Source organism: Sceloporus undulatus, chromosome 6, assembly GCF_019175285.1.
Source record: "Sceloporus undulatus isolate JIND9_A2432 ecotype Alabama chromosome 6, SceUnd_v1.1, whole genome shotgun sequence".
NCBI lineage: Eukaryota > Metazoa > Chordata > Lepidosauria > Squamata > Phrynosomatidae > Sceloporus > Sceloporus undulatus.
The window spans coordinates 103,825,604-103,897,692 of record NC_056527.1 but is presented as its reverse complement, the minus strand read 5'-3'; the positions used below and the strand labels follow the sequence as shown (position 1 = coordinate 103,897,692).

The following is a 72,089-nucleotide window of genomic DNA, read 5'->3' as shown; positions in this document are numbered from 1 at the left end:
ATGCTGGCTTAGAAAGCCTGCATTAGAATCCCTAATCAACGATGAAGCCAATAACGATAATTTTTGACCAATTACACAATTTCCTGTGACAGGGGAACTGGTGTGGTGCAGCATCTCTATTTTATCTGGCAAATAACAAGCACTTTCCTCTCTATTATTGGAATGGCCTTAAGATGTCAAAGCAAGGGTACCAGGAACACATGTCAAAATTCTGCTGACGTAATTGTATTCCTTTTAAGCAGAGCTTGGGAAACTTACTTTTTCTGGATTACAACTGCTAGAATCCCTCGGCCAATCTGGTCACTAGTCATGCTGGCTGGAAAGTCCTGAAAGCTATAGCTCAAAAAGTTACTTTCCTTCAGCACATTTCCTTCTTTAGTTACAGCTTGTTGGATATATACACAGAATATAAGCCTCTTCCTCAGGGAGTCTGATAGTGTTGAAAGAAGCTACTTCTTTGCCCCCTCCTCATTTCTTCTAGGTCAAAAACCAAAACAACTGGTTGTTACTTGTTGGGGGCACCACTCTGTTGAGTAAGGTACATTCTCCAAGATGGGCCACAATCCAAGCATATTGTTTGTATAGGTTGGTGCCAACTTGTCTCCTCTGGCCAACAAAGAAAGGAGAACAACGATGCAATATTATAGACTGCAGAATACATAGGAGGGTACAAAGTTTGCTTCTGACTCTACCGGATTTGTTTCTTGAGATAAGACTTAGCCCTGGAGCACCAAATTACACTGCAGAAACAATCCAGTTTGAGACCACTTTAACTGTCCTGGCTCAATGCTAGGAAATTCCAAGAACTGTAGTTTTGTGAGACATTTACCTTTTCCTGTCAGATAGCTCTGTTGCCACAACACCAGGGCAGTTCAAGCAGTCTCGAACTAGATGATTTCTGTAGTGTGTTTTGGACCTTAGCTTTAGAGTTGGAAGGTACCACAAGAGCTACTTAGTCTGCATCCACACTGCAGAAATAATCTACTTTGATACCATTTTAACATCCAAGGCTCAATGCTATAGAATTCTAGGATTTGTAGATTTGTAAAACATTTAGGCTTCTCCGTCAGAGAGCTCTGGTGCCACAACAAACGACAGTTTCCAGAATTCCATAACATTCAGCCATGGCAGCTGAAATGGCATCAAACTGGGTTATTTCTGCAGTTCAGATGCAGCCTTAGTCTTACTCCCTGCCATGCAGGAACACACAACTAAAACACTCCTGAAAGGTGCCTATCCAAACTCTGTTTAAAGACCTCCGAAGATGGAAAATCAAACAACCTTTGGGGAAGTCCATTTCAGGTGGAATCTCATGTAATTGAATTTATTGGTTCATGTTCTTCCTTCAGGTATTTAAAGATAACTACCATGTCATCTCTCAGTCTTTTCTTCTCCAGGCTGAACATACACAGCTCCGTAAGTCGTTCCTCATAAGGCTAGGTTTCCAGACCTTTGATCATCTTAGTCGCTTTTTTCTGGACATGTTCCAACATGTTGATTTTCTTCTTGAACAGTGGTGTCCAAAACTGGACATAGGTGAGGTCCAACCAAAGCAGAAGACAGAGTCCCTACTGCTTCCCTCAGTTTGGACACTAAACTCCTATTGATGCAGCCTAGCATTGCAATGGCTTTTTGGCTACTGAATCACACTGTTGACTCATGTTTCACTTGTCCTTTCCACATGTAAGTCCAAACCTCCCTCTCGTGTACCCCTCCCGCCAACCCTCCATCAACCTGTGAATAATAGTCTGGATGCAAATTGTTGTTATTGTTGGTTTTCTTTTGAAAGTTTTAAATGAAAAGGAAATAATTTTATTACATGCTGTAACCTCGGCATGTCAGCTCATGCAGACAATATAATGTCCCAGAGACCAAAGACCAGGGGATGTTGGAGGGAGGAGGAGAAAAGGATGGAGTGCTGGCAGGGGAACAGGATGAATTAAAAGTGAAATGAGAAAAGAAATAAACATCAACACAGTAGAAGTGGAACAAAACACACCTCCTCTCTATCAGCATGAAGGAGAGATGCAAAGAAATGGGGGAGCAAGGAATTTTCAAGGGAACACAGGCCCAAACCCTCATCCAGGAGTCCATTGTAGCACCAGAATTGAATTGAATGGTAATAAAAAGATGCAAGGATGAATGGGGTTCGATGGTAGTGAGCAACCAAAACCAGTCTGGCCCAGTTGCTTCTTCTAGGTTCCACAGGTTTGGATCATGATGCCAATTCTTCCCTTACCTGGGCAAACTACAGAACAAGACAAATGAAGTACCATGTTTGTGTGGTCTGTATGTGGAGGGTGAACGATCATGTAGAAGGACCAGAAAAATGAAGATTAGGAGTGAAAGGAGGGCAGGCATTACTCATAGGTATATTATATATTGGGAATATCACACTTAGACTATTGATTGTATGTTGGAGCCACAGATAAGTGAGGCAGTTGGTGACTGGACAGTTGTAGACTGGGAGTGCAGATCAGCTTTGGAGAATGTGTTGTATATGGTTTTACAGAAGGCTGGCGGAATTGATGGATAGAGTGAAGGAGCTATATGGTATGAACTGTAAAAAATAAAGAATTATCCAAACGTTAGCAATCTGGCCTTCCTATGTTTTTTGGGGGGGAAATGCATATCTTTTAAAATTGTTAATAAAATATGTACTAATTCAGTTTGAAGTGGACTGATGTGAACAGACAAAAGAACAGTGTATAGGAAACTGAAGTGGTAAATCGGAGCATATATGGAGCATGGGTTTTTGAGTGTGTGAATGGATAAATGAATGGAAGCATATGAGTGAAAAGAGAACTGGTGACGTACTTGGAAAGAATGGCTAGAGGGCTGGAGGGATATCTGTCTATAATAAACCACAGTGGAAGTGGGGAAGGAAGGGCACAGATGATAAAAATGAAAGCGGTTTTGAAAAACTGGCTGGCTTTTTTCAGGGAGGGTTGATATGGATGATGCCCCAAGTGGTCCTGTCACCACAGAGCAGACTGTGAGTGCATTACTGTGTCCTGGAAGCGTCTCCCTTATTGGGACAGGCCAGCAATGGGAGCTGATTTATTGCTTTCTGTATGAAATTGACCTGGAAGTTGCTCTTCCACTAGGAGAGCATGTGTGTGAAGGAGGGTATGTGAGGAGGGAGCAAACAGCACCTCATTGAACTGCAGCCCAAAAGGCTGCCTTGTTTTCCCTACAGTCCAGCAGTGGACTACAACCATCAGTTGCAAGGTGGCAAACTGATGTGATGATGAACATGTGGTATGCACTGAATCACACAGTTTGCACGTTGTGGGGTCCAGTCACTATGGCAAGGACCATAGCTCAGTGGCAGAGGGCATGGTTTGCACAGAGAAAATTCCAGGTGGAACCCTGGGTACATCCTGGTAGGGTTTAAAAAGACCCCTGCCTAAAACCCTGAAGAGTGGCTGCTTGTCAGTACTCAGCAAGGACTAGTGGTTTGATTCAGCAGTAAGGCAGATCCCTATGTTCCTAAGCTCTAATTGTGGGGGTGTATGTATAAGTATGTATAAGTCTCAGAACCCTCACCAAATGATAATTCCCAGGATCCTTTGAAGGCTGCCATGACAGCTGAACTAGTGTATGAATTGGTGGTTTATAGTGTGGATCCATCCCAAGCGTTTGGATCAAAATTATGTGAGCAAGTATGAGAGTTATGAGCACATGCTTTGCATAGATGTGTTGGTTTTGTGCGTAAATGCATGGGCTACACACTTCTGTGTGTTGCCCAGTAAGTGAACACTGTGAGAGTGAAGCAATGTATCTGCTACACAGACATGAATGCATGTTCTCTCTCTTCAAGTATATCCCAGGGATGCATCGGTACTTTAAACCTAAACCAGTAATGCGCCAAGTCCATAGTCATGGCTTCTGCCAAGGACTCCCGACAACTGTTAGTTGGGGAAGGGTGCTCAGAACTTTCCATGAAGAGGGCCTTTAGCTGCTTTTTAACTTCCCTGAACTACACTGTGAGGAACCATGACAGAGGAACTTGTTTATGTAGGTCAGGTAGACATTTCCTGAGGATATATTTACACTGCAAATATAACCTTGTTTGTAAAAAATCTTTCTCCTCAAGGAGTCTTAGGAATCACAGTTCTTTAAAGGCAGCAGTGGCAAACAGGATTCCTAATTTTTCAGTCTGCAGCTGGGCATGACTTGCAACAATTAGCAGGAAAGATTTCTCACAGCATGGAGAGGGTATCACCAGCCAATTTCTGGTAATGAAACTGCTGTTAAAGCTACAAGTATAGGGCAGGTATGGGTTATGTGTAACCTTCCAGATATTGTTGCATTGCAATTCCTATCAGCCTTAGCCAGCATGATAGGAGTCACAATCCCCAAAATCTGGAGGGCCACTCTGCACTCCTCGCTGCTACAGAAGCTGGTTGAAAAGTTCACAAAGCTACCAAGTTCAGGCTTCCTGCAGTGGCTAAATTGATTTGTTTGGTTCACACAGCACTTAGATATGCCCTTTGTTGATTAGACATGGTGTGTACATTTACCTATGCTTTCTGAAGGTGCACATTTATTTCTGTGAAGCATATGTGATGCGTTTTTGGAAATGTGGTTGCTAGAAGCATATTACACTGTTTATCCCATTCATGTGTGCTCGCTACCTTGTCATTATTGTTGTAGCTTTTTTTGAAAAATATAGGATATTTTCCTACATGGTTCTCTAGAAGTGTGAGAAAGATTATCTGTGCAAACATGCAATTCTATCTCTTTGTTTTGTATCCATGTGCTACCCTTGTGCGCATGAATGTGTATGCATGTGCAGAATCTTGCACCCTACATGTGTGAATATACCAAATTTGCATGCACACCAGGACCTCAGTTCTCCTGATGTACTTAGCCAAAGGTAGCTCCATTTGCTCTAATGGAATCCATGCAAAAAAGTAAATCTACCAATCTATTGTTTGGCAGAGAAGGGATGAAGAGAATCCAGCCACAACTAACTTTCCTTCCTCTCCCAATCAGACCATTATTGTGATAACAACTTTTCAAAGAGGTTTTACTCCTGGGTCTAAAGAGGGAACTGCAAGCAGAACAATTAATCAACCACGCAGGTCATCCCTTCATCCAACAACCCTCAATCTAGGAATCTGAGTTTCAGAAAAATTACTCTTTTGGATTTACAACTTTCAGAATCACCCAGCCAGCTTGACCCAACAAGCTTAGACAAAGTAACTTTTCCAAATTCTATGGCTACCTGTGCAGGTGACTGCTTCCTTGAACAGGTGTCATTGCCCATAGCTTGACTGAGACTCACCAATACCCCACTTATTAAACAACAACAACAACAACAACAACAACAACAACAACAACAACTCCACATTCCTTCCTTTCCTTTTCCCTTTAAAATCCTTTAAAAATCAAGCTGGGGTAGAAGTGATGGGAAAGAGAAAATATTTTGCTTACCTCCTTAGGGCCCAGAATGGTTTGGGTATGAATGGAATGAGTATGAACAAGATTTAAATCCTTAGAAATAATTTTCTGTCAAGAGGATGAGCACAATTGTAGGGTAAGGAGGTTGTGAAAGACAACAGTGAAGCTTGTTCTAGTGGCACCTTAAAGACTAGTTCTACTGTGGAAGAAACTTGTATAGGCAAGAACTTACACTATCAGAACACTCCAACAACAAACGTATAAGGTCTTATTAGAGCATGGAAAGGTTACTTTTTTGGACTACAGTTCCCAGAATCTCCTTTCACCAGGAATCCTGTCCTTCATGGAAGCCTATATTACAAAGCTATAATTTCTAGGATTCTTTGTGGGACATTGTGATAAATGAATTGCTATACACAAAACCAATATGAATGTGTCCAATGCTTCTGGTTTTAGTTTTTAAGGTGCCACGACAAGACTCTTTTATTGTTTTTGCTGCAATAGGCTAACACGGCGACTCTTCCAAAATGAAGAAGGAACGGGTCTGGTGGTGCAAGCGAGAATAAAGAAATGATGAAATGATACAGAAGGGACAAAGGGAGCCAATACAATGATACAAACTTGAATGTTGTCCCCATTGACCCTCCAGCCCCCTCTCCCATGACCCCCAACATTTAGCAGTTCAACACTTGGGAATTAAAACATTTTGGCACATCGATTGCATGTGAAGGAAGGAAATACCACGGGGTATCAGGCAGAATAAAAACCCTGGCATTTGTATGAGTGGGAGGGAAACGTTCATCTTTCCCCACATTTGCTATTCCCGCTTGAACTGTTTGAGTTTTCCCCGTGTGATTTCTTTTTGGAATGATCAAAGAAACACTTATTGAAAACGTTGAAATTCCTGAAAATTGAACACTTTTTTTTTTAAAGAGGTTGTGATTATTTTGGTCACTTACATTGAACAAGGAAGTAAAAAATAACTTTTCAAGTTTCAAGGCATCAAAATATAGCATTCTGTATTAAAGCTTCTGTTTAGGGTTTGAGTGTAGATAAACCTTTTTTTAAATCAAATTGCACATTTTCATGATGTGAAAATTGTATTTTCAATTTTTTTTGGCGATTAAAAAGAATTATAATATATATATATATATATATATATATATATATATATTTTTATGTAAATATTTGGGCAATAGGGAGAAAATCACTTTGAAAAACAAAAAAAAATCTTTCTCTTATGTAATTATTTTTTTGGGGGGTGCAAAAGAACGCCACTCGTCCTTCACCCCCTGCATTCCTGATGGTTCTCTTTGACCGGCCCCGTGGGAAATCCTTATGCCTCCATTACAGGACTTTTACAAATGTTGCTGTGGCAACTGGAGGGGAGAAAAAGGGATTTATGAAAAAATAGCATCACTTTTTAAATTTTATTATTATAATTATAATACATCTGCTTGAAAAAATAGCTCTGTGTCCCTCCCCACCATCCCTGAGCCCACCCCTCATTACCACCTTTTGGCAAACCAAAGGAACCTTTCCCCATAGTACGCCTCACTCCTACACCAACATGGGGCAAAATGCACTTCCGTCCCACCCCCACACCCAAGCTTTCCTGAGTCTAAAATCACCCGTCTTTCCTCCGTTCGTCACCCTTGCTTCTAATTTCATACAATATCAGGGAGAAGCACTGCTGAACGTTTTGAGCGCTAGGAATTCCTATTGGGCACTTGCTGTCTTATTTCCTTCCTCCCCTTCCAAGGCCTCAGATTACCCCAAACATCTGCAAAAGAATGGGGCACCCTGTCCCCCATTTCTCCAAGATGAGACAGGGTTATTCCTGAAAATTTCCCCCTCCCGCAATTCAGATTGGGGATATACCTAGAAGCACGTATCCAGCTTAGCAAAGGTGGGGAGAGATTGTCTTGTAGCAGATGCACTCAATCGCAAACGTAGGCACTCCAAAACACAGGGCTTCTTCATGTGTTGGGACAAAAGCATTTTAGGAATAGCCTGCCCTTTTTTTATCAGAACTTGCATTTTTGGCTAGGCTTTACTATTAGGCAAACCTTTTCTATCAGGTTCAAATGGATGGTTTGGTCCAGCCTGTGTGACTAAGACATAAGACTTGGTGTATCACTTTCACTCCAAATGTAGACTAGACTTTCACTACAAGATGATAACCTAGTTTGTTTCCTAAAGACCCACACTGGGATTGAACTTAGTGATTTAAAAGAGTGATTGCAATATGGATGACTGTTGGCGTTTTAATTTTCACAACCATTTGAATTTTCTCCCTCAGACACAAATATCATGGGTACTCTCCATCTTTAGCCCTGTATTTTCACAGCCATTTGAATGTTTTGCCTCGGACAACCAAATGGCTTGGACTTTCTGAACATACAATGGAAAGAAAACCTGCCAGTTCTTGTGACATGCAGACTTTCTTAGCAGACTTTGTTCAGAGGAGGTTTGCCCTTGCCTTCCTCTGAGGCTGAGAGAGCGTGATTTGCCCAAGGTCACCCAATGGGGTTTCCATGACCAAATAGGTCTCCCGGTGTCCTAGTCTAACACTCAAACCACTATACTGCACTGGCTCTGTTACTGACTGACAAAATGTAGCATCTGAACATGTGCAGGTTGCCCTCTTTGTTCCAAACTCCCATTTTTACCATTAGACTTTTTGAATAAGTTATTCATGGAAGGCAGAGGCTGGCTTTCTTTGCAAAGTGCTTTTAGCACTCTGTGCACCCATTCAGTCTTGATGAATCGGCTCTGCCATTGTGACATTCCTACTTGCTTGAGTACATATATTTGTGCTCAAATGACAAAGGGCAGAAGATGCTGTGGAGCTATGTTTCCTGGACCTGAAAACAAATTCTATACACTGGCGAGCCCCTGACTCAGAAGAAGCCTTGTGAATAACCACATGTAAACAATGCTCGGCTGATTACCACAAACACACTTTCTATATGTGCATACATATATACACACACATATATATATACAAACACCCAGTTAAATACTGGGCTGCACACATGAAACACTCATTGCTCTTTCAAGACACCATTACCCCCACAGTCTTTGTTGAGCTGGACGTTATGAATTAAGGATTGCAATATTACTCTATATTGATAGAAAATCAACCATAGGTTGATTTTATCAACACTCTTCCTGAGCTCCTAGGTTATCTATAATAATGTCTACATCAAGCTTGAATCAAAACCAACATGAAACAGAAAACTTTTAGATTTTTTCCCCAAAGTCTATGGCATTCTTCAATTTTTTAAATATCCAACCCTCCACATTTATGTAAATATCATATTTTACAGGTTAAAATCCCCCAGAAACAACATTCTTGGTCCCTCACAGGCTGACAATGAGAAAATTAACTCGCCGCTTGTCCAAAAACAGATTGTTTTAAATCAAATATTTTCTCCCTGAAAATCTCAGGAAATTTGCTTCAGATCATCACAAAGACAATCTGAAAATGTTATGAATTCATTCTTTAGAGAAAAAAAATGAGAGCTCTTACAATTTTACATACAGGGAATATCAATGATATTTAGCAATTCCCCCATTTTAAAAAGGGTCCTTTTATTAATTTTCTCTAAGTCCTGGGGTAATTTCTTAAAAACACATTCTTAGTTTCATTTTTGGCAACTGAAAAGGAAATAAATCATTTTTTAAAAAAATACAATAATTTTCTTTCTTTCTTTCGCTTTCTTTCTTTGGCAACTCAACCCATATTGCACAAAATTTATTTAGCAACCAAACAGTTTCATAATAAAAGAAACCCAAGCATACTTAAAAGACAAAAAACAAACCCCAAAATCAAAACTATTGCCGTGTAAAGTTCAAATTATTTCTCCACAAATTTCTGAAAGAAGGAAAGGAAGGAAGGAAGATTCTAATAACAGAATGCGTAGGCAAAGCAACATTGAAGTTGCTATCATCATTTTTTTTTCATGGAAAAATTAGATTTCTTCATCTAGGCAGGGAAGAAAATATCCCAAAAGAAGAGCAAACAAAGGACATACACATCAAGTGACAATATTCTGAAGCAGAGTTGTGATACAGTTGGAAAGAGATGTACCTACTCAATCTCTGTATTCAGAGCCAGATTACATATTTGCAAAAAGCATGTGGTACATCTCTCCTGGGACTGTACCATTTCTGAATGCAGGACATCCTACCCATACCATCTCTGACTGCCTGACTGAATACACCTCATATTTGAAAAGATCCCACCAGCCTATGGAAAGCTACCATGTCAAGGGTTAGGCTAAACTACCTGAGAGGCTAGTTTTCTTCAGGCATATACTTTTTGATATGGGAGCGCATTCATGTATGCAAACCTTGTCTGCAAAAATTACTAACCCACAAGTAATGTAACTAACAGTCATGCTCATGCATATTACTAATGGAAGCGTATCTACAGCCTGGAAAAAAAATTCCAAGAATCTAGTCTAATCCAATTTACAAAATTTCCCTGCCTGCTCTCCATGGGATAATTTTATCTATCCCAGGTGAGTGAGTGGCTATTTACAAGCCTGTGCAAACTTACTTTCACAATCGCAGAAAAGAACCCTGCATTCTGAAGTAGCATAGTCCAGGGGAGCTGTACCACATAACTGCACCACGTTGATATGTCGATCAGCTCTACAAACCAGCCAAACCAAGCTACACAAATCACAGCAAATGAAGAAAACGTTGTGAAAGGAAAATTGCCCCGTAAACCCTGACAGATGAGTGGGGACAGGGGCAGGATTTAAAGTGCAGAATGGCAACACAGCAGAAGTCCCAAAACCACCTAGTCCCATGCCCTTCCTGCATATAACTTTTAAAATGGGTGCGGGGAGCCATTCTTAGAAACTTTATGGTCTTCATGATGCGCAGAGAAGGCCATTTGCTGCTGAAATATCTGTGGTTCAGAAAGCAGAGTGGCTTGTCTTTTGGTATTTTTTTTCTCTAGAGTATCAAGACAAAATGAAAGGGCCAACAACCACATTAAAGGGGCACAGACTTGAACAATACAAAGCCCTATTCACGTTTCCTTCGAAGTAGCCCAAACTGAGTTCAGCTGGCCTTTTCCTCAAATAGCTATCCATAGGATTGTGGCCTTAGCAACAGCATACCTTGACTTGAATGCCTCCACACCCGCCTCAACTACACACCCGGACATTCAATTGACTTGACATGGGACTCTGTGTGTCCTTCAAGGAGAAATCTCAGTCAATATGACCGACTAAACAACTGCCCCCGTTTTCCCAGCCCAGAAGTGGGTAGGAGTAGAACGCACCGCATAGGTTTGTTTTTACATATAGGAGCTTGCATTAATCAACCTCACCCCCAATTTTGCTTGGGGAACGGGATCCCAATCACCCTTCTGAATCCAGCCAGCCATTTGTTTGATTTTGTTTTGTATTATTTTATTTATTTATTTATTTATTTATTTTGCATAGGAATCATTGCATAAAAAGCTTCCATTTATCTGGGGGAGGAGAGTGGCAGAGCTGAGGTTGGGTGGGATTTGTGGAGGAGGAGTGGGAAATATATACCTTCACTGAAATGGTGAAACATTTGCATAGTATGTGAGGCGGATGGGTTTTGACTAGGAGCGGCAGGGTATTAATCTGTGTTTTGTTTGTTAAGTGTGCAGAAAACTCTTAGGGAAAGAAAAAGGCTAGGAGTGAGGGATTTGTGGGTGCGTGTGTTCTGGAAAGAAATGGCAACAGCCTCACAGGCCAATGTGTGTCCTTTCATCAACAGAAAGAGCTATTCTGTACTAAAAGATTACACTCAAAAGCCAGGATCCACAATTCCCAGATCCGTGGTTAGAGTACCTCTGAACAGGATGCTCTGTATGCATTCTTTCTTTCAAGTTTAAAAAGAAGATAAAAACAAAAGAATAAGATACATCTGGGTCAAATCCACTCTCCGACAGGTAAAAACTAGAGACAACCTAAAAGGGGAAAATCTACAAAGAAAGTAACACTGGTGTAACTGGAGCAGAACTTGGAAAATATACTTTTGGCCTGCAACTCCCAGAATCCCCCAAGCAAGCCATGGCGACAGAGGGATTATGGGAGTTATGGTACAAAAATAACATTTCCAGTCTCTGCACAAAACTTTCCAGCAGGGCTCTTTAATGGGTTCAAGTTTACCGACTCCCTTCCTAAAGTTATTATCATCGTGATCCAGGAGTGTAGGATTTTTAGGTTTTAATTGTCATTGGGATCCATGAATTCCCACCTCTGAGAACCCTGCAAATGGTCTGACATCTCATTCACACAGCATTTGTAGCATTCTAGACAGCAGAAGGAGCATACATAACTGCATGGCCATCTGTTAACTAACGAACTTGAAAAATTTCACACACAGAAAACTACCAGTAGTTTGTCAAGGAAAAGTCTTGGCTAGAACCCCTCTCCTTAACATCTAGCTTTTTATACCAAGGGGACGTTTACACCTAAACAAACCTATCTGAAAAGCTACCACTAGCAGCCTGTAATGATAAAACACATTTACTGCTTCAATAAAAACTCTGCCTTACATGTCACTACTGGCATTTGCTAGTATCGTGGCAACAAGGCCTCTGTAAAATTTAAAAACAACATTCTGTAGCTGGAACAATTTCAGTCACATGTAAGAATATGAAACCAATCATGCACTGCTGGAGACAAGGTAGCATTTTTGGCAATACTAGAGTATTTCGCTTATTTAAACCCGGGAGCCTATAAATGGATCTTCAACAGAATGTCTTTCTTTGCTGGACTAAAGACAGCTGAAAAGATATGTACTATAAAAGGATAAAACAGATTAGCCATAATGAAGTCAGCTACCTGAGGCTAGCATATAATGAACATTGTAAAAGCAAAAGAACCTCAAATATTAAGAAAAAATTAACCAGTTTCACAATGAATAATACCATTAATATCAACAAACATCAACATTATCCTATGTTTTCTCATTTGCTCAGAAATCTTTACACAAACATTCTAGATTACAAGAAAACAGAAACTGGGTTGTGTTATACCTGGGTGTGTATAACATTTAAAATGTCATTTGTTCAGATCGCAGCATGTTGTTTGCATCTAATGGTACTTCAGTCTATCCTTCCACTAAGGAGGTTCTGGCCTGGTTGGATTCATTCATTGCCACAGCAGAAGCCCAATGTTCTTTGGGAGGCTTCTCATGTAAGATTAGCCTGGCTCTACCTTTATTTACCTTCACTGCTTGGCAGTGAAAGCAATTATTGTTCCATTAACCCATACATCTTCTTTTATTGGTATATTTTATGCTGTGTACTGAAATTTGTTTTAAAACAAATTTTAAAAATATTTTATTTACTGGCATTTGGACTTTGTTAGCCTTTCTGGTGATATTCTGGTTATTGGGAGTGCAAGCATCCACAAGACCCACCTTGCACAAAAGGGCAAATGCAGGGGTAAATGCAGTGGCTGGGGCAAAGCTACATACAGTGGGCCCTTGGTATCCACTGTGGTTTGGTCCAGGACTCCCTGGGAATAGCAAAATCTGTGGATGCTCAAGTCCCATTAAATACAATAGTGTAGTAAAATGTTGTCCCTCAGATAAAAGGGGAAAAATCAAATTTTCCTTTTTAGAATTTATTTATTTTAAAAATATTTTCAAGCCATGGATAGTTGAATCCGTGGATAAGGAATGCGTGGACACAGAGGGCCAACTAAGAGCTTAATATATGCACACTGTGTGCACTGCTACAGTCCCTGCACCTTTCCCTTGGGTTTGTGCACATGTGGCTTTGATCTTTAACATCACAGTCAGTGATATTTAAAAGCCTCCAAACAGTGGGAAGAAAACGTCAGAACTTGGTATTTGTCAGGCGCGGGTCATATGAGGCATCCCAAACAACAATAAAAGTCTGTGTACAGCAAGTAACATTAAAAACTTTTTAAAAAAAAGAAGAGTGGGGGGAAGAACCCAAATGAATAAACACAATAGTTAAGAATATTTCTGAGGACTTCCTAGTTCACTATCCCTATAGTAATATTGACAGTCTACTAGGCTTCTCAGAAAGAGATTCCTGCAGAATGATTTGTTTCATCTTGGAAACACTGGTGACTGCTCTACAAAGAGCAGGGTAGAGTCTTCAAGGATTACCGTATCTTTTGTAAGGGGGAAAAGACATGGCTATGCTCTATAAGTGCTAGTGTTTCTAAAGGAATCTGTGCTATGTTTTCACATTGTAATCTGCCACTTTTTACATCAGCAATCATAAAATAATTTTATCATTAAGCTCTATGTATGAATTTTTTTGACTGTGTATACAGGTCACACAATTGCAATTAAATCTGATGTTTAAAGACTTCCTTTAACGTCAGTTCCAGAAGTCTGTCTGTTAATCTACTAGAGATGAAAATGATACTTTCACATACACTCCATCAGCACCCTTCAGTATAACTCCTTCAATGAATTTGGACTGTGAGAAACTATTGCCTGTGGAATTCTTTTTAAAAAGCCTGACCTAACCATCCTTAGGACATCTTTAATCTTATTTCAGTGTAATCAACTGACATTTGCACAAAACTGTCATCTACACGCTCCTTCACACTTCCCCTTTCTTTCTTGGCATAGTGAAACAATCCAGGAAGTCTTCAATTAACCATTGTTTCCCATTTCAACCAATTCAGGTCTGGAACAAGCCATGAACTGAAACCATGATGTGAAGTTGGTTTAAGGTCCCGGTTTGTTCAGAACCTAGGAACTATAGGATTGTGATGCAGACACTGAATACTTCTAGTATGCTGAAAAGGCAGGCAGGAAGAGGTTACCTACATAGCCAGGCAGCTTATATGATCCTCCGAATGCAGTGCTACCACCTTTTTTTCCATTGATATTCCAATTCTTTCTTCCTTTCATTTTTAGTTTGTTGAGTGGTCCTCATTTTATACAAAAGTTGCTACTATTAGAATGCTAATATGGCCTTTATGGATGCTGACATACGTTTGGCAACAGCAAGGTCAGATACTTAACAAGCTATTTGATGATCAGATTCCTATAATAATGTATAAGAGTAGATCTTGAACTATAATTCTATGGAAAGCAAAAGAGATTATACTGCCATTTTTCTTTTAGATCTTAACCATGAGTATCTTTTCTATCACTCATACTTTCGTAATGCTATGAGTGGCTTAACTAAGATCGTGGTTTAAAAATCCACTGTTTGAACTAAATAAGTCTGCTCCAATCTGACCAGCATGGAGAAAATACTGCAGCAATAAATTGTTTTATTATTCTTTTCTCTCTCTCGAATGGTTATGTTTTAAATAAAATATAATTTTTGTTTTCAATAATGTATTGGAAATCCTTCTAAGGAGCCCTCTGTGGCACTTGAGAGCCACTCATGAGGCCAGTGAAATGTCATGAAGTTACTGATGCTGGTGAGTTTAAAAATAAGGTCTTAAAGGTCAGTCTTTTAATGGACATAACTAGCTCTGTTCTCCATGATATTAAGAAGTCAGTCAGATGCTGATGAAGATGTGATGCATTAGCCATGTTCACACTTTACAATATAAAATTTACATGGACTGAAATTGCTTAAGATTTGTTTGACCGATCGCCACCTCGCAATCATATTATAACTTGTGTTTGTGCAAAACTGGCTACTGCATGTCCGACACCAAGGATAACAATTTTTTTTGTGTACACACAAAGCCAGTCAACAAAAGGACTAACATTTAATTACAGGATAACTATTGCTTCAGTTGCTTACGAAATTTGGCGCTAGAGAACTATTTTTAAGACTTCCTAGAGAACAAGCAACGTAGATCAAGATACAATTCTTGCTCACTTCACTTCCCAACACACAAGATATTTTTGCTGCCAAAAGAGTTAACCTTGCCTGTTTGCGACATTTAGCATTAGCTCAGCCAAACTCCAAAACTGCTTTCATATGTTATAGAGATGTGAGGAATTCACCTTTAAAACTCTTAGGAATCAGCATGCTTCCAATTCTTCCTCCCAAGCCTCTTATAAAATATGTTTTACATTCTTCAAAAGTGCATTCCTTGAAAATCTGGGTCTGTGCAAATGTGCAAAATCGTACCACTCTATTTTTTAAAAAATTCAGTCTGATTCTTCTAAACAGCATGTTCATTTCCCCCTTATGCCAAGAAAACCTTCTTTTAAAAAACAAAGCTGAGGCACTGAAGATTGGCAGCCTCCAGACTAGAAAGGGAATATGCTAGTTTGTGTATTATACCTCTTTGATTAAACAGACTCCCTAGGATGAAATACTTCCACTAAAGAGAATGCCGTACAGCATCTCTGATTTACTCCTCCCGGTTTACCCATGGTCACCATCCCAAATCACTGCTTTTTGTATTCCACTGAAGCAACTCTCTAAAAGCCCACATAACACCGGCTAAATTATGTTGTTAGATATGCCGCCTGCAGTTATTTTTCCTGGAGATTATTAAATGAGTTAGTGGTACGCACTCTACACTCCTCCCCTTGCATTGTTTCAAATTTATAAACATTTTATTCCAAACAAGAGGCTGCTGGATTCTGCTCTAGGGCAGAGAATTCTCCCTGCCAACAATTTGTACCTATCCGTCACCCTACACCCAGGGAAGGAAAAAAGCCCTTTAGGATATACCAAGCTCCTATAATGTGCGGTGCTTCTGACCCCCTTGCAGGATGGGAATACCTCAGAGGAGGGGACACTGGCTAATCTGGGTGATTTTTTTGTTTTGTTTTGATTTTGTAAGGGATTGCAAGTCCAGAAGGAAAATATACCTCTTTTTTCTTGTAGTTCTTTTTTTCTTTTTTTTTTTCCTTTTGCTTTTGCATATAGCATTAAATATTGTCGCTTACAGTATCACATGCAAATACATGCTGGCTTGAAAAATGCAGGCTCTAAATAGTTTAGCTTGGCAGCACTATTCCTTGCACTTTTGTTTTGTCTTGGCAGCATCGCTTTGAAAAAATGACGTGTCCCATGCTCAGCTGCTTGGTATCATGTCCCGTGCTCTGCTGGTCCAGGAGAAGCTTAGGGGAGATACCGTTCCCCACATGGTCGCCGACAAATGTTCTCATCCTGTTGTTGTTACATATATAATTATTAATTATTATTATTTTCTGCTGAAAAATAGGTTTATTTTTTTCCTGCATTTAATTTGTTGATGATATAGTTGAGTCTCTTTGTTTCTACCCTCTCTTTTTTCTGTTTGTCATTATTAGTATTATTATTTTTATTTTTGCAACCAGATCAAAAGCCATGCCATCCCAACTTTGGATGGAAACAGGGGGAAAAATCACAGTGAAAGCACCCAGCTGAACAAGGGATGCTCCATTGTCGTTTTCAGGTATGAGCAGAAAAAGAACAGAAAGAAACAAAACAGAAGAAAGGGAACAAGGAAGAGGTGAATGAAGGAGGCTGTGTCTCTAAGTTTTCTCCTTCAGGCTCCATCAAATGCTGGAATTTCTGCTTTCTCACACACACCCCAACCCTACACACTGGTCTCTATGCCTACCCTCAGCTCTTTCATCTGTAGGAACTTGGTTGTTCTTAGAATATCTACATAGTAGGAAAGTCATTATCATGCATCCAGGCAGAAGGGAGTGCTTGGCCTTATTGCTTGTGATTGATGGAAGATCCATGCACAAAACAGAACAATTCCAAGGGAAGATAGAAGGCCCAAGGCAGGTGGGTAGGGTGGCTTTCCCCAAAGAGACCGTGGAGTGTCCATGTGTTCAAAGAACCAGAATCACTCTTTACGTAAAGTAGGAGAGTAAGAAAGAGAGCTACAGATAGTGAGACTGGATGGATGGATACAGGGTAGAAGGTTTTGGAAGATGGATGGATATTTTACGGAGGAAGGTTAGCAGGCAAACTGATCAGAGATTGGTAAGAGAGGTGAATAAATCAAACAGAGATTATAGTGTGTAGACAAGGAGAGAGAAACATGACAGAGGGAACAAAGGATCAGTAAGCTCTATGGCTCATTACAGTCCTGAGTAAAATGTTGAGAAGGGACGGAGCATCAAATGGAAAGAGATAAAGCGCAAAGCCAGGGTTAGAGAAGTACTGTGCAGTCTGGTGAGGCCAAAGAGAGGGGAGAAAAGCAGGCAACCTAGCTGAGGAGGGCCTTGGGGACCTTTCCCAGAGTGTCAGTCTCTCATTGACCTTCTTGCTTTTTGACATATTTCGATTTTCTGACCAAGCCAGTCTTCTCCACCTACCCTTCCCCTCCCTGCTTCAATCAGTCCATAAGCCACATTCCAGACCCAGAGCCATAGGGACGGAAGGCTTCACAATTCTCATGGACACTCCAGAAAGTGCAAACTTTAGTGCAACACCACCTGTGAGATGCCTCCTGCATTTCATTGTTCCATTCGGCCGCATTATTTTTTTCATTTGTTTTCTTGTTCCCTTTGCTTTTTTTGTTTTTTGGCATTACCTTGTTTTTTTTTTCTTTTTTCTTCTAGTAGTTTTTTTTTCTTCAAAAAAGAAAAGAAAAGAAGAAGTAGTAGTAGTAGAAGAAGAAGAAGAAACAAACATACAAGCTAACCCCAAGCATCCCTGGTGTGTCTCTATAGGATGGAAGGGATGGGTGAGCGAGGGCGTCGGATGGAACCAGGCGAGCCGAAGGGAGTGGGCGCTGGAGACGGGCGCAGTCCAGCAATGCTGTTCAGGCTGTGGGACTTCTCATAGCCTGCGGGGAGCGCTGTAGGGAAGGAAAGAAAGAGATGAAAAAGGGGAATGAAGGAAAGGGGGAAAGGTCAACTATCTGTAAGGCACCAAGGATTTCAAAGCAGGGCCTTCCTTCCACCACCATAGTAGTTTTGAATGTTTGAGCTACAGCTCCCAGAACCTTCCACCCCACCCCTGCCAGCATGCTGGTGGGGAAATTCTGGGGGCTGTAGTAAAAAAAAAGTACGTTTTCCAAGCTCTGAGAGCATGTTAAAAGAAATAAACCACTTTTAATATATATAGACAAAGGGCCCTTGCTATCACTGCCGTGAAGTTCCACAACCTCCCAGGGATAACAAAATCTGTGGGTGCTCAAGTCCCATTAAATACAATCCCAAAGCGAAATGGCATTCCTTATATAAAATAGCGAAATCAAGGTTTGCTTTTTTTGAATTTATATATCTTTAAAATCTTTTCAAGCCATGGATGCTTGAACTTGTGGATAATAAATCCATGGATATAGAGGGCCAACTGTATTTCATGTTCCTTACGCTGGCTCAGATATGTTTTACATTTCTAGTTTTTACTGCCTACATGCAGACATTTGTTGCTGTTTTCATAGACCATAATTTATAGTGCATTAGTTTTGTAGCCCTGAGCTCCTCCTTTTCTTTTCCTAAGGCAGGGCTGCAGCACATCTTTTATGGTGGGGTGGCAAAATGCAGTATAAAGCACTGTTTTGGGGCTGTTTTTGTGGCCTCCCCAAGGGCCAACTTTTTAAAAAGATGATTATTATTATTATTTGCTTCAAGATGCCCCAGAATGAGGTTTAATAGATGTAGGATGAATTTCTACCATGTTTGGAGACCTCCTGGGCCCACAGATGTTTTAAAATATATATATTGTGAAAAAGATTTAATATTTTTTTGTCCTGAAGTGTCCTCTAAGGGGTATGGGAGGTGTTTCTTCCACATTTCAAGGGCCCAATTTAGCCCCCAGAGAAACCTTTTTTGATATATTGTAAGATGTGAACAGCAAGTGATTTCTACTCATTTCATGTTATTCCCCTAGCTTTCCACAGTTGCCCAACCCTGCTTTACATATATAGTGGGACTTTGTTATCTGCTGGGGTTTGGTTCCAGAATCCCCTGTGGATAACAAAATCTGTGGATGCTCAAGTCCCATTACATATAATGGCAGAGCAAAATGGTGTCCCTTATATAAAATGGAAAATCAAGGTTTGCTATTTGGAATTTATATATATTTTTTGGAATATTTTCAAGCTGTGGATGCTTGAATCCGTGGATAAAAAATCCATGGATAAGGGGGACTGAGTGTACAATGTGCCCTGTTCAATCATTACCATAACTACATAAGAAAAGAAGAATTTTGCCTGAAATCTTGGACACCTCCTGCAAGCCAATGAGGGTTACAGATGGGGAAATGTACAACTTTCCAGATGTTGGGTTATAACTCCCATCATCCCTCACCACTACTATACTGATGGGAGTTGCACTTCAACATCTGAAGGTTCACCCACTTCTCCTTCCCTGTTACAGACAATGAGTTGGATGTGGTTATGATCTGATTCAGTATAAGACATCTGGCTTTGTTTCAGTGCAGACAGCCTGGCTTACATTAAGCTAGAGATCAATATTATATCTGAATATTGATGTCTAGCTTACAAATTGCATTTCTGAACAGATACTAAGACAAAGTGAGACTTGGTGAAGGTTTGTGGTTTATGAAGCCAACAGCAAGTGTCTCAATGGAGCCACTGTCTATTCCGATTGGCAACAGATTTCCAAGCTTTCGACCTAAGCACCACAGGAGGGTAAAACCCATCACCTAGGAATGAGTTGCCTAACTGCTGTCATCACAAGCAGAAAATGTACTGGGAAGGCGAAAAACTGCGGGAAGCAGTTTTGGAAAAGGGCTGCTCCACACTCTGCAACTGTAGCAGCAGAGAATCTATCTTCTAACTAAGAGCACCCTCTTTTAGCAATCCAAAAACGTTAGGAAATGGCCACTGACATTTTCTCTTCCAGCCCATGCCGATCCAGGAAATTAGCCTAACAATATTAAATCCACTGCCAACACAAAGTTTTCATGTGCGCCTGTAACTAATTTTACTTAGTAATTCTGTAAGGCAAGTTAGGCTGAAAAAGAAGGATGCTGTGCTCCTTTGTACAATCAGTAATATGCCCATCCCTACATAGAGGGAGATGGAAAGGGCACCAGCACAACATAACAGTTTAATAAAAAATGGAGGGCTCAGCAAAATCCAAAATCCACAGGCATGCAATACCTTTGTGACATCAGAGGGCAAAATCTGGACTCTCAAGACTGTTTTGGCTTGTGTCAAGCTCCCCATTCCACCAAACCACATGGTTTGTCTCTTCCTGGGGTAAAATGAGTGCACAGGACTCATCTAAAGCCCTCCCTCATGAAAACCAAACCAAACCAATCCAAAGTGGCTACTTTGGATTTTGACCCCACTCATCGATTTCTACCCTGATACAGCTTGCAAACAGATTTGGACAATAAAAATGGTCACCAGAATATTAGAAGTTGTTTGCCCAGTTTTACCAGGACCAACTATAACTCCAAAATAGTGTGTAGCCTTGCAGTTTCTCCAGAACTCTTCATCAAGCAGAGTAGGAAAAATTTATGGGAGAGGATGTATTTCCTCTCTATCTCAAGAGCATTTCCAGGTGATATCTACACTGTGACTTATCAAGCCTGCATTTTTCATCTTGGGATTTATTTAGGTCTGGAAAGATCTCATCTAGCCAAATTTTTGGGATCACATCAGTGACTGCTGCAGGTCTGGGGATCACTTTTCTGTTCCAGTACCCTCTGGGGGGCCCACATGAACGAAAAACAAAACAAGAAGTAGTTCGCTTCTGGTTCTCAAAAACTGTTATTTTTGTTCAATGTAACAGGGAGGCCTTGAAACTTTTTGTTGCACCTTGATGCTTCTAGAAGGAGCAATTCACTTTTCTCTCCCCTCCCCCTTTGGGGGGGCAGAAAAAAAGACAGTCTGGGGATTCTGGAGATGTTGAGAACCAGAAAAACATCCTTGGGGAGATGCAACCCCAGGACTGCACTTTGCCCAGCCAGCCCTGTTTTAAACCCACCAAGATTGATGAAAAGTTTTGGAGAACTGGAAAGTGTGTACACATTATTATGAAATTATTGTTGGTACTAATCAAAGTATTGTCTGCCTGTGAATTTTAGATAACAGCTAAAAAGAATTCAAAGACATAGCCCTGTTAGTCTGAAAAATCAGTATGCAAAGGGATCTTGCAGCATCTTTGAGACTAACTGAAAGAAAGTTGGTAGCATGAGCTTTCATAGTCTTGAGCCTGCTTCTTCCAAATGCACCTGAGAAAGTAGGTTCAAGTCTATGAAAGCTCATGATACCAACTTCTATCTTTCAGTTAGTCTCAAAGGTTCTGCAATATCCCTTTGCAAGCTAAAAATAACATGAGCCTTCAGCTGGAATTGCATTCAGGACACACCAAAACCTGGTGTTAAATGCCATGTTGCATATAAATGTGCAAAAAAGTAATGCACACACTATTATCAGAAGACAAGGTTGGAGCAGGGAATTTAATCTTTATATTCCAGGACCCTTTTCCTGCCCTACTGTGATCCTGAGGAAAATCCCACCACCAAAGCTGCTATTTGCATAGAGAGAAAATCCCCCATTAGTGCAAAGGTCTGGCCCGCTACACCCACACCCTGTCCCCTTTCCCACCAAATCCCTCCCCAAATCTTCCTAGAATTGGAAGATTCTTGCTATCACCCTTTACATGCTCACACATATGTGTCCCGCATAGCTAGGCATGCAATGCAAGCAAAAACATACATGTCATGCTTGCCCCTCTCTGACAGGCCAGATGAGGAGACACGTAGGACTTGAGCATGTCATGACCTGTTAACATAGGTGTTTAATAGATCATGTGTTTATAAGAAATAATGCGTGCTGGAAAGTGCCCTGGTGGCATTGCACATGGCACTGATGGGCAGAATGATTGACATCACTGTCTGTGATGAAGTCACAACAGTTTTCAGGACAAAGAGGGCTGTGTATTGCAATGCACACAAAAACTCATACTTGAAATCTTTAAGGGAAAGTGGGGTGTTACTCTTTAAAATAAATAAATAAATAAATACTTACATGTCACTGAGGTATATCAGAGCAAACTGTCATAAAGGATACCTCGCAGCTGAATAACATATAATCACATATGTAGGCATGAGGCTATAGGTCAGAAGAGATTGTGTGTATTGGTAACATGAACTATGTATTAAATTTACTGAAATAGCATGGTGTTAGAATATACTGCCAATTGTGCTTCTGGATAACAGTTGTTTCAATTAACCTGTGTGCAGTAATATTATACACATATTCAGCATGTTGCAGTATGTAAAACAACATCTATATATGTTGCATATTACGCATATGGCTTATACATTACTATGTGTCCCAAGCATATACCATAGTCTATGTGGAAGTGACATGAGTTGCTAGCATGTGAGTAACCAATACCATTATATGGTAGACTGGAATAATATATGGAAGAATTATAAATGGTGCATATACATGAAACAGAATATGCCATGCTTACAGCATGATTTATGTGGTGTAGCATGTCTGTAGCATATTAATGTATGTGTAGTATATTTCTGCAGCACATGTTGCATTTTGGAGTAGGATGTCTTAAAATATTTTGCCTGGCATGCACATGGAAAGTATGACACCAGATATGCTAGCATGCTCTTTGCTAGCTCATTTGACATACTTCCTGAAATGTATGTTACGGATACAGATAACAAGTCATCACGTGTGCTCTGTACATAGCATGCTCATATGTTAGCATGTTATTTAATGTTTGTAGTATGTAACACAGACAGAGGCACTTCCCTCTAGAGTATCACATCACCAACAGGCAAAGCCCATTTTGTCAGCTGTAGAAACCTCCTCGTTTCTAGTTCTCTCTGAGACAAATGCAGTTAAGGTGTATCTCTCCAAACAGAAGAACTGCTCTACCCTACAAGTAACTGCAACTCAGTTAGACTACCCAAAGGCTCCCTGTATGAACAGGTGCCTCTAGTTCACATCCGAAAGATTAGAGAAAATGGACCTTATTCTACATGGTGTGTGATGCCCTGCAGCCTCCTTTCCATCTGCCAGGCAGCTCCCACCTCAATACCAAGAGCAATGACACACTGAGTTTGGATTGAAAGCATTGCGCAGGGCTGACCTGCCTCCGAGGGGCGCTGGAGTTCACATGCCCAGCCAGTCTCAGGCGGTAATCAGAGCTGGGGACAAAGAAAGACACGAAGATCTGATCACACTGCGCTGGAAATGCTAAGCAGGAGAGCTTGTGCAAGCAGCATGAAGGAAAGTTCACATCCATTGTTGTGTACAAGAATGGTGACTAGGTTTGCAAGGAAATGATGCTCATCTATCCCCGTTTGCACACAAGGGGGAAAGGAAACACAGCACGTGCAAACTGCACATTCCCAGTGCTGGGCAGCACACTTTTAAACTGCACAGGCAGCACGAGCAAAGAGGAAATTTATATATTCTAAGGATCGCTTCACTTCTAATTTTCTATAGTGAAATTATTTGGGTGAAGCGATTGTTAAGAGGCAAAGAGCATCTCTCTTCTACTTGCATGTGCAAGTCTATTTAACTGTATGCACCAAGCAGCAGGTCGCAAATTGACTCCGTTTTGCATTTGCAGAAACAGGCTCACCTGCAAACAGACAACCCAGTACAAATGCAAACAAACAAATAGTTTTGTTGCATTTGCCGTATCCAGGTTTTGTCTGTGCAGATGGAGAGCAGAGCTTTCCTGACATGCAGCAATATTTGAACATGTCACCAGTTTCACACTTACCTCTTCTGTGCACGTATGCACATGTATGCACACGCAAACACACATACATATATAAATAAATGTGCTTTTCCAAATAAAATAAGAGCACCTTTACCTACTGTGTATTTGCAAGAGACTTTACAAGTACAAAGAGCTGAGGTGCATAGGTTTCGATTGTGTATCCAAAGTAATTTGAACTGGGAAAGTGGCAGTTGTGACTTCTTTGAATACTGAGGAAAACTGGAATGTGCAAATGGGGAGAGCTATGCGCTCGCCGAATTTGAACTGGTGTTTTGTTTTGGGGAGTAACCCATCAGTTTAAGTGAGCACTGAAGTGGTGAGGATGGAAGACCATGTAGCCAATCCCAGGAAACATCTTAGGTGGGCTTCTAAGTAGTTGCTCATCTGAGCACCTCTGGTCAGTTAAGAATGACATCCAAGCAACTATATATAAGACCCTTGTATAAGCAGATGCATTTTTTCCTTTCAGGCTGCAAATGGTTAGTACAACACAAGAAATCAGACAGGCTAGTAACTGGGAGGCATTAATTACAAAATAAATCACTTTTATTGCTCCTCCCTTCCCTGCTCCTATCCCCATGCATGAGACGCTGGGATGTGGCCACAGAGATGTCAGCCTCATCCAAACGTCTATCACCGCCTTGCTGTGAAAAATAAAAGAAATGTCCCCCCGGGGGAGCATAACAAGTAGGCTGTGGTGTGTGGAGCAAATTACATACCTGGCTCACGCAGTCGGGGCGTTACGAGAATACAGGGTGGACCCTACAAGACGTATGAAATGGGGCATTAATTGGAATCAAATATTGGTGCAGCCCATCTCTGGGGAGAACACGAGGGGCGCCCATCTCCCTACCTTGTGCTTAACCCATGTGCTAAGAATAATCTATTCCTATGTCTCAGTTCTCCTGCCCTGTGCTTCTGCCCTAGTTCTGTGCATGTATCTACTATTAAAGCAAATCAACCCCTCTTCAATGGCATCTCAATTCCTCACCTCACACCATCCCTATTTATTTACTCTTTCATCGATGTTGATGTTCCATCCTCTCAGCAATATTCCTCTCCTCACTGTGCACTTTGGAACACAATTCCCCCTTCATTCCCTCCCGCCACATCTCAAATCCAGAACTATGGGGGCCCCTCATCGTGTTCCCTTCCGTGGACAGGCGCAATATTTGCCCTGAAAATGAAAACAGATAATAATGAAATAAAGCCACAAGCACATGGGACACTTGGGAGAGCAGGTGGGCAGGAGTGTTGTGAGGGTATGTATGTGCCTATAGGTATGAAAGTTGGGGAGATGAATAGAAATGAAGAGCAATCACCCCTCCAAAGCAGCTAGAATCTGGAGCAACTGAAGAACTGTTTTGGGAGGGACTTGGTTTAACCTTTTTGTTCTCATTCCTAACTTAAAAGAAAGCTGTAGTCCTGTTCACCTGCTGTGGAATGTCCCATTCAACTCCACAACTGATGTATACGTTCAAATGGCTGGCTTGGGAATATATATCTACACATTTTCACTTTCATCCCTTCCTTGCCATTAACTCTCCTTTTCCTCTTCCCTTCCTTTGAAGGTTCCCACACTGTCAAGATTTAAGTTTTAAGCACCATGCCTTCTTTGTGATCATGACTCTGTTATGTCTCACAACTCTACAATGATTAAGAGGGAGGAGTAAGTTTCTAAACTATACTCCCAGATAGCATTTTTGGTTTTGGAATGACTTTGGAATGCCTCACTCACTGATGTCTGCATGGGATCTAGATGATGTTTTAGAAAAGCAAACTCTCAGGGACTGGCCCAGAGTTTCCAGTTTTTGTGAATAATCTCATGAAGGTGCAAATTCTCCAGTTTTTAGAGGCTCATCTCTAGGCATGGGAAAAGGGTTATTTGCAAATCTCCAGCACACTTAGGAGAGCAGCTGCTTGCTATGACCGGCAAAACCTAATTTATTTGTTGATGCAACTTGCAAAGACTCTGCAGGTGATCTATGTATTTACTTGGTTAGCTTCCTCCTCCCCTCCCAGTCCTTGTGACACTAGGGCTTGATCCTCTTCTGCATCCACTTTCTGGCTAGAAGCAGTATACTAGATTAAACATTTCTTATCATGTCTTCTAGTGGGAAGGAAAAATCCCTTCATTTTACCTTGATCTAGAAACAGCCCCATTGGCTAAGATTTCTGTTTTAATTTCCAAACACAAAAATATATTCTCTCTGTGTGTATGTGTTTGAATGACAAGCTATGATCAACTATAATTGGTACATATGGCATAATGCTTAATGGCATCACCAAAGGCCATCCTGGTCTCAGGTTTCTACCCCTAAACCTCAGGGTCCAGGATGATGCAGAACTGGCAACTCTAGTTATCTTCCATTTGCAGCCCTCCTATGCTTTCCCTTCATTCTCCCCCCCCCCCCAGCCTTCTTATTTTCTAATCAGAGAAAACCCATGAAATCTGTAAGAAAAGCCTGCAAAGTACATTATAATTGTTTGCAATAGATGTCCCTCTCTCTAGAACAGAGGTAAGGAAAGTGCATCCCCCCAGATTTAGCATTCAATTTTTTAAAAGCCTCCTCATGTCATCTAGGAGCTGTGAGAGTCAATTTCACCAGGTATCTTGTTTTAGGGGCATAAGGGTGGGGAAGCATATTTTAAGGCCAAGAGAGGTTGGGTTTTTTTCATTTAGGAAATAAAGCCAAGTTGACTTTCTAGTTTTTTAAAAAATAATCTTTAGCGTGTCCATAAAAGTGTGGGGTGGGGAGTTAATGTTATATTGGGAGTTCATTTCTGGCCCCCAAAGATTCATCCCCAGAAAAGTTGAAATGTTTTTACAGGTGAAGCATGGCAGGCCTCCAAAGTTATTTGGGGAGCCAATTCAGACTTTCAATTCAGTCGCCCTTCCCCGGTCTAAAAGCATGAAAACACGTTTGGCCTAACAGTGACACCTGATTATCAGTCAGAAGGTGAGTCTAGCCCAGATTTTAATCCAAACTTTATAAGAGTTATCTAATGTGATGAAACTATTCAAGAAGATCCTCCCTTAAAGTATGGACTAAATACTGGAGCAGATTCGCCACACTACTGATGTGGACGCTGCCACAGGTTGGTATCAGCATTATATTGTTATGCATTGGTGGTTAATAGTCCAGGAGGGCTGGTGGATGTTTCATCCATGGAAGAAAACACTCAGGATGTGGCCTCTTGGCAGGCAGTGGATCTCTCTATGCTTTTCAAAAAGAGATCCATTGGACCCTGAAGAAGTTAACATCGTTCCTGAGAAAGAGGGGAAGCAGTGTGTTTAAATGAATCACAGCTGAAGTAGCAGAAATGGGCCAAGGCGAAGGTCCAATCTGCTGGCTACAGCAGTCTCCCCTTGGTTCCACTAATGCCTGGCTTATATATTTGTCAAAAAGAAAATAAGCCCTGCAACTTATACATCTACAGTGCTCTCCCACCAAATGGAAATTAAGCCCTTTACAGTTTCAGGAAATGGGCAGTGAGTATAATAACATGTTGGATGTACACTCTAGTAAGGAATAACACTGACCTATGGAAAGTGTGTATGGAAAGTGTTTTGACTTTGGAAGCCAGGACTTTGCTTTGCATTGTTTTACTTTCATGACAGAGGCATAGCTCACTCTGATCTTCAATGGCAATTTAGCTTACAGAAAAAGGCATGGGGGGAGTGGTTAATGCGAAAATTTCTCTCTCCCCTTAATAAGGTTTATTCAAAGACAATTCAGGATAGTTTTTTGTGGGTTTTTCGGGCTATGTGGCCATGTTCTAGAAGATTTTCTTCCTGACATTTTGCCAGCATCTGTGGCTGGCATCTTCAGTGAAATTGATGCTGCTAAACAAACTATAAATAAATAGATAAATAAAAATAATAGGACATATTGGCCCGTACCTACTCTCAGCTAGCCTTTACAGGAACACTACCAGAAATTAAGTTTGCAAGTCTAGATGCTGACGGCAGGAGCTGCAACAGTGGTGGCGACATTTGCACAGAGGTCAAGCAACAAACAGGACTGAATTGCAAGAATGGAAAATGGGGGATGAGGGTGGAGGGAGTGACACAGGGCACCTACTTACCATTTCCCTGCATTCCAGGCATCCTACTCATGCTTCCAGGGGGCCGCGTTGGCATTGTAGTCATGCAGGTACCAGGATGTGGCAGAGGAGTCTGATGCTGGCTGCGGCAGGCGTCGGGCGCCTATGGGGCCCGGGTGTGGTGGGCAGTGGAGTAAAAGGAGGGATCGGGTGGGAGTAATGGATGGAGATGAAAAGGGGGTGGGGGTAGGAGAAACAGACAGAGGTGATGTGAGGAGGAGGCACTGAGGATGGGCATGTGATGACGCAGAGGAAGGCATAGCCATGAAGACCACCCACCCACCCCAACCGCCCTCCTCCGCACATTGAAATCAGGACTCACATACCTTCCATAATTTCACAGATGGAAAATGGGATGTGTGTGGCCAAGCAACATCAGAGTGTGGTCAAGACGGCAAAAGTTATCAGACTGAAGCAGTTTGCTTTTGCCTGGGCCTACTGGGAAGGGAAAGATCCTGTTTCCTCATTTCCTCTCCTTCCTGCTGAGAGAAATAACTGCAAACCACTTTTGCACTTTGAACTCAATTTGTGGCACCTGATGTTTAAGCTGAGAGTAAAAGGGCAAAGTGGAAGAAGGAGAGAGAAATTGGAATACAGTATTTTAATAGCAGTTGAAAGCATTGGATGACAAGAGGATCAACTGGGATTGTCCCTGTCGAATCAGGACAGTTGATGAATATGGACTCAGGGTGACCTGACTCTCTTCTTTTGGTACATTACATCTTAACTCACTAGTTGTCCTTGTGAAAAGTAAACTTGCATGTTGCAATGATTAGGACTGGGTTCAAATGTGCACTTAATCATGAAGTTTGCTGGATAACACTGTGTAACATAATCTACTTCAAAGGATTACAATGAGGATAAAGTGGTATGACAGTCTATGCTGCCTTCTGTGGGAATGTAGGATATAAATGTAATATTTAAAATAAAATTAAAAAATCCTAACTCCGTGGTGGACAACTTTGAAAGTTCTAGGACCAGTTTTCCATACAGAGCACAGACCAATCTCAGGATTTACCAAATCCTCCCATCAAAACTGAAAGTGGCTGGAAATCTACTTCTGGTTTTTTAAAAAAATAATATTTCCCTACCAACCTATATTAAAAAGAAACCAAGGCACATGGGGTTCCATTGACTTGGTTTAAAGGGAAATTGTGTTTGCAGGGGCATGGGTCTCCAAGTTTGGGGCTGCAAATTAAAAAAAGGTAAAAACCATTTGGCTAAGAAGCCACATGAACCCATCCTCTATCAAAATTCCAAGATTTCATCCATCATCAGTATTAAAAAAAAAAATTTCAGAGACCACCAACAAAACTAGGCTTCTGGTTTTGTGTGATAGTGAAGCTCATGTGGAGATCTGAGCTAAAATAAATTTAAAATAGATTTTTAAAAAAATATCCCTGTCCAAAATAATACATCTCAGTATGTGTTTTATAACTTTACCAATCAGTACCTATTTTCAGAAATGCAATTAAACTGTTAGTGAATTGTGAAAATGCACATCTGGATGCCAGCAAGAGTGCTCTGAGGCACACTGGGCAGTTCTGATGTGCATCAGATGCTCCCATTGTGCTCTGGTGTTCCAGTAGTTGCATGTCAAAAAAATAACTTTGATTCAAAATGCACTGCAGAAATAATCCAATTTGAGACTGCTTTAACTGCCCTGGCTCAGAGTTAGGAAATCCTGGGAATTGTAGTTTATTGTGGCACCAGAGCTCTCTGACAGAGAAGGCTAAATGTCTCCCAAAATCACAGTTCCCAGAATTCCCTAGCATTGATAAGTGCAGTTAAAGCAGTCTCAAAATGGGTTTATTTCTTTAGTGTGTTTTAGACCTTTGTCAAACTCTTGTTTTTTAAACAGGAAGATTTCATCATGTAAATCTGGTACCAGGTTCATGCAAACCTTCCACTAAACTTTTTTGACTAGTTCTGCCACTGTGGCTCGTTTTCCCTAAAAAGCAACCTGAGATGCAGCTGCATTACAGAAATAATGCAGTTTGACCCTGCTTTAATTGCCATGGGCCAATGCTACGGGATTCTGAGATCTGCACTTTTGTGAAATATGTAGCCTTCTCTGTCTGAGAGCTCTGGTACCAAAAGAACTACAAATCCATTATTCCATAGCATTGAGCCATTGCAGTTAAAGCAGTGTCAAACAGCATTATTCCTGCAGTGAAGATGCAGTCTCCATTCATCTCCATTCATCAGGAATCAAATGCAGACCTCCTGTTTGGCAGGTGAGAATTCCACCACAGATCCAGCAACGGAGATCTGCAGCACTGAGCAGAGAAAGTGTCAGCCTGGAAACAAAGAAAACCTTCCTTCATTTCAATCAGCCTCATCTTGCCCAACATTTCTTTCTGTGGTGCAGATGGTACACTGCAGTCTCTCTGTGCTGGCCAGACTACCAGTGTCCTACATTTTCCACCAGCTGGGAACACAGCTTCCCTCATCCCAATGTGGAAATATCCATTATGTTCTGACCTGCAGGGAATATGGTAGGAGACTAGTGCAAAGGGCAGGACAGACCATTCCATCTCCTCATTGCATGATAAATAAATACCCTTTAAAACATTTTTAATATTCCATATTATATGCCAATGGGGCACCACACTCCTTAGCTTACTGGTTAGCATAATGGTTAATTCAGCAGCCTTTGGCTTGGTTTCCTTCACTCTCTAGAGAGTTTTAACTTTTTCCCCACAAACCCTTAGTCCTAGGTAATAGGAAATTTCCATTTGCATACATCTGGATTAACAATCATATGCAAATCATCAATGGCCTATTTCTCATTTTGATTTGCATACATTTGTATTAAGATACATGGCATGCTTAATTTCTAAGAGGTGTTAGGGCACAAGCCAGTCCAGGATCCTCCATTATCGGTTCTGGAAGTAGTGTACTTTAAGCTTAAATGTATAACAACAAGCTGTTGTTATTCGGTGATACAGAGGAATAAGTCTGCACATGCTCAGCCACCCATCTTTATCATCTTGTTACATTTTTCAGGAGCGAACACTAGTTTTGCACTCAAATTCTATGGATTTATCTTGATTCAAACCTTGAAAAAAGAGCAGCAGTCTTAAATCCAATGTGTCTTTAAAAAATCAGCATGCTTTAGGATTAATTACTATGAATATGAAAATAAACAATGGTCTTTCCATAACTCTCATATGCATATGTGAATAAGTATATGCAAGCAAATATGCACACACTTATGGCTTAATAAGTATATACAGATAAGAAGAAGGTTAACCATGCCCTATGAGGAGCAATTTAGGGAGTTGGGTATGTTTAGCCTGGAGAAGAAAAGGTTAAGAGGTGATATGATAGCCCTGTTTAAACATTTGAAGGGATGTCATGTTGAGGATGGAGCAAGCTTGTTTTCTGCTGCTCCAGGGAACAGGACACTGAGCAATGGATGCAAATTACAGGAAAAGATTCCACCTAAACATTAGGAAGAATGTCCTGACAGTAAGAGTGGTTTGACAGCGGAACACATTGCCTCGGACTCTCCTTCTTAGAGGTCTTTAAACAAAGGCTGGATGAGCATCTGACAGGACTGCTTTGATTGTGAGTTCCTGCATGGCAGGGGGGTTGAACTGGATGACCCTTGTGGTCTCTTTTACCTCTACGATTCTATGATTCTAAAATGGCTGCTGGCCTGTCATCATGACATTTCCATATGTTTGAGGTTTCCTGTAGGGTCTGAGATCTTGTGGGAGCCTAGATCTCTCACGAGAGGCTCTTCTCTCACCAAACATAAGGTGGACCTTCACTAGGCTTTTATCACATGTTCTGGCCAGCCTTGTGCTGGCTGGCAATAAGATTGTGAGGCTTCCAAATGAGCATTTCTCTGTGTTGGCCAGCCAGTCATTTGCTAATTGCTGGCTATGGTTCATTAAGGAAAGAGAAAATGCACACAGTAACAACTGATAGCCTACTTTGTAACTTGATGGTCCACTTGGTTCTTAATGCCAGATCAAACAAGAACTCAGTCAATGGGTTTCCAGTTTTAAGCAAATGTCCTACATCATCTGAAAGATTGGTAAATTTTATTATCACTTCTTTCTAATTGTCACCCTTGTACCTCATAAACTCTGATGGTCCCTTACTGTGGTTTTCAAAACCTGCCAACCCAATATTCAAGAGCCCTTCCTCTATTACATATTGATTGAACTCCTATTCCATGGAAGGGGTATCTGCAGCTATTAAACTATCAATGTATTTACTATTCCATCATTCCTCATCCTTGGGCGGGCTAGCATGGACTGATGGGAACTGGAATCCAAGAGAGCTACCAACCGGTTCTCCAACTCTTGTTATTTGCTTTTATCCTGTATTAGCCTATGCGCCAAGGATAAGCCAAAAGTGTATGTGTTCTTTTGGTTAGAAATATATTTGAAACACATGAAATAATAAAATATCACAGTTCAAAATCTCCCTTAACATAATTGCAGTGCCTGAAATTGGCCATCTGTTTGATGCACAGTGCTTTTGGTGTTCATGCACAGGCATTCAGTTATAGATAATCTGACATATTTGTAGTCTTTTAAAATTGTTATTATTTATTATCTTAAATTGATGTTATTGTACACTGCCCTGTGATCATCAGATATGGGATAAAATGTTAATAAATAAATCAGTACATTTCTATTCATGTACATTTGAGCCATGCTTGGAAAATCAACTTTTGGGATTACAACCCCCAGAATGTCCCAGACATTTGAAAGATTCTGGGAGCTGAAGTCCCAACAAGTCTCCTTTCCAAGCTGTGCATTTGAGACAAGATACACCTACCATGAGCTCTGTTCATAAAGGTAGATTTCCTAGTGAAGGAGCAACTCCATGAAGAATGTCAACACTGGGAACTCATTGCTAACAAAATGTTAAGAAAACATCCCCACTAAAGCATAAGAAAGGGGGTACAGTGATCTACTGGGTACGAGTAGCCAACTATAAGGATTCTGCTTGTTAAAAAGGGGCAATAGGAGTATACGGTATTATTAAATACACCCTTGAATCAGAGTTGGGAAAAATAACTATTTTGGAATACAACTCTCAGAATCCTGCAGCCAGCATGGCTATTGAGTACACAGATTCGAGGATTGCAGAATATATAGTCCAAAGAAGTAATTCCTCTAAGCTCTGCCTGGAATCATCAACAACTGCAATGCACAAAGGCTCTGCAGTCAATGTGGAAAGGGTTCCTTCAAGGCAAGACATTTGAAAACCCTCAGCCTACCTCATTAAACTCATCTGATGAAATAAGCTATTGCCACAGTAAACCAGATCGTCTCTAGGGTGCCACAACATTCTTTGTACTTCAATTAATAAGCATCAGCAATAGTTTCTCTCTTTCCATCAACCCTATTTTTAATCTACATACATATGGATTAATTAGCAACTGTACATAAATAGCATGAGAGTCAGTGCAGGGTAGTGGTTTGAGTGTCAAACTAGGACTCTGGGAGAGTGGGGTTTGAATCCCCATCCACCCATGAAAACCCTCTGAGTGACCTTGGGTGAGTCTCACTCTCTCAGCCTCAGAGGAAGGCAATGGCAAACCCCCTCTGAACAAATCTTACTAAGAAAACCCTACAATTAGTTAGCGATAAGTTGGAAACAACTCAAAGGCTTTCTGCAAGAACAAATGTAAACTATAGCTATTCTCCCCTACTAACCTTTTGTTTCCCTCACTTGTTCAACAGTCTCAAATCTATTTATTCTGAAGAAGCCTCATATGATTGAATAGGTGATCTCTCCATGTGATGCATGCATTGTGGCCTTAAATCGGTTTCTTTGTGAATTATGTTTATCCTGAAGTTGCGATGTGGTAAAATACTGTGTGGTATTTCAATTGCCTCATCACTTTATTCATGCTTGTCCAGACATCTTCTTAATCTGGTGGTAAAACTGCTTGTGGCATCTTGCCAAAGACATTTCTGCCTACACATGGGTTCCCAGGTGACATCCCAGAATGCAGTGGGGGATCTCTGGGACCACAAAGAGAGAGACCTAAGAGCGGCAAAGAGGCTGGGAAAGGGAGGAATCTCTCCTGTCTGCTTCTTTATGTTTGCTTGGAGGACCAAGAAAGGAAAATGCAGTTAAAACCCAAAAAGAAGAAAGGTAGAATTTTTCTACAGTGCACACATACACCATGAGGCCAAGGGGTTAGTGTAATATTCCCCCTGACAGATGAGCATCAGTATGACACCCTACTTTCACAGTTTAGAAAAGTCACTTATTTGATCTATACCTCCCAGAAACTTCCAGCTAGTATGAACACTGACCATGCTGACTACAGGACTGTGGAAAAAGTAACTTTTCCCAGTCTTTGGACTAAGCAACTAGAAGATCAAATCATGGTCAATACAGGAAGAAGCAAAGGAGAACAAAGCTCCTGAACTTTCAACTATTACACAGAACACTTTTAAGTTATTTGTGACATTGTATATCAGCTTTAACACCGTGCACAGGGACAGTGTATAAACCAATATGTGAAGTGTAATGTTTAAGCCAATTATACAAAGAGACCTTTGAGACTAACTGAGCAAAAGAAAGTGTAGCAGAAGCTTTCATGGACCTGGGACCTGATTGCATGGGTCAAAAGGCTAATTTTCCCTTTGTTCTGGTGTTGCACTGTTCAGATGACACATCTCCAAACAACCCCTGTTCTGGTGTGAGCAATCCAGACAATATCTGGCATGTTTTGCACCAGAACTGGAATATAACACTTTTAAAATACCTTTCCTCCATTCTCATGCCATGGTGGCTGTCTGGATGGGTGCTCCTCTGAGCTGTCTGCACATTCACTGCTATGGGTTGCTTGCTTCTGAGCTCAGAAAGAGACACCCAGTCATGTTACTATCACTGGGTGCCTTGTTCTGACCTCAGAGGTGAATGATCCATGGTGTTGGTGCATGTGCCAGGTGGCTCAATGGGACACGCATGCAGACAGCTGCTGTGATGCAGGGGCATGTCAGGGCAGCTGTGGGGCCAGCATAAGCCAGGCTGCCCCCAGTGTATCCTGGCCTATACATATAGGGCCTTGGTCTACTTCCTCAGATGCATGGACTTCACTTCAACACCTCAACAGGGAAAATATTTCAAGTAAGAGTAAGAAGAGCTGCTTCTGCTGCAAAACTCTGTAGAATGAGATAAATATTTTATTTCCCACTCATCATTTACAGCAGCCCAGACTTTCTTACCTGTTGCCCTCCAGATGTGTTGGATTACAGTTCCCACTGGGACCATCCTAGCTGGTAATGATGGATCATACTCCTTGATAAGTGGCCATATAGGACTGCATAATTGGACTGCTAGTTAGGCGATGCCAATTTTTGAATCAGTCCTCTATAGCTGCCTTTTTAGAGCAAATTCATTTGCAACTGTTAGCCACTGATCATACTTATTTTTATATCACAAAACTTCCACTTGCTCATTTCTACCTATAACAAATTAGTCCCATGTTCCTTGCTAAGCCAAGCTGTTAATTAGCAGCATGACTATCTTGTTATGTGCCTTCAAGTTGAGTGTGACTTATGTTGACCCTATCATAGGGTTTTCTTGGCAAGGTATATTCAGAGGAGGTTTGGCACTGCCTTCCTTTGTAGTTGAGGCAGTCGGATTTGACCAACGTTGTTGCTGTTGTTGTTATGTGCCTCCTAGTCATTTTCAACTTATGACAACCCTATCACAGGTTTTTCTTGGTGGGATTTATTCAGAGAAGGTTTGCTCTTGCCTTCTTCTGAAGCAGAAAGAGAGGGACCTGCCCAAGGTCACCCAATGCTTTCTGATGGTTTAAAATACACACACCTTGTTTCAAGCACAGAATTATTAAAAATAGCATATAAAATTACCTTCAGGCTATGTATATAAAGTGTATATGAAACATAAACAAATTTAATGTTTAGACTTGGGTCCCATCTCCAGAATGTCTCATTATGGATGTGCAAATATTCCAAGATAAACAAAAAATTCCAAATCCAAAACACTTCTGGTCCCAAGCATTTCGGATAAGGGAGACTCAGCCTGTATAAAGCAAGTATTTATAAAACTGCAGATGGCAGGTGCCATCTGGATAGAGGTATTTCCCCCTTCTCCCTTATAAGATTATACCTGCTTTGACACAAACATCTACAAGCAAAGTATGCTTTTGCTTCAGAACTACACATATTCAAATTTATGCAAATCTAGATTATTATACTACTACAAAGCATATGGTTAATCAGCTAAGATTCCTTTAATCTTGGACTCTTTACACAGCCGTGCTCTTCACACAGTCACTATTAGGTCAAGGGGTCTGGTTGTACCCAGGCTTGTTTCCTAATTGAACAGCTAGAAAATCCTGCACCTGTTGGTAATAGGTTCTCATACAATTTTACATAACACAGAGACTCAGGATAATTCTACAGCAGTGTGAGGACAGTAGGATGAGAGCATACCTTCCATTATTTCACAGATGAAAACCAGGACTTGGCATGTGGCCAAGCAGCATCAGCGTGGAGTCAAGATGGCAAAGGTTATTAATGAGGAAGAATACACAAGCTAGGAGAAGCTGCAGCAGTTTGCTTTTGCTTGAGCCTGCTGGGAAGATCAGGATTCTGCCCCTCCTTCTCCTCTCCCCTTCAAGTGCTGAGTTAACTGAGTGCAAACTAATTTTTCACGTTGAACTCAATTTGCAGCAACTGAAGTGAGCTAAAGATGAAGAAGGAAAGTGGGAGAAGGAGAGGGAAACTGGAAAATTTTAAACATAGCTGAAAAGTGTGACTACGGAGAATTAACCAGGACTGTCCTTGCCAGCCTGGGACATTTGGAAGATATGCTAAAATTGACGGTTTGAGAAAGAACTCGATTCAAAATATATTGTGCTCACCTTAAAAACCTGCAGAATTTTGATCTCTAATGGATAAATCAATCTGATTAACAGATTGCCATGCTAGGGGATCCTCAATTAACTGGACAAATTTTTTTTTAAAGTCGTAATTTTACTATAAAACTGGAGATGGAAGTTACCATCAGAAAAGGCATTGATACTTTACTTGCACACAAAAGAAACTGCTTCTTATAAGCCAGTGTCTTCTCAGTCAGGTGTATAAACTCAACATCTAAAACTAAAGGAATTATCCTTTCTTTCTTCAAAGCTATTCTTTTTACACATATGAAAACTGATTTTGGAAATTATAACCGATTAACTAATCAATTAAAAGCTATTTGATTAGTCAACAAACAAGATTTTTCAAAAACTGGATAACAAGAGCTGAATTCTGCTTGATGATTTCTGAGCATTTCAAAAGTTTGCATGCTGCTACAGTTATGCCAACACAAGTCAGCTCAATAAAGTCATCTCACACCTAGGCCTAAACTTATTTTATATCCGAAAATCCGTGGACCAGAAACTCAATTCTCAAGATCTGGGCCTAATGACAAGCAGCAAGTCGACAAGCCATTTCTCCCCTGAGCTCCCCGTATTGCGACTTGCCCACTTCTTGCCGATTCTCCCTGCTGCGTTAACACCTCGAACATCTGTCATGTTCTCTCCCTCGGTGGAAGTAAATACCTCGTCAGCTTTCATTTGCTGCTTCCTCCTGTTCGCCCGCTGTGACAGGCACAACCTTGTCCCTGTTCAAGAGGCTGCCTGCTGCTAAGATCAGCTTCCGACAGATGCTCGACCAGCAGTTATAAAATGCATGGGCATGCTGCTGATGATCCCTGTCCAGAGGGATCATGTTCTCTGATACCTTTCCACAGTGAGATGGGCAAAACTAAGATTGGCTCTCTCCTAATTTAGAACAGAGGAATACAAATGAATAAGTGGAAAGCAAGAGATACCAAGCCCTATAAGAAATACTAATGGATTTCTGGAAACACTAAAATTAGATTTATTGGTGACGGTATATGTTGTTTGCCTTCAAGTCACTTCTGACTTATGGCAACCCTAAGGTGAACTTTATCATTGGGTTTTCTTGGTAAGAGTTGTTTGGAGGAGGTTTGCCATTGCCTTCCCTTGAGCCTGCAAGAGTGTGACTTGCCCAAGTGGGTTTCATGGCTGAGCTGGAAATTGAACCCTAGTCTCCAGAGTTGCAGTCCAACACTCAAACCACTAAGCCACACTGGCTCTCACTGGTGATGGCAGAATATTTAAAGTACAAATCTTAAAATTTTAAGAACCTTCATGTTAACTACTGCCCTGAATCACAGTAAAAAAAAACATCTACCTATAATAAGGTTTCACATTTATTTTTGTTCATACAGTCAAGGTAATTTTTTAAAAAATGTAAAGCTTTTGAGTGCTGTTTTTAATATATGTCAATGATTGTGAGAACCCATTGGTTGATTAATAAATGACATTAATTGATTGTGACTTCCAAAACTAGTGTTCTTCCAGTCTCTTGTTTTAAAAAAAAATCAGTTTCTGGTTCTGGATTTGAAATTTATTTTAAAAAAAACTAACCTGACAGATTCTTACTATTTGACAGCTAGAAAGGCCTGGTGCAAAAGCAGCTTTCAAGTGATAGAGGAAGAAGTTTCATATGCTAGACTGCTCCTTATTACTGTATGCGCCAAGACTCACCCACACATATGTTCTAAGGGACATATGTGTGTTTTCCACACGAGTGCTAAATATTTATTTTCCTGTTTCTGTTAGGTGAGTAAAGATGAAGTCCGGTCAGTTGTGGGCCCAAGACTCACTTTTTCTATTCACAGCAATTAAAATGGATACTACCACTTAAAAAGTGAGGCAGCCACTGGAGTCCGCAAATGTTGAGTGTCATGAAAGGGCAGAAACTGATAGCTATTTTTTAACTTTTAGGGTTACTAGAGTGAAAACTGGAGAGGACTTCTGTGCCTTTAATGGTAGAAGAGGGATTTTCAGCAGATGTTGCTTGTTACCTGCTTGTATGACAAGCAACACCTGCTGAAATTCCCTCTTCTACACCGCCATTAAAGCACAGGAGCCCTTTCTACATTCTAGATTTCTACATCTGGGGAGGGAGAGTAATACTTGTGGGATCTTGTGCCTTACATATTAATACAGCATGTCTTTCTTTAAATACTATGTAATTTAACATGGAGGGAACCAGGAAAATGTCTTAAGCCAGCTCTAACTGCAAGTTGGGGTGGGATGGGAGAGATTTCTAACATTTTATTACAAATTCCTTGCCTTCATAATGACTACAAATTAAGTCTCCTTCCTCTGACCTCTGCTTCTCGCTTTAGCTTTTCTCAAAATACAGTCTCAGAAATATGAAACGCAACTACAGCTGAACGGTGTGGGACAGAATGATACATATATGAGGAAAAGGTGGTGCAATGAGGGAGACTGATGGAAGACAAGATCCAGAAAGCAGCATACCTATAGCGAGTGCACATAGGAAACACAACATGGTTGAACTGGCGATCTAAGCGGTGGTGACAATAGTGGGGGAAGAACTGGAAAAGCTGGGGTGGAGAGCATACTTTTCCCTCTTGCCACTTTGAACTGAAATTGCTCAAAGGTAGAGCAATTACTCAGGCACCAGAGCGTTCAGTTCCTTGACCAATGTGGGATGTTGCTAGGGAGGCAAAGTGGGCAAATAGGAGACCTCTGGTTGCTAGGACACCATCTATCCCATTTTGATCTGCCCTGATCTTATTCCAAAGCATCCATTTTCCCACAGCTTGATCATCAGCATTTTTAACAACAACAAAAAACCTCAGAAATGTGGCAACTCTAGTTTTTGTTATGGCAAGGATTATGGTGTTGGTGGTGTTGGTGATGAGATGGTGAGGGTGAAAGTTGCCATACAGTTGCCCTACACATTTAGTTACAGTTACAGAGGTTTTTTTGCATACAGTGGGGAAAATGATGTGAATGTATGTACCTTTTCGGATGTTCCCATCGGGCGATTGTCCAAAGTCCCCTGTAGAGAGGAGAAAACAGGCTCGGTCACGGTTGTAGCGCTCCCGGCCACCAGGCGTGACAGGTGACTTCTCTTCAGGTGACAGGGCCTGGTCAATGGTAGGACAGTCCTCATTGGCCAATGCTGCATTTGCAGCATCACCGTTTTGCTTGGAATCTGTGAAAGAATTAGAGGGAAGGAGAAAGGAGAAAGAGGAAAAAGTAAGGAATTCATAAGAAGATACCACAGACTTTCAGAACCATCCTACACAACTCGTAGTTCATTTCCACAGAAATTGCACTTCTAAAACCACTGGCCTCCATTTTCACCAATCATCCTCTGAAAAACTGTTACACCTTTCTAGATTAGAACAATGCGGAACAAGAGGAGGCATAATAATAGAATCATAAAATCACAGAGCTGGAAGGAGAATCTAGTCCAAGGTAGTTGCTGTTGTTGTATACTTTCAAGTTGTTTCTGACTTATGACGCCCCTAACGTGAACCTTTCATGGTGTTTTGTTGGCAAGGTTTGTTCAGAAGAGGTTTGTCATGTCTTCCTCTGAGTCTGAAAAGTGGGACTTGCCCAAGGTTTCCATGAGTGAGTAGGGATTCGAAACCTAATCTACCAACATCCAAACCACTACATCACACTGGCTCTCATCTAATCAATAGAAGGGAATAAAAATTATGCATCCTGCAGAGAAGGTGGATAGGGAAACTTCCTTCCCCCTCCTCTCTCATACTAGCCTCATACTATGAAACATAAAGGTAGACAACTCTTTCCCACAACACTTAATGGAACTTTTCTACAACAAGATGTAATGGCTTTAAAAGAGGAATAGACAAATTCATGGAGGATTAAGTCTATTATTGGCTATGAATTATAGTGGCTGGACAGTGGGCCCTGGGTATCTGTTGTGGTTTGGGTCCAGAATCCCCTGTGAATAGCAAGATCTGTGAATGCTCAAGTCCCATGAAATGCCATGGAACAGTAAAATGGTGTTCCTTATGTAAAATGGCAACATCAGGGCTTGCTTTTTGGAATTTACATATTTTTAAAATATTTTCAAGTCATGGATACTTGAACCCATGGATACAGAGGACTGACTGTATATTACCACCCATGTCCCAGGCAGCCTCTGAATACCAAAAGGATGCTACTGTTCTCCTTTCCCATTTGTGGTCTGTCTGTAGCCACCTGGTCATCCACAGTGGGAACAAAATGCTGGACAAAGTAGACATTTGGTCTGATCCATTATGTTTTTAGAGCTGCAATACATTTTGAGGGAGCAGTGCAGTTCTTAAGTTATTAATGCAGGCTGCTTGTGAAAACTCAAATTAATGTTCTCCTAATATGAGGACTTCATACCATTTTTCACATTGATGGATGCTGCTGGAGGTGCCTAGTTTTATATCTTACAAAGACTTCAGCAATTTAATACTTTTAGTGGCTTAAAACCAATCTTTTATTATCTATTTCAGAATATTCAGATTTCAGAAAATTTGGCCAGTTTCAAACCTTTGTCCAAAATTAATGTGAATGGTATACCCATGTTGTAGAGCAAATGGGTGTTTAACTTTTTTCCAATTGCAATTACCCATTTTGTCCATATCTGTTCAGCTCATGCAAATTAATTATCTAGTTACTCACCCAATTTCCACTTACAATGATTGTAATTAAAGAGTGGGTTATTGTATAAGTTTGGGATAGTGACAGTGCTCTTACAGGGAACAATGTAATGCTCTGTAAGGTCTAGGAATGTCTGCAAAATATTTTGAGTGTTCTTATAGGGCAGCGGTTGGCAACCTATGGCCTGCGGGCCGGATCCGGCCCAGCGAGGCCTTGGGACTGGCCCCAGCCCAGTCCTGCCGGCGATTGCCGCCCTTGCCGCAGCTTCCGCGCCACTCTGGGCACCATTTTGAGTTCGGCCCCCCAGTTGTCTGAGGGACAGCAACCTGGGCCCTGGCTCAAAAAGGTTGCCTACCCCTGTTATAGGGGAAGCCATGATAATAGACTACTCTATATTTCACAGATGAAAACCACGCCAAGTGAGGCCAAGCAACAGCAGAGTGTGGTCAAGATGGCTATAGTTATTAATGAGGAAGAAGAGACAAGTGAGAAGAGGCTGTGTCGGTTTGCTTTTGCCTGAGCCTACAGGGAAGGGCACAATTCCACTCACTCACTCCCGCTGAGTTAATTGTCTCCAAACTAGTTTTGCAATGTGAATTCATCAGCAACTTAAGTAACAGGAAGACAAAGGGGGAAAGTGTGGCAGCAAGAAGAGAAAGTAATTTTACGGTAAACAAAATAAACTGTGAGATGAAGAACTCTGATTTTGAAAAACTATTTAAAAAATTCAGGAAGGTCACAGAATGATGCTGATATGGAAAATGGCAAATGTGAAAAATGTCTTTCAGGATGAGAGGATCCCAGCTCAACCATGTAAACTTACTGGGTGACCTTGTGCAAGTCACACACTCTCAGTCTCAGAGGATGGTAATGGTAAACCCCCTCTGAAAAAACATGCCATGAAAACGCCATGATAGGTTCACCTTGGGGTCTCTCCGTAAGTCAGAAACAACTTGAAGGCACACAATAACAACAAGACATCACAAACACTTATCCGTCAGATACCCAAGACACTTTTGCAATGTTCCACGCATACACTTGCAAAAGCAAAAGACATGGGGAGCTAAGGAAGAATCACATTTTCATGGTGACACAATACAGACAGTTGAGAACTGGCAATACAATAATGATGAAACAGATATGAAGAAAGGAATCTGGAAGGATCCTGTGCCACCAGGGTGACCAGACATCCTCATTTTCCAGGACATGTCCTACATTTCAGGCGTATGTCCAGGAGGAATTCCAAAATATCCATTCTGAGCAGGACTAAGAATCGTAAATTTATATTTGTAGCTTTTATTTGGTAATGTCCTACATTTTTCTTGAATGTCCCACATTTTAATAGTGCCTTCTCCTCCTTTGCAGATAGGACATCTGGTCACCCTGTGTGCCATTAATAATCAACATCTGAGCGCATATTGCTCCCTGTCATTTCCCCATTTATTGCTATTGTTACTCTGTTCTGTAGTAGACAGGATGGACAATTGCTCCCACTCCTTCTGACATTTCCTAAAAATGTGACAACTGCTGCATATATTCCTGTCCCCCAATCTTTTCCTGTACGTTAATGGATGCCATACTTTCTGCCTCCAGGGACTCTTTCTACATCAATTTGTTGGCTGAGTAAATGCTGAACATCTCTGTGGAATCCCCGCGTGTCGCCAAAGATCTTCGCAACAGTTTGAAAACCACGGCTGAGAGCTAAATGTACTTGGTTCCTTTGGCCTTTCCTCATAAGATTTGTGTACTTGATCTTTTAGCATCTTTGTAGCTCTCCAGAATCTCTTGTCAACCTCCTTCTTAAAATGTTGTGTCCAAAGCTAAACAAAAGACTTCAAAAGAGGAATAAGTAGGCCCAAATAAAATATTTAGTATTTCATGGTTTTTTTCCCTCTCACAAGGGCTACCAAGCTCACTTTGGCAAGGTTTAGAGAAGTGACAAGGGGCGAAATATTTGAGTGGTTCCAAAAGAGGTAGGATATCTCTGAAATCGATCCCCTTCAATGTGGATGTGGGGAAAATAATCTTAAGTGTTGCCATGGTGAAATGGTTATGATGGTGTTAAGAATGCCCAATTTGGTTTCTTCAACAGTGGGCTCTTTGTATCTGGCTGGGGTTTGGTTCTCAGACCTCCCTTGGATAGCAAAATCCGTGGATGCTCAAGTCCCATTAAATACATTTGCATAGTAAGATGGTGTTCCTTATATAAAGGGTTGGGGGGGGGGAATCAAGGTTTGCTTTTTGGAATTTATGTATTTTAAAAATATTTTCTAACGGTGCATGCTTGAATCCATGGATAAAAAAACCCTGTGATTATGGAAGGCTGGCTGTACTTGCAATTCCTGTGAGTGTCCTTGGAAGAAGGAGAACCTCAACTGGTCAGCCATGAAGCATCCAAACTAAGTGACTCTGGGCCTCTATCAGGACTTGAACAAACAGTACCATTTTATGAGAAACAATTGTGCACTTATGATTCATCCCTCAAGGCCATGCCTCCATTGTATGGACACTGCATTTCCCCTGCATTCAAAGCAAAAAGCACAGTTCTGCTAGAGAAACAGAATTTTCTGTCCTTCCCAGCTAATAATGCCATCTCAATTTAGATTACTGCATATTCTGTGGTCACTTGGATGCTGACTGGATCCTCTCAGTGACATGACAGAAAAGAGACCCAATTTTTGATGTCAAGTTTGTGTTTTAATTTCCCTTTCCCTTTAGTTCCTTCTAGAATAAGCACTCCCTGAATTCTCATTTAGATTTTTGTTTTTAAGTTGCCAGCATGATGAACAAAAGTAGTGACCTGCCTACTGGAAGGTTCAGTTAGGAAATAACTTTTCTTTTTTTGAAAAAGTGAGTGTCCCTTTCCAGTGCTGATGCACACAGCTCTTCAATTGCTAAATCTGCACTGCAGAAATAACGCAGTTTGACATCACTTTAACTGCCATGTCTCCATGCTATGGAATCCTGTGATTTGTAGTTTGTTATGGCACCAGAGCTCTCTGACAGAGAAGGCTAAATATATTAGAAAAGTACAAATCCCAAAATTCCTTAGCACTGAGCCATGGCAGTTAAAGCAGTTCAAACTGCATTAGTTCTGTAGTGTAGATTCAGCCTTCGGATTGTTTTCAAGAGTCAAATGAGCAGGAGTATTTCACAGATAACCTATCCATAGGGCTGCCAGCATTTCTTTATCAGCCCTGGCTCTATCCCTTTAACAACAACCTCATACTGTACACAGATTTGGGGCTGGTTGAAGATCTTTCAGGGACAAAGACAGAAAATTCAAATATCTGCAACCTATAAACTCTGCAACTAATAATAACTCATTTCTACCAGCTGAGCAACAACCTCATGTTGCCTTATGGTAAAGCCATTTTTAATACCAAGTACTTTAGCAAGGGTAGCTTTTCCAAGCATGGAGGATGTTACTGTGACAATGCCTTGGGGGTGTGGGAATATGATTATTACTTAGGGTTGTCAAACTGAAAACTAGAAAAGACTCCTTTACCTTTAAGGGACAGAAGAGGGAATTTCAGCAGGCAAGCAAGACTTGCTGAAATGCCTTCTTCAGCTTGCCCATGAAACCCACTGGGTAACCTTGGGCAAGGCACACTCTCTCAGTCTCAGGCAAAGACAATGGCTAACCTCCTCTGAACAAATTGTGCCATGAAAACCCCATGATAGGTTCACTTTAGGGTAGCCACAAATCGGAAATGACTTGAAGGCACACAACCTTGAGCCTTCCATTTGGCAACCCTACTTCTACCTGTTCAAAATGATAGTTCAAGGAGTAAGAGGGACATTATTACTGTGGGTACAGAGAGGTCAGAGATGTTGCCTGGACTCACAGTAACTGGACCTAAGGAGGAAAAGGCAAGGTCTTTGCTAAGGCAAAAGGGGATAAGGTAAACCTGTAAGCTGGACGACTCAGAGGGAAGAAGTAGTTATAGAGCAGCTGATGTGTTTCCCTAAGAGAATTAGGAAATGTTCTAACAACCGCATCCCCCTGGGCTTCCCTCTGCCATCTTCCATACAAAGCCAAAATCCTGTCCAATTAAGTGAATCCTTGCTCCTCCACTGCACTTGCTGCAAATGGCCTTTCTGGCCCTGGGCAACTGGAGCGGTTGAAGAGCATGGCAGGAATTGGCTGCGAGCCTTGGGGGCCCTCCAGCATGCAGCCTTCTCCCTCGTCTCGGCCTTGTTGCCTGTCTTGGAGGATTTACTGGGTGACTGGGCACCAAAGAGCAGGAGACACAGATTTGTGTGGGTGGGTGGGTGTGAATACCCACACATGCGTGGGGCAAGGAGAGGGTGGTTGTGGTCAGCTGCCTTTGCCATGAGATAGTCTTCAGGCTGTTTCTAATTCAGTTCATGTGTGCTGTCATTCTTCAACTGTGCAACTTGAGTACTTTGGATGTTACCCTTCTATGGCATCTTTATTGTCCCAAAGAAGCTATGTACCCTGTTCCTCTCTGGCATGCTTGAAAGTACACAACTCTGGCATGCTTGAAAGTACACAAGCACATTACTTTTTCCTCTAGGAGGCCTTCCTTCAGCTCAGTCACTCTGAAAAGTCTCAGTTCACCTTGTTTCAATGCCCTTCTACCCTCACCCCTCTAAAACACCATAATCATCTCTGAAATTATTTAAAATTCTGGTTTAGAGATCCATCCTCCTATTCCTAGGGAACCGAAAAATCCTAGTTTTCAGCCTTTGCTGGGGATGCACATGATTTTCTCCCTTGTGGGATTCCCTGCCAGCCACCCTGTTGTCCTTGCCATTTCATAGAGGGACCCATCTGCTATTTTAAGCCCCAGTGCATTTTGAAAATTTTGCTTGCTCTTTCTGCACGCAGGAAGAACAAGAAAAAATGAATAATAATGTGGGCATAGACATGTTGTTTATGAAGCAAAATCCAAATAAAGGTAAAAGCCAACCAGTAGGCATATTGTTAGCACGATTGTGTGACCCGCAGTGCACCATGCTGAAGCTTTGGATATTGGATCCTAAGACATATACCCTCCCCAATACTGCTAAAAAAAATTTTGAAACTCACTGGCTTCTTCATCGCATGAAGATGATACAGAAATCATGATGGGAATAAGAAGGGATGCTGTTGCTTTGTTCCTGTTTTTTCTCTGCTGCCCTTTTATATAGGGGTGGCATGAGGGGCAAGGGGTCTGAAATTACTGTCTGCTTAAATATTCTTTCTTCAACAATCAAACAAAATGTAGACCTGCAACCCATGAATCCAACATCTCTTCCCATCTCTGGCATAATTACTGTACCATCTCACCAGTGAGATTTGGTTGGTTTTTGTGTTTGTATCTTCTGATATGCCTAAATCACTAATGCACATTTTGGGTTTTAGAAGAAGAAGCAATGCCAGGCAACCTCTGCACATGTCTTGCTCCTCTTGAAGATAAGAGGGATTAGGAGGACAACCTAAGTTTTGGCAAACACTCTTCCTTTCTGATTCAGTCCCCTTTCCCACAAACCACTAGCAGATCAATTCTAGGTGTAAATCAAAATAAAATGTTCCAGGGCTTTTAAATCACCTAAATCCCAGAACAGCTGCCAACCTTCCCTCCTTCTCTCTCTACTCCCACCTCTCCAAAGTAGAAGGAAAAAATAATAATTCTTAATCAAAAGTGGTTCGGATTGCCAAAACAGCCTCGTTGATGTTAGCATGAGTCATTTTGGAAGGACAAACTTAATCCACAGCCAAGATGGGCTACCCTAGGTAGCCTCGTCCTAAATAATAACGAAATCAGGTATTTCTTGCAATTATTTGCAGGGAAGATTTTGCACTTCATCTTAGATTCAGAAGATATAACATAAAGAAGAAAACTGGAATGAAGTCAGAGATGAAGATCGGTGGCTTCTGAACTCCTTGTCTCCAGAAAATGTTATCAGCATCCCTTGGTCTATCACCAACCACTCTGCCATAAGATGTTGCTACACTGCAGAAATAAAGCAGTCTGACACCACTTTAACTTCCATGGCTCAATGCTACAGAATTCTGAGATTTGTAGTTGTTTTGTGACTCATTTAGCCTTCCCTGTCAGAGATCTCTGCTGCCCACACCAAACTACAAATCCCAGAATTCCACAGTTCTGAGTCATGGAAGTTAAGGTGATGTCAAACTGCTTCATTCCTGCAGTGTGGCAGTAGCCTGAGATGCACTGATGAAAACACACTGAGTTTCTGCAAGTTCCTGGCCTAGCCTGCTAGGATTTGGCATCTTCTCAGTCAAACCAACACTGCAACTGAAAATGCAGCACTGGGTTTGGGATAAAGCTGTGGGTAAACCACCACTCCCTTTTATATGGAAAAAACACAGTGGGGATTTTCTCGTTCTGTTTCTGATCATCCTGGATTCTCCATGCAAAGTGAGGCAAATTATAAAGTTAGATTCTAATCCCTTTGCTATTGGGATCCTGCAGTATTTAAATTATAGCAAGGATGACCTGAGAAGTTGTCTTCCCCCCCCCCCCCCCTCCTTAACATATACTATCGCACTTTGCCATCACAAGGAGAGTTTCTTTTTGGCTAAAATCAGTGCAAAGTAGAGGATGAGCCTTAGATATTTCATTAACAATCCCCCCTCATAATCTGAGTCCTGCAGAGCCAACAAAATGTCTGAATTCACTAGAGACCCTGCTAGAATCTACACAAAACACCCCCAAACACATTGTCTATCATACCGTACAGAGCCTCTTATAGTCATGGTAGACTGGATATAAAATGGTACTTCTGTAACTTTGATCCTTAACAGATTTTGAAGCAGGACCACAATTTTGGATTTGGAAAGTAAGAGAAAACAAGTACCTTCATCCTGTTTGATAGAGTTTTATGGGATCTTGTCCTGTTCTAAGATCTGTTAAATTGTATCTGCCCCAACCAGATCCAATCTGGCAATGCTAGCTTCTTACAGGGGTACTCTCCCCCCAATAAATTTCTGAAGAGCCCCCATCTTTCTGGAAATACAGGGTGGAAAATAAGGATATCTGACCATTAGCAAGTTAGTATATAAATCCTCATGTCAACCATCATTCCCATTTAACAGCCGAGACAACTGAGACTGAGATTCAATGACTGGCAAGTATTCTGTATCAGAATTGTCCATCGGTAGATTTACTCATCTGTATCTATTCTATATTCCCACTCGGTCTAATTGACACTTAAACGTTTTCCTAATGCAAAAGCATGGAGGCTTCTTGAAAAATTCAGTGTTCTTTGTCTAACAAAGGGTGTTGTAGCCTCTCAAAAGACAGACATCCTGGATCTCAATGGAAGTATCTTTTTGTGGTGCTAATGGAATTTAAATGTTATTTTCTGGATTTTAAGATGCTTTGTCTTCCTTACCTACCTGGCCAGAAAAAGGAGTGGCCTGCTTGCATGGATATCCCTCCATACCATCTGAACTCAAAACAACAATGACATCTTGACAAAATGCAGGCCTGTGACTAACATCATCATATTTTCCCTCCCTCCATCTTGTATGATTTTAAACACCTTTTTGCCTGATGAAAAAGCCAATGGAGCTTTGAAAGCTTGTGACATGTATTTTGTGCATTTTGGTTGGCCCAATAACTCATCTAGTATAACTCATCTCTTGCCAAGAACCATTAAATAAATTCAGTGGGAGTTTCCGTCTATTAAATCAAACCTTAGCCCTACACTTGCTCTTGCTCTTCTATAAGGAAATGTGAAACAGCAGCCTCACCAGGACAGATTCAGGCGCCATGAGTACTGCAGAGCCAACATGGAAGATGGACAGATCTGACCTATGGAACACAATTTGCTAGAAGGACTAACATAACTTCAGAATGTTGATTCCTCTTAAATGGAGTTTGATTTCCTGCAGTCACACCATGAAATTTAGGCCCCAAAACAACAGTGTGGGACTAGCACAATCCAGTTTGAAAATATAGCAGCTAGATTTTGAGACAGTGGCTCAAGTATTGGCTTTGGAGGCCTGGCAGTCTTGGCTTTCTGTACTGCTTCTGCTATAGAGGGCACTGGTACAGCCTTAGGCTCGAACGGGAGTAAGAAACTCCTATTTTACAGACCTGCTGTAAACAGGAAATGCAAAACTGCAGCCTTTGTAAAAAATGATATATATCAAATCATAAGCAGCCATATTAAATTTAGAAAAGAGGATGTGCCTTTTATATTATTTGTGAATAGCATGAATAAATTTGTACTTAATCTGTATTTAAAAATCAAAATTCTGTACTAAAAAGTGGATTTTCTTTACCTATATTGCTTAATTTACACTTATTCCTCTTTTTCACTTAGAAAAGGGCAAGGACAAGGTAGAAATAAAATAAAAAATGCCTGGATTATCGGAAAGTCTACTTAGCCTCCATTCTGCCGTATCCAAATCTTCAAAAGCTTTACATCCAAACATGCTTATATGTATGTATGTATGTATGTATGTGATTCTTAGGATTCTGAATTCTGCAATACATATATAGTACTTGAGCATGACATTGAGTAAACTGGAAATATGGAGAACGCAAATACACATAGAGTGTAATGTGAGTTGCCTCCTCTTAATTATTGTGTACTTGATGGCTAACATACTAATGTGAGAAGAGGCTCAAAAACATACTGGAGAACGGCTCTTCCCTATCTATGGAGGCATCACATCTCAACGTTTCATAGCCTTCCTCTTTTACTAAATCCAGCAGGTGGAAAATTTGTGGTATTGGCAATGTGGTGAAGAGAGCAGCAAGAAAGAAAAACCCTCTAATACAAAAAACACAACTGAGGATTTTTTTTTACAATGTGAAAAAAATATACCTCGTGTTTCTAAGGGATTATTATTTGGAATTTTAAGAATATCTGTTACCTAGGTTTCTAACTATGTTCATCATCACCAGAGGCAACAGGAATGAGCTGGCCAAAATATTATTGTAAGGACTGAGATCAGATTGGAACAGTCTCCTCACTGTCCAGACATGTTTGACTCCAGTTCCCATCATCTTTAGCCTGTATGTCCTGGCAGCCTCATCGGGGATGGTGAGAAAGTTAGTCAAACCTATCTGGAGGATGTCATCTTGAGGAAAGTAAAACATTAGCTTTCCAACCATACCGCAAGAAACAGACTGGAAAAGGAACATAAAGGCAAAGGGACAAAGGGACAAAGGGAGAGGAGGAAGGAGAAACCTTTTTCCAAGATATGCTATGCCGCTGGATACCAGATGATGAGAGCCATGGAGAGGGTGTTCATAAGCCCCCTGGAAGTATCTGGTTGGACACTATGGTCAACAGAATACTGGACTTCCAGACCTTTCATATGATCCAACAGAGCTCTTCTTATGTATGTATGGCATCCAGGGGTTCATCAGAAGTTTTGCAGGGTTTTCCCAATGAGAAAAACCAATATAGCAGACAAGCTTTATTGAAGGACAAACTTTCCTTTACCAGTCTTCCTTGGCATTGTACAACCACAAAGGGGTAAACTTTTTATCCTTTCCCAACTGTGGGTCCCCAGATATTGTTAGATTACAACTCCCATCTTTCCAAGTCATCATGGACAATAGAAAGATGATGAGAGTTGTAATCCAATGATATCTGAAGGTGGGAATTGCTAAAGTATAGGAGACACTTTAAAACTGCATTTTCAGTTTGTGTGTCTAGGGCAGAATGGTCCACCACATATACTCAATGTTCCATGTGCGCTGAGAAATTTTCTTGTATTGCTTAAGAAAAGCCCTGTTCAACTCACATGCTTCTGTGTCACACACCTAGCAGCTCCTCAACAAATATGTTTGAGTGAAAATGGTTCTCTGCATGGTAGGAAGTTTTTAGAGAGATAAAAATCAGATCTGGGTAATACTGAGTCAGATAGACTGTTTATAGCTTGGACAAGTTACCTCTAGACTATAATAGCCCAGAATCCCCATGCTGGCTGGGGATTGTGGGTGTTGTAGTCCAACAGGTAATTTGTTCAACCTCTGTCATAATTCTTAAGCATTTTTCTGCCTATAGGGAGTCCATCTTACCTGCCCTGTTGATCTCAATGATCTCCTCTTGAGCAAGGGGACACGAGTCACCCTGGTTGCTACGATGTGGAGACTGCATGTCCGGCTTGCAGTAGTTGGGTGACCCAGGCTGGGGGGCTCGTGGGATGTGCTTGTTCTTTTTCTTTGGTAGTTTCTGCTTGGCCATAGCCAGGGAATAATACATGCCAAAGTTGTTGACGATGACCGGCACGGGCATGGCGATGGTCAACACGCCGGCCAAGGCGCACAAGGCTCCCACCAACATACCTGACCAAGTCTCAGGATACATGTCACCATATCCCAAAGTCGTCATGGTCACCACGGCCCACCAGAACCCAATGGGGATGTTCTTGAAGACCGTGTGCTTGCTGCCGGTAATGTCATCTGGGTCAGCCCCGATCCTCTCAGCATAATAGATCATGGTGGCAAAGATCAAGACCCCTAGGGCCAAGAAGATGATGAGGAGCAAGAACTCATTGGTACTGGCCCTCAAAGTGTGGCCTAGGACTCTCAGCCCTACAAAATGCCTGGTGAGCTTGAAGATCCTTAGGATCCGGACAAACCTGACCACCCTCAAGAAGCCCAGCACATCCTTAGCTGCTTTGGATGAGAGGCCGCTGAGGCCCACTTCCAGGTAGAAGGGCAGGATGGCCACAAAGTCGATGATGTTGAGGGTGCTTTTGATGAATTCCATCTTGTCTGGGCAAAAGATGACACGCATGAGGAACTCAAAGGTGAACCAGATTACACACATTCCTTCCACATAGGTGAGGAAGGGCTCCGTCTCCACCTCGAAGTCCACCTTTGTGTTGGTGACATTGCCTGACTGCAAGACCTCTGTCTTGTTTACGATGTGGTTGAAAGCTTCGTGGGTCTCCAGGCAGAACGTAGTAATGGAGATGAGGATGAAGAAGAGTGAGGCAAAGGCCACATACTAGAGAGAGGTAGAGGCAGGAACATGTGCAGGAAAGGAAGGTGTGAAACAGGAGCATTAAGGGGAAGGGGAAGAGGATGTGTGACAGGAAAAGAAGGAAAGAAAACCATTAGTGCTCAATCATCCAAAGAAAGAACAACCTCCTCAGCAGTAGCCTTCCCCAATCTGGTGCCCTTAAATTATCATACCCTCCAACATTTCACAGGTGAAAACCAGAATATATGTAGCCTAGAAGCATCAGAGTGTGGTCAGGATAGCAGAGCTTGTTAATGAGGAAGAACGCATAGACCAGGAGAGGCTGCCCACCCTTGATTTAGCCTATTTGCCCTCACTGACAGCAGCTCTCTCCATGAGAAACACCTAATACTTGCCATCTGACACTCTTCTCAGTTTGACCGAACCTGGGACTTTGACCATTAACTCACATATGGGCAGTTGCTGAACACGGGGAATCAGGTTTTTACTTGGTGATCCACTGCATCTGGAATTTTGTAGCACATTGCCTGGAAACATGGAGATACCATTTTATCATCATGAGACAAGGAACCACTGCCAATCTGATCCTACACAGACTGGTTTACCTTCCCTCTAAAGCTGTATAATTATTGTACCTTGTGGTGTTGCAAAGTCATTGTGTATCTTTTTATGCAACACAGTGAAGTCTGTCCTTCTGGACAAATGTGAGGAAATGTAAAAGGATCCCCCCCCCCCCCGATCAGAACTGGAAAGAACACCTTTTACTACAATTCTCATGAATCTGCATGGAAACTGGCATTCTGGGACGGTGATCCTGGGATTTGCAATCCGTGTGTGTGTGGGGGGGTCTCTTAGTATGGAGATTCTTCAACAGAAACAAGTGTATTTATTGTATTTGAATCTTATTATCGCTCCAAGAACTGTAGGATGGCATATCTGGGTCTTTCTCTCCTTGTGCTTTATTAATAACTACCCAGGTAAGTGGATTAAGTGGAGAGAAAATGAAAGAACTAGTCCAAGAACATCCAGTTAGCTTCATGATTGGGTGGAGATTTGAACCTGGGGCATCCTAGACATACTCCAATATGCCACACTAGTTTTTGGCTTATTGGTTCTATATATCAAGTGACAAATGATGTGGTCCATGTGTAAGTGTAAGGCTCATGGTGTTGATAAAGTGCTGGATAACGTTACTGGATGATTTAGGGCTAGCTGCTGTCCCTCAGACCAGTCTACCACACTGGGCTGTTGTAAGGCAAATGAAGGAAGAAGAGAACTATATATATTGATATTTGCTCTTTAGAGGATGAGAAAAATATTATCAGAGCTTGGGAAAGTTGCTTTTTTCCAACTTCAACTCACAGAATCCAACTGGAGTCTGAGTAGCTAGGAATAGTGAAGACTAATCCAAAAAAGTAACCTTTCAGAAGATTAGATATTATTACAATAAAATAAATATTACAATAAAGTGAATACTCAATATTTCACATGACAGCAATCACACCATATAAACACAGATGTTTGTAAATTTTGCAGAATTCAACATCCCAGCATAATAATGTCAACTTAAATTCTGTTTCTTTAATAATAATAATAATAATAATAATAATAACAATAATAATTCCATTTTAACTGCCATTCTTTCTTCATGTTTGTTGTCTACAGAAGTAACACAATATTTCGTTCTCCTGAGTGTAGTGTCTGGGCTTCCCTCAGTGCAAAATTGTATTTGTTTATTTTCTGAGTTTGGAAAAGTTATCATTTTGAAATCTAACACCCAGAATCACCCAGCCTATGTAGCAAGCAGCCATGCTGTCTGGAGGATTCTGGGAGCTGTAAGTGGGGAAAAAGAGAGAAATATTTCCAAGCTCTGGAGGTTTCAGGTAGAAGGTTTAGAATCATGTGGATGCTTAGCATCAAGACTTCTCCCTGTTAAGCCCTGTTAAACTTCAGCACTTTGTTAAAACCCATGAAAGAAAGTAATGACGCAAATCGTCACATGCTGTCTGCACACATGCATACCCACTGGATTCAGTATTCATCTACTTTCTCCACTCTGTACACACACACACACACACACACACACACACACACACACTGTGCAAGAAGTGCTTGGGTATGCACATATAGCACACAGATGTTACATCGCCACAAAATGCTTTGTCACTGGATGCACAATCCCACAGTTGACTGCAAGTATAAGATCCCTTCATATATGAAAGCATGCACAGCCTTTCAGTTGTTGTCACATATCCAAACCATAGGAAACTCATGCGCACATACCAATCAGCATATGCTCTTGGAATGCAGTCTTCTTACACACAGGAAAGCACCGCCAGGCACACATACACACAAAAATGATCTCCAGATATGTGTTCACCATTCCTTTGCTTGTAAACATGTACACACAAACACACGCATGTACAGACATATAACTGAGCTTTTAAACTTCTGCTTTTATACAGATGCACATATGCGTATACATACATACATATATGTATGTATGTATACTTTCTTACATGCTTATACACACATGTACAGATTCTTGTATTAGCTTTCTCCCACTCACAAGAAGCACAAGAAGAGCACATACAGATGCACCATAAATATGTGCATATCATTATATCATGTGCATAACACTCACTCATGTTTTGTTCTGATGCATGCAGCAAAGTACTGTTTTACATTTTACATTTATGTACCCAAACACACTTCTGTACTTGCATTTCATACAATTTTCCAAGGGCACAAGACATTTTGCATCTATGTACACAGTCACCTGCATACATACACATATTTGCACACAGAGAGGTACATAATATATTTTGTGAGTCACCTTAGGTTCCTTTCTGGGAGAAAGGTGGCATACAAATGAAACAAACAATACTTGTGCATGTCTACATGCACATTGAGCATCCATGTCCCATAACAGAAATAATTGTTGTTGTAAACCTTCAAGTCATTTACAATTTATAGCAACCATAAGGTGTACCTATTGTGGGGTTTTCTTGGCAAGATTTGTTCAGAGGGGGTTTGTCTTTGCCTCCCTCTGAGGCTGAGAGGGTATGACTTGCCCAAGATCACCCAATAGGTTTCCATGACCAAGTGGGGCTTTGAACCATGGTCTCCCAGTGTTCTAGTCCAACACTCAAACCACTACGCCATGCTGGCTCTCTTACAGAGATAATACAGCCTTGTATACTGCATGCACATGGACCAGCGTGGTGTAGTGGTTCGACTACAAGTCTGGAGACAAGGGTTCAAATCCCTGTTTGACCATGGAAACCCACTGGGTGACCTTGGGCAAGTCATGCACACGCAGCTCCAAAAACCTCATGGTAGGTTCGTCTTAACGTTGCCATAAGTGAGAAATGACTTGAAGGCACACAACAACAGCATAGTGCATGCACACACATCTTTGCTGATATGAATATGTGCACAACAGACCAACCAATATATAGCCCCATCAGGCACACTGACATACACATACACAAACTCTACATTCCCAGCTCCTTCCACAAGGCAGCCTCAGCCTCACTGCTTTCCCTTCCACTGGCTGGATCTCTGCACTGCACAGAATTCCCATCCTGTCAGCACTTTCAGCACACAAACCATAGAATCTCTTTTGAAGCGCAGTGCGGTGCCCAGGAAGTGTGTATGGGGGGGGGGGTGGATTGGAGAAGGAAATCTTAAGGAGTGCAGGGAGCACAGGAGAAAGAAATAAGAGGACTAAGGGAGAACAGATTATTGAGTACTGTATCTACATAAATAGAAAGTATAGGGATGAATGGAACTCTTTCTCCCATCCTGGTTTCAAGAATGGCTTTTCTTTTCAGGTGATGGGGCTGCAGATGAGGAAAAGGTCTTTTGAGGTCCTAAAGGAAAGAACTGCCTAGAGTCCATGTAGCATTTGTGGCCCATTTCCAGCATCTCAGTTGTCTCTCATTTCATATTTCCAGCTCTGCATGTATCAGGAACCAGCCTCGGGATGCCTTTCCCCCTTGTTTGAAAATTTTATATTCATTTTCTCTCCCTCCCCCACATTTCTTAATAATGAGGGAGAGGCTATATGAGTCCTTCTCATCGCAGCTCTGGGAGTCCCAAATCATTTTGGTAAAAATAATGAATTCTTACTCCTGGGACAGATGGTGCTTAGAAAGGGGATGGGAGCACAATGCATAGGAGAGGAAAAGTACATTATTTATATATCTGCTCCTGGAAATATTATGGTGGGTTTTTTTGGGGTGGCTGGGGGGTGAGACTAATGTAAAGTCAAACAGAGATTTACTAGACAAACCAGAAAAAGCAAAACCTATCACCAATCACTTTTCCTCCTCACTTTCTGAACCTCTCTTCTTACAGAGGCCCCCAAATCCCAAGGTCTTCGGCTCTTCCTTGCTAGAAAAGGACTCTTGTCTCCCACCACAACTACTTGGCAAACCCCATCGCTCACTCACCTAGCCAAAGAATTCAACAACACTCCATCCGTTGGTCCATACAAGAATAGTCCCTTTTTTGCTTTAAATGAGTGCGGGAGCATATTACAGTAACAGATGGGGAATCCAGCAGGGGTGAGAAGAAGGAAAGGAAAAGATAGGGGTGTGTGTGGTTGTGTTTATCTGATGGTGGGCACAAGGTCAAGAAAAGCAAAAAAGAGAACATGTTATTCTAATCTCTGGAAGAGTCAGGGCTTGGCGGCCACTGATTCCCTGAGATGACCTTGGCTCTTTCCCTTTGCTGTTCAAACCTTCCATTCTACAAATTGGAAACTGACAGGGTGGGAGGTGATGTGGAGAGAGAGAGAGAGAGAGAGAGAGAGAGAGAGAGAGAGAGAGCAAGGGAATTCTAAGCTCAGATCCAGCAAATCTGATGATGGTCACTTTGCAAGGTGCATTAGCCACCCACCACTCCTTTATACAAAAGGAAAAGGAGCAATCCTCATGTTCTTTCTCTCCCCCCCCCCCATTCCTTACTATGTACTCATGAATGTGGAATCTGGAAGGAGAACAGATATTATTTTGTGTGGCTCTTCTCGATTTCTAAGGAATGGGAACTAATGGAATAGAATGATCAATGGTTCTTGGGAATGAGTGGACAAAGAAGAAATAGATACCTAACTTTTGGGCTAAATCCAAGGGGAATAGATTTGGGGTTTCGAGGACTTACTTTGGATTTTATCCCCAAAATCCATTAATCCAGGCCAAAAAAATATAATCATTCAACAGCCAGACATACACTTTTGGGAAGTCCTGGAAACTGTAATCCCCCCAAAAGATCAGGGTACCAGAAAATAGGTTTTAAGCATTAGAACTGAACTCACAATTATCTCTCACAAACCCACTTCTAGAATGGAGAATATAACTTTTTTGGGAGGTCCAGGAAACTGTAATCCAAAAAACCCCTAACTTTTACTAGCTGTGTCCATTCTTGGTTTTTTCACCACCCACCAGCAGCATTCTTCAGTTTATTATCCTAATTTGGATTAAAGAAGCTTTCTCGTTTGTCATAACTGTTAAACAATAATCTTGCTGATCAACTGAAAATCACCTTGAGATCTATGAGTCAGTCCTGATCTATCTTCTGCCTATTCCTGGATTAAAGGAAGGGTTCTTGGGGATCCAGGGCCCCAAAGAAGAAGCCCAAAGTGTGGGCTAAAGCTGCTATATCTTGGAACATCAGTGGAGATAACTGAACAAGAACAAGCTGACTTTGGAAAAATTAGGTCTCTTCCCCTTTTGGGAAAACAAAGTGCATCCTCTAAACAATGTAAAAGTGTGGAACCCTTCCTTTTGGGATGGGGATTGGTGCTCCCAGAAGCCACCAGCATTCTGAAAGTTCTAGTTGACAAATTGTCTTTTACAAATAACAGTCTGAAGACACATGCATAGCAATAGGAGTGAGAGCACTGCAATGCCTACTTGATATCTCATATCTCCACTCTACCCCACCTATGGAAATTGGAGAAAATATAAGGGGTGACATGTTTATGGATTTTTGCAGAGGAATATGTTTTTGGTAGCGTCTGACCCTGAGGATGGCAGCCCGGCTTACCTCCAGAAATGGTATCTGAAATTGACAATGGGGAGACAGGAATGAAGACGGAACAGAAGGGAGGTTTCTGAAAAGATAAACTTTGTCAGATGAATGCCACTGCCAGGGCTTACAGTACAAGGACTTATTCTAGCATGTCTATCATCACCACCACTACCTTCATTTTTCTAGAGTTCCCAAACTAGCACTTCCTGGGTACGTTGGACTATAACCCCCATAATCTAGGGATGATAGGAGTTGCAGTCCGATACATCTGGAGGTTACAGGATCAGGGGAGACTACCCCAGATTAATGTGACGTTTGCTGAACATCACAAGTGAGAAGAAGTGGCAACTGGTGGTGAAAAACTGGTGACCCAAATGACTTGGAGAAGACATTTTAGAGCAAAGTGCAGAAGTCTGGTTGATCAAGAGGCAGAATTAGGGACAGCAACAAAGAAATTCAAAGTGAAATCCATCTCAGGAAAAGAGTGTTGGGAGAAAACTGCAAGGCGAGGGTTAGCAGATACATTCAAAATAAAGAGGCCACAGGAAGTCATGTGGGGAAGGATTAATTTCAGGAGGGTGGAGTAAAGACTAAAGTAGGAGATTAATTTCAAGTTGAGTTTAGAAATGCGTGTGGGGGTGCAAAGGTGGAACAGATGAGATTAATTTCAAGGCAGGAGTAGGAAAGACTTGTGATTAGTATAAAAGAAGAGAGAGAGAGAGACATTGAAAAAGAGAGAGAGAGAGAGCTGGGAGAGACAGACTTTAAGCAGGCCAGCCTAGAACTTGGGGAAGTTACTTTATGGACTACAGCTCCCAGAATCCCTCAGCCTGTATGGCTATATTGGTTGAGGAGGTCTCAGAGTTGTAGAGTAAAAAAGCTGCTTCTCATACCACTGGAACAGTCTCAGTCCAGGCAACCATGGGAGACATGGACATTGCATTCTTGTTTTGGAATACAGGGGAGTTAGGTCTCTTCATTCCTTTCCCAAATGTTTGCTGCACATACTTGCTCCTCCCTGGATCCAGGAAAGGCCCCAGGGCCAATAATAGATACTGCTTGAATGTTGCTATTCTCCCCTTCTCTCAAGAAAAACGTCAAGCAGTTTGGATTAACTCAATTGCTCCATCCCCTATGAAATCTGTATAACTTTCTCTCTCTCTCTCTCTCTCTCTCTCTCTTACACAACATAGAAAAGATTTTCTGATGACCATACAAAACTCTCATTCCTCTTGTTGTTGTGTATCTTCAAGTCATTTCTGACTTATGGCGAGCCTATCATGGGGGTTTCTTGACAAGGCTTATTCAAAGAGCGTTTGCCATTGCCTTCCTCTGAGGCTGAGAGAATGTGACTTGCCCAAAATCACCCAGCAGGTGTGCATGATGGAAGAAGGATTTGAACCCTGGTCTCCAGAGTCGTAGTCCAACATTCAAACCCACTACACCACACTGGCTCTGTCTCATTCCTCTATACCAGCTGGATACACCAACCGCCCTCCAGCGCTGCAGTGCCTGTGTTCCAGTTTTGCTGTCTATCCACCGTAATGAGGACTAAATGGTACATTATGTTGGACACCCCTTCCTTCACTCACATATGCACCATCGCCACCTGACACCCAGAGCTAATTCATTAATAATCTCTTCCATGTCTATGCTTCTTTATATACAAACCATCATGGAATAACCTCTATCAGCAAAGCTTCAAAGCAGAAAGAGCCTCTGTGTGTGTGTGTGTGTGCGCGCGCCTTGTGTGTGTGTATTCTCTCCCTGTGTTGCTATCACTGGATGCAACACTTCAGTTCAGTACCATGGAGAGCGACAAGAGAATGAGGGGGGTGGCTTAAACCGCAATAGACCAATTTTAGCACCTCAGAAATACTGGCATTTCAGCATCACGCCAAAGAAAGTGAGAGGAGAAGAAAGGCTTGCTTAGCATGCAGAGCCATGGAGTAAAGGGTTAATCAGAGAGCCCTACGAATCCTTCTGGGAAGCAGAAACCGGAGGAAAGAAGTCGGTGGGATTGCAGAGTGGGGTGGCGTGAATCTCCTGAGAGCTCTATAGATCAAAGAGGAGAACTTGGGATGGAGATGGAAGCTGTAGGTGAAGGCCATGCATGGTCTGTCAAAGCTTGGTTAGGATGAGACGTGAGAACTGGGAGATCAAATCAGGAAGGAACATAATGCTCAGATTGCTGGGTTCTTGGGGACAGTCACACAGGGCCTGAGTGGCATGCAATGCAAGGGCATGCAAGACTTCTAGGCCTACTAGCTAAATCGGGGGACTAGAACTGGTGAGCTGGGGGCACTGAGGGCAGCTAGTGGCTTCCATGTCTATCAGACATTGAACCCATGCCAGGTTTTGGTCTCAGCTATTCAGAGTAATAGTTTGAGCGTTGGACTAGGATTCTGGATATCAGGGTTCAATTCCCCTCTTAAGCATAACAAACCCACTGGATGACCTTGGGCAAGCCACACTCTCTCAGCCTCAAAGGATGGCAATAGCAAGCCCCCTCTGAAGAAACCTGCCAAGAAAACCCTATGATAGGGTTGCCATAAGTAAAAAATTACTTGAACAACAGCAACAATTTGGGGAGTAGGGTTCAGACCAGCTAGCTAAGTAGGCAGAGAGCAATTGCAAGAGTGACTATATCCCAAGCCCTCCAGATACATTGGACTACAACTCTCATGAGCATTGGCATGTATACCCAGTAGTGAGAGCAGGTTGGCATTGTAGTCCAAAGGTATCTGGAGGCTCTGCCCCATACACACTGGAGCTATATATGTGAGCAATTATTCCACCATCACTTCCAAACCATTTCTGAACCTTCGTGGAATCAGAAATATTGGCACCTGTGATGTCATGGATTTGTATTTGAAAATATTGTTTGATTTACTGATTGTATATTAGGGTATAAGGTAAGGAGCAATTGGGAAGAAAGAGACCTTGGGATATTTGAGTGAATACTGGTGGTTGGAATGATTGAGGAGATTTGCATGAGTCGAGTGAATGATAGCTGGAAGTTAAGTTAGTCAAAGGTTTTTGGGTCAGATTAGGGTTGGAATGAGAGAAGAGTGTTTTGGCTGGGGGTTTGGCATGATTGGTCTCGGTTAGTTTGAGAGGAGTGCAAGAAAGGATGTGTGGTGTTTTAAATGTAATAAATAATTAATTTGCTCTGATGTTTAACTTCTGTAAATAAAGATTGGTTTTTGTTTTTATATACTTTTGACATCTGGAAATGCTATCTGTCTGAGAGCTTGGATTCATACAAGGTGTCTGTGGTGGCAGCATTGAATGCAGAGGGATAGTGTCCATTGAGGATAGAAGTGGCATAAATCAGCATATGCACATTGAGGGCATTTAGATGATCCCCATAGTTGGTGCCACATAAGGATGTCAGGAGGAAGTCCTTGCATTGATGGCAGGGGTGGGGATCAGGGAAAGGTCTCACTCTTAGTAACTGCAATGGTCACTATGGCAGTCTTCCCAATTGGTGGGATAGAAAGGGTAGAAACCCTACATTTGGCCACAGGAGTTGGATTAGCTGAGAGGGAATTCTCACAGCTGGCGAGATTGCCCAAAAGGAAAACCCTACAGTTGGTGAGATAAGGATTGGAAAACCACACACCACATCCCCACAGGTGGTCTAATAACTGAGAGCCACGAAGAAATCTGTGCCAGGACTTGGAATATGAAAAATGATTGCTGTCTCTTGGGAATTTGTGGGGTGGTGGGTACAAGAACTACTGGCTCCAGGGAAATACAAAGTCACCTGCTAGACTGTAGGGCAGAAGGTCCCCAGGTAAGGAACTGGAAAAAGTTGTTGTTGTTATTTCTTAAATAAATAACCAAATAGGTTGGAGGGAGATTGCTAATTGCAACCAGGGCTTTTAGATTCTCTTGGAAGACTCTTAGAATGTTAAAATAATGGGAGCTCCAGCTAGGCCTCCTGGTTTTCAGGAAAGGGAGCTGGTCTTGTGGGCTGGAATGGTATGGAGAGGCCAGGATTATTGGATTCTTTGGAAGAGGAATTTAAGAGGATGTTACATTGAAAAAGGGGCTGCTAAATATCAAAGCTCTTCTCAGGATGGGAAAATATATGTAATGAGGAAGAGGCGTTAGAAAATCAAGATGCCAGCAAGACTTCTATGTTGTAATAGATATGAGTAGCCGCTCTGTTACACTGACTTGTGCTAGCATCTGGATTCAGTTCACTTTCTGCAGTCATTATTCACAAGAGTCATTAAAAATCTAGATAGATAGATAGATAGATAGATAGATAGATAAGAACAGAAATCTGCATCCATCCTCGGTTGTCACCATCACTCCTTTGAATTCCCCAAGGAGTTGAACCAGAATTTCTGTGCTGGGTTTTTAATCAGACAGGGAAGATAAAGGCAAGAGAATTAAGAAATGAGGGGCAATGAAGATCTTCCACAAAGGGACAAGTAAAAAAAAATGTGTGCAAGATTTGCTTAAAGGGGAAAAAAAATACAGATTGTCCTCAGTTGCAGAATCTGGGGCACTGTTTCTCTGGCACCCACTAAAGGCCAAAAAGAATTTGCCTTCCCATCCAGGGTCAATATTTGTTGGGGTGGGGGAGGAATGTGTTCCCACAATGCGGACAATGATGGGACAGGGAGGTAGAGGTGAACTTGGTTAAAAATAAATTCCCTTAGCTCAGAAGCTAGTACTGGCTCTCACTCTGCTGGATGGAGAGAAATACTTTGGATGCATCAACTTTTTCTGATCCAAGGTTCAGCTTTATAGCTGAACACACAGAAGGGGGAGATCAGATTTTTGAGCCAATGCTTTGTTTGCAGGGGTGGCTCAGGTGGGTGGGTGGGAATCATCCCTGCTGTACAATGCAAGAGTTAGTAAATGATACCATTGCAGAGAACACTGTAATGCATGGAGCCATCAGAAGGGCATATACACCCTGCATGTATATCTGTGTATACACATCTATCTGCAAGGTTTCATTTACAACTACAAGCAATTTATATAACTTATGCAAGCCAGAGACAAAAACTTAGGCCCAAGTGCATTTACCAGGCAATTAGTCCCATCAAACTCAATTTGGTTTACTTTTGAGTAAAGATGCTTATGATTAGACTTATTTGTCTGGTAAATTTACTTGATACACTCAATGTTTTGTGACTTTTAATTAAATTAACATAACATAATTATTATATAGAGCCAGTGTGGTATACAGTAGTGGTTTGAGTGTTGGACTATGTCTCTGGAAGCTAGAGTTTGATTCCCTGCTTGGCCAAGAAACCCAATGGGTGACCCTGGGCAAGTCACATATTCTCAGCCTCAGGTGAAAGCAATAGCAAACCTCTGAACAAATCTTGCCAGGAAAATACCATGATAGGTTCACCTTAGGGCTCCCATAAGTTGAAAACTATTTGAAAGAACATATAATTACTCCTCTGTCCATACAAATGGAGATATATATGCAGTATGCCTTATGGTCACCCTAAGTCAGAAACAACTTGAAGGAACATAGCAACAAATATACCTATTTACTATCTCCCCCTGCCTCTGTAGAACAGATACACTGAAATAATAACTTTTTCCTTTGACCATATATTTCAGAAGGACTTACGAGATCCTTAAAAAAAATCAAAGTTGGGACCCTGGGCACATTTTTTAAAAAATTGCAAAGAACACAGATTTATAGAGAAGGATGAAAGGAGAGGAGAAGACTTTGTCTCTCTGTGTGTATCTTTATGGACTGTCTAGAAGTTCTGTCTACGTAACACTTTTCCCACTCGGCAATACACAGGGGCATAAATGCAGCTATCAGATATGCCTGGGTACAGATTTTGTAGCCCTGGCTTGTCTAGGCATTGCTATAAAATATGTATGGTGGCATGTGGAGAGTGAATGGAATCTAGGCAAATGTGCCTTTGCATCCCAGGCAGGCATTTTATAGACGAGTGTGTGCATTTTGGACCATCAATCTATATTCCCAGTCCTGTCCATCTATCCAGTTGTCTACGTTTCTCATGCCCAGTCCGTATTCTCTCTCCCTGCTTCTTATTCAGGGGGGGGGGGGAGGCATGGTGGATGTAGGCCAGACAACCTCTTTGCAGCCTTTTTTGTATGCTGCTCATGCAGGTAAATCAAACACTGTAGCGGGGGCATGAACCTTGGCTGCTCCCCCAGCCCCTGTTATTCCTCAGTAGCTATTTGTACCTCAACTCCCTCGCTTTCTCTTGCAAATTCAGAGAGACACCCACACCAGGATCTCCTATAGTCCTCGGGCAAATGTGTCTTAAATGCACAGAGCCTGAATTGTATTGGGAGAAGTGGGGGAAGAAAAATGATTTCATCTCTCATCCAGCTCCTCTGTTTATGAAAGCCCTCCAGACCCCATTATTCCACAGTATCTGCCTATACCTTGCTTTCTCTTGTAAATTCAGAGAGACACCCCCCACACACACACACACAGAGACACAGTAAGATCTCCTATAGTCCTAGGGCAAATATGTCTTAAATGCACAGAGCCCAAATTGTATGGGGAAAATAGAAGGGGGAACAGAACTGATTTCATCTCCCCACCAGTTCTTCTGTTTAGTAATCCTCTGACTCAAGGCCCATCTGAATGTAGCATCACTTCATACAGTACTAGCAGCAGAGCCCCCCCCCCCAAAAGTCCCCTGTCCTGTCTTCCCAGTCTCCCTTCTTGCTGTCAACTTTTTCTGGCCCAGGAGGGGAAAGAGGGATGGGGATGATGGGACCTGGGATCCGTCTTGCACCCTGGAGACCAGCTGGCCAGTGGCATAGGGGAGGCCTGTGGAAAAGGAGAAAGGGGGGGATTGCAAGGATTGCAGAATGCCTACTTTGCACTGCAAACTCTGGGGCTTCCACACACTGCACTGCGGTGCCCCCTTCCTTCCCTCCCTCCCCCCTTCCTCAACCCGCTGCCTCTGCAGTTCTACAGACAGCAAAGCACTAATATTGTCCTCCAAGTCAAACTAAAGGGGGGAAAGGGAAGGAGGGAGGCCTGAGGGGAGAGAGGGAGACAGCCAGCACAATCCCAGCCCTCTTCACCTCCCCCCTCACTACTTTGCCAAAAAGAAAAGAGAGAGAGGGGAAGTTTTAACCTGTTTTACTGAGCAAAATTGCTTGGGCTGCAGAGATTGGGAAGGAAAGGGGGAGCAAAAGAATTGGAGGGGGATTTTTTTTAATGCAGTCCAGAGGAGGGAGGTGAGAGGAAAAGGCAATACTGTAAAAGGCTTGGAAATGATGAGCTGCAGTGTCTGGAAAGGGGGGGGAGGGGGGAGATAGTTTTCAGCAGCCTTGTTGGATGTGGGATGTGTATGGAGCTGGGGTGAGAAGGGATGGAGGAGGACCCACATCTGCATTGCTGTGGGTTTCTTTGTTCCCCCTGGATGGAGAGGAAATAGATTTGGGTTTGAGTTGATGGGGAGAAGAGGCAGCCTGCTTAGCTTTGCAGGGAGATGTGGGGGGGGGGGGGGTTGCAAAGCTGCAGTAGATCAGGAGGCTTCCCAAATTCAGGAAGGGCAGAAGAAAGGAGAGAATCTAGAGGTGCTTTTTGGAGGGGATGAGGAAAACAAGGGAGAAAATGAGACCTCGCTTTCCGGGCTGGAGGTGGCAGGGCCTCCTTCAGGATTGCAAAGCCCTCCTCCCTTGATAGGACCAGCCAAGCATCCTCAATCCAGCACTTGCGTGTCAAGGTATCTCTCTTGGTACACACAACTACACTCATTTGCACGCTCTGGTTCAGCAGGAGGACTTTCTTTGGTCCATTCAGTTATCTTTTGGCATGGTCCTAGCACATGTTTTCGAGAATCCCTCTTGCAATCCCCCCAAATACGCACTAACTATGCTGCATCCACACTGAAGAAATAATCCATTTTGGCACCGCTTTAACTGCCAGAGCTCAATGCTATGGAATTCTGGGAGCTGGAGTTTGGTGGGGGCACCCAGAGAATACATTCCCTCCAACACATACTTCTGCAACATTCCCAGGGCCACAACTGCACATGGGTGCATTTGTAACAGGACCACAGTATGTGCCCCCACTTTCTCCTCCCCAAAGAATCTTCCCCAACTGCCTGCAAACTTTTCAGTACCATGGATTGCAGCTCCCATCATCCCCAGGCAGCATGGGCCTCTTTCAAGGGTGCTTTTGTTGTGCATTCCTGCACAACATGGGTGTTGTGTACTAGCAGGCCCTTGTGGATCCTTTCAAGCTCTAAGAGTCCATGGCCCATGATAATGGGAACTGCAGTCCAGTTCTTCTGGAGGGCCCCAGGTTGGTGCAGTCTGTCCTAACCAATTCTTCCTTTCCTTGCATGTCAGTCTGCATTAGCTCAGGATAACATATCCCCTGTTGGGCAGTTCTAGTGCCCTTTGCACATCGCTTACCATGTGTCTGACTTCCTTGCCTGTCCTTTGCGTGAGGTTTCACTGGTGCCCTCAGTCCTTAAATCACATCTTTCCCTGCCTCCCAATGCTTTCGTTCGCAGTCTACCACACTGACACTTATCAGCCCCATCTTTTTTTGTGACAAGATCTGCCTTCCCATAGACATCCCTGCACTCAGGGCCAGTCACGCATCTCTCTTTTCACTTGCTCTTTATGCTTCCTGGCACTCTTGTGCCTCCTTGCCTGTGTGCTAGTGTGCGCACTGTCTCAGTATCCCTTAAGCATATCACCCCAAAATGCCTTACACATCACTACTGTGTATCTCTTTTCAAGGTACTGTTCTCCTTATTCCTTTTAGTGCATCACCTTTCACTCCACCTCTTTGCTCCTTTTCTCCTAAGACAGTCATTTCAGCCTTCATCAGTGGGGTGCAAGGGAAGGGGGAAGAGATGTCTTTGGGGAGGGACTCAGGATTCACAATAAAATTGAATGTGGGCCTGCTTTTGAATAAAGCTAAGATTCTATTGTATAAAGAAAACAGAATTAAAAAATTTAAAGCAATTTAATCCTGGCTACTTTTCTTTAAAAACTTTATGAAAGTCCCCAGCCCCCATTATTCTCCAGTATCTATCTATACCTTGCTTTCTCTTGTAAATTCAGAAAGTTACTCACACCAAGATCTCTTATAGACCTCGGACAAGTATGTCTTAAATGTACAGAGCCCAAATTATATGGGGAGAATGGCAGGGGGGCAGAATAGAAATGATTTCATCTCTCCATCGGTCCTTCTGCTGATGCATACGTAACATTCCCAGGGCCACAGTGTGCGGCCCTCTCCCCTTCCCAAGGAATCTTTCCCCACTGCCTGGCACCTTCCCAGCATCTTGGATTGCAGTTCCCATTATCCCCAGGCTGCATGGGCCTCTTTCAATGGTTGCTTTAGTTGTGCATTCTTGCATGACAGGGGGCTAGCCTAGATGGCCCTTGTGGTGCCTTCCAGCACTAAAATTCTATGGACTGTTTTTTTATAGTCTTGTCACAGCTCCATGGGGAGAGGTGGATATGATATTATTATTATTATTATTATTATTATTATTATTATTATTATTATTATTATAGACTAGGGAAGACCCATAATGGCAAAGAGCATATACTTTGCATGAACAAGTTCCCAGGTTCAACTCCTGGCATCTCCAGTTATTAAAAGTAATAGGACTTTCTCCCTCCACCTTCTGTTTGTGTGTTTGTGTGTGATCCCTTTCCTGCCAGAGACCTCAGAGACCTATCACAAAGAGCAGACAGCCAAGGACCCAAATGGACTGATGGTTTGATTCACTGGGCGCCAGTGACCACTCTCATTGAAAAACCAAGCCATCAATCCTTTCCGTAACTGATTTGGTATTACATCCCAATGGAATCTGTGGGATTCACTTTTAGCTAGAGAGGTAATGCTATAATTTTAAATGTCTGCATTTTATTTCTCTCCTGTTACTTCCTCTTTCCTTCCTTTCTCGTCTCTATTGCTATCCACATATACATCTGTAAGCTCTTAGGAACATGGACCCACTCTGTCTGGGTTATTTTTTTAACATCTATTTCATTGTTTTTGCTTTGCGTATTTACTTCCTTAAACTGATTTCTCCCCATACCCTGGTTCTTCTCTTATCCTTCCCTTGTTGTTGCCTCTGCTATCAGGCTTTTGGGTTTGTAAGCTCCTAGGGGACAGGGACTTTCTTTGGTTTGCTGACTTGACTTCTTTGCAAAGTGCCACCAGTTTGCGCCCACAACATTTCACTATGATCACGGCAAGATACTAACCGCTGCAAAGAGGAAGGACTATGGAAACCATGCCTTATGAGGAGAGCCTTAGGGACTGAGTATGTTTAGCCTGGAGAAGAGAAGGTTGAGTGGTGATACGATAGCCCTGTTTAAATGTTTGAAAGGATGGCATACTGAAGATGGATCAAATTTGTTTTCTGCTGCTCCAGAGAATAGGACCCAGAGCAATGGATCCAAACTACATGGAAAGAGATTCCACCTCAACATTAGGAAGAACTTCATGACAGTAAGAGCTATTCAACAGCAGGATACACTCCTCCGGCGTGTGGCGGAGTGTCCTTTGGAGGTTTTTAAACAGAGGCTGGCTGGGCTATCTGTTGGGGGTGCTTTGATTGTGATTTCCTGCATGGCAGGGGGTTGGACTGGATGACCCTTGGGGTCCCTCTATGATTCAATGGTGCTCTGACTACGAAACCAGGATCCACCAAATCAAGTGATACCTTGACTGGCCCACCCAAATGCACCAAATATAGGTTGCTTGCAACATCTATTCTCTTTCTCTCCTTCCTTCTCCGTCTGCCACACTTTCATTCTTTTGCCTTCATTCCCAGCTCTTCCTCTTTCGCCCTTTCTTTCTAGACTTCCTCCACAGCCTCTCAGGATCGCAACCTGTACTTGGTGCATTTGGGGTTGGCCAGTCCAGGCATCACCGTTTTGTGGATTTGGGATGGCCTTGTCCTTTGCTACTCCTGGATATGGCTTGTCAAAAACTAGAGGGACAAGATGGAATAGGAGAATTGGTGGGTTTGAGTTGCAAGGTGCAAAAAGAAGACTGAGAAGGGGCTTCCTTGTCTTGCAGTGGTTCCCAAACTTTGGTCCTCCAGATGTTTGGACTTCAGCTCCCAGAATTCCTGACTGTCTGGGGCTTCTGGGAATTGGAGTCCAAAACACTTGGAGGACCAAAGTTTGGGAATCACTGCTGTGCCTGATCACCATCATCCCCCTTGGAGCCTCCATAGCCAGATCACCTAATGGTTAGAGACTCCCCTCTTTCCCCAACTCACCCTGGTCATCTTAAAGGAGTGGGAGCCTCTTTTTCTCTTTCCTTCCCAGTCTGTCACTCTTTCATTCTTTCTCCTTCATTCCCAGCCCTTCCTCTTTCCCCCTTTCTTTCTAGACTGCCTTCTCTCAGAGGCTCGCGTGCCAGTTGCAGCATGGATGTGATGCCTTGGGATTGGCCCTCAACCCTTTGGGGATTTGGGGTGCTAGTGTCCTTTTGCTACTCTGCATGCATCTGAGGAAGGAGGCGGAGGTCTAGGGAAGCTCAGGCTGACGACTTCTTTCTTTCAGTTGGTCTCAAAGGTGCTCCAAGATCTCTCTGCATCGCTGCTTCTACAGGCTAACATGGCTATGTCTTTGAATTCGACTCAAGGCTATGGAATTCTGGGAGTTGGAGTTTGTTGGGCCCCACAACACACTCCAACTCCCAGAATTCCATAGCCTTGAGCCAGGCAAAGCGGGTGATTCCTGCAGTGTGGCCGCAGCCTTGGAGAGACTCACCCTGGCCATCTTGGAGGAGTAGGGGTCTTCGAAGAGGGCCCAGACCTTGGGCTGCATGCCGGCCCACCAGCCCAGCTTCCTGCCGTCCTCCTGGAGGCAGAGGCGCTTGAGGTCGCCGCTCTCCTCATCCTCCTGGCTCTCGGGGGTCTCGAAGCTGTCCAGGGCCTCCTCGGCGTCGCGGTGCTGACGGTAGTTCATCCAGCAGCAGGCCTCCACGTCGGTCTCGTCGATGCCCCAGAAGGCCAGCTCCTCCTCGAAGAGCGGCCCGCAGACGTCGGCCGGGCAGTGGAGCTTCCCGGTGCGGTAGTAGTTGAGCACGTAGGCGAAGACGGCCGGGTGGCGGTCGAAGAAGAACTCGTCGGCCTTGGCGTCGTAGTCGAAGTTGGAGCAGGCGTCGGGCTCGGTCAGCCAGGAGAGGCGGGTGCCCGGCAGGGTCTTGAGGGTGCTGCGGTAGGTCTCATGCCGGATGCCGCCCACGTTGATCACGATCTTGTCGTTGTCCTCGTTCCGGCCCATCTCCCCTTTCAAACATGACTTGGACGGAGGCTTGTTCCCAGACTTGCGCCCGCGGAAGGAGGACACGCACACTGAGCTCAGCATCGGAGGGGCCGAGGGGCGGGGCCCGGGCCCTGGCCCTCAAATCAGGGGGGAGGGCGTCATCCCAGGCCCCGCCCCCGGGCTCAGGCTCCGCCCCCCGCGGTCAGGAGGGAGGGCGAAGAAGGGGGCTCCGACGGGGAGGACGCGGCAGAAGGAAGGAGAGGAGGAAGAGGAGGGAGGAAGAAAAAGAGGGGGAGGGAGGAGGAAGAGGAGGAGGAGTGGCGAGGGAAAGAGGGAGGGCGGGAGGAGGCTGGAGTTGGCCGGGAAGGAGCCCGCGGCGCAGCGCCGGGGTCTGCAAAGAGAGAGAGAGAGAGAGAGAGAGAGAGAGAGAGGGAGAAGGAAGGTGAGTGCGGACGGGCTCCTCCGCAGCCCCCTGCCATTCTCCCCAGCCCCCGACCCCTCCGGAGGACCCCCGAGCTCCACCGCCCCCTTCCTGGGCTTCTCTTCCTGAGCTGGGACCCCCTCTCCCTCCCTCCCTTCCCCTGAAGGACCCTCGCTGCCCCTCTTCCTCCTCCTCCGGGTGGCTTGGCGCCCCTCTCCCCCAGGAAGCCCCTTCTGCCCCCTTGATGCCATGGCACCCCCGGGAAGGGGGCTCCTCCGCCCTGCCTGCCTCCCTCCTGCTCCTCGCTCCCTCGGCGCCCTCCTCCTCCTCCTCCTCCTCCTCCCTTGAGCCCCATCCCTTCATCGCTCCTCTCTGTCCTTTGCCACGGTCACCCCTGGGGCTTCTGTGCCTCCCTTCCGGACATGATCGTGCTTTTCTCTTTCTGCCTCTCGGCTTGCCTGCCTTCCTTCTTTCTCGTCCTCCCACTCTTCCATTCTTTCCTCCCCGTTCCCACCTCTTTCTCTCCTTCTTTCTCTTTCCCTTTTGCTTTCTGCACTTCGTTCTCAGACTCCCACTTTTCCTTCCTTCCTTTCCGTTCTCCCACTCTTTCTTCGCTCTTCCAATCTTTCTTCCCTATTCCCATCCCCTTTTCCTTTCTCTCCTTCCTTCTCAGTCGGTCACTCTTTCACTGTTTCGCCCGCATTCACATCCCTTCATCTTTCCCTTTTTCTTTCTGTACTTCGTTCTCAGCCTCCCCTTTTTCCTTCCCTCCTTTTACTGTTTCTTCCGGATCAAACTACCTTTCCTCCTCTGTTCCTAGTTCTTTTTGCCACCTTTTCCCAT

At 42.5% G+C, this 72,089-nt stretch overlaps 1 protein-coding gene across 10 annotated transcripts; it reads right to left on the bottom strand.

The window, feature by feature from the left end:
- Window positions 1–13,076: 13,076 nt before the first annotated feature.
- On the bottom strand, window positions 13,077–71,089 carry LOC121934253 (potassium voltage-gated channel subfamily C member 1-like). 10 transcript variants are annotated; one of them, XR_006104600.1, is made up of 6 exons: window positions 70,328–71,089; window positions 51,643–52,576; window positions 39,978–40,172; window positions 28,093–28,213; window positions 23,362–23,419; window positions 13,077–18,122 (listed from the first exon to the last, which is right to left on the bottom strand). XR_006104600.1 is itself a non-coding variant. In XM_042474567.1 (5 exons), exons 1-4 carry the CDS (start codon window positions 70,925–70,927, stop codon window positions 28,116–28,118), a joined length of 1,827 nt encoding a protein of 608 aa, XP_042330501.1. In that variant the 5' UTR covers window positions 70,928–71,089; the 3' UTR covers window positions 13,077–18,122; window positions 28,093–28,115. The 10 variants fall into 10 exon arrangements, 7 of the variants coding, with proteins under 7 accessions (XP_042330501.1, XP_042330503.1, XP_042330504.1 ...); XR_006104601.1 differs by lacking the exon at window positions 28,093–28,213 and adding an exon at window positions 24,723–24,765; XR_006104599.1 differs by lacking the exon at window positions 13,077–18,122 and adding an exon at window positions 24,723–24,765 and having other exon boundaries at window positions 23,394–23,419.
- Window positions 71,090–72,089: the final 1,000 nt, after the last annotated feature.

What these genes read in the sequence shown, in the direction of transcription:
- LOC121934253 (XM_042474573.1), bottom strand. Translation starts at nt 70,927, where the DNA reads ATGCTGAGCTCAGTGTGCGTGTCCTCCTTCCGCGGGCGCAAGTCTGGG. An exon ending in ACTCCTCCAAGATGGCCAGG is followed by an intron (nt 52,577 to 70,327) that starts GTGAGTCTCTCC and finishes ACCTCTCTCTAG; the next exon opens with TATGTGGCCTTTGCCTCACT. An exon ending in CGATGGGAACATCCGAAAAG is followed by an intron (nt 18,111 to 39,977) that starts GTACATACATTC and finishes CGCTCCCCGCAG; the next exon opens with GCTATGAGAAGTCCCACAGC.